This window comes from Oncorhynchus tshawytscha, linkage group LG28 (assembly GCF_018296145.1).
Source record: "Oncorhynchus tshawytscha isolate Ot180627B linkage group LG28, Otsh_v2.0, whole genome shotgun sequence".
Taxonomy (NCBI): domain Eukaryota; kingdom Metazoa; phylum Chordata; class Actinopteri; order Salmoniformes; family Salmonidae; genus Oncorhynchus; species Oncorhynchus tshawytscha.
In genome coordinates, this window is record NC_056456.1 from 3,380,043 (window position 1) to 3,452,131 (window position 72,089).

Sequence of the window (72,089 nt, forward strand, 5' to 3'; positions counted from 1 at the left end):
CATCAAATTTAGATTGTAGGATGGCCGGGGTGTTAAGCATGTCCCAATTTAGGTCACCTAGTAGCACGAGCTCAGAAGATAGATGGGGGATAATCAATTCACATATGGTATCGAGGGCACAGCTGGGGGCAGAGGGAGGTCTATAGCAAGAGGCAACAGTGAGAGACTTGTTTCTGGAAATGTGCATTTTTAGAAGTAGAAGCTCAAATTGTTTGGGTACAGACTTGGATAGTAATACAGAACTCTGCATGCTATCTTTGCAGTAGATTGCAACACCACTCCTTTGGGAGTTCTATCTTGACAGAAAATGTTATAGTTAGCGATGGAGATTTCAGGGTTTTTGGTGGTTTTCCTAAGCCAGGATTCAGACACGGTAAGACATCAGGATTGGCAGAGTGTGTTAAAGCAGTGAGTAAAACATATTTAGGGAGTAGGCTTCTAACGTTAACATGCATGAAACCAAGGTTTTTACGGTTACAGAAGTAAACAAATGAGAGCACCTGGGGAGTGGGAGTGGAGCTAGGCACTGCAAGACCTGGATTAACCTCTACATCACCAGAGGAACAGAGGAGAAGTAGGATAAGGATACGGCTAAATGCTATACGAACCCTATATGTATAGTAATCATAGGATTAAAATAGTAAATAATGGCTACATCTCAGAAAGTTTAAAACTGTCTAGAGGAGTAAAACAGGGTTGTCCACTATCGGCATATCTATTTATTATTGCCATCGAAATGTTAGCTGTTAAGATTAGATCAAACAATAATATTAAGGGATTAGAAATCCGTGGCTTAAAAACAGTACGCTGATGATTCATGTTTTCTTTTAAAACCACATTTAGTCTCTTCACGGCCTCATAGAGGATCTAGATACTTTTGCTATCCTCTCTGGATTAAAACCAAATGATGATAAGTGTACTATATTACGTATTGGATCACTAAAAATGCTAATTTTACATTACCATGTAGTTTACCAATTAAATGGTCTGACGGAGATGTGGACATACTCGGTATACATATCCCAAAAGAAAGAAATGATCTCACTCCAATACATTTTTATAGAAAGTTAGCAAAAATAGATAAAATCTTGCTACCATGGAAAGGAAAATACCTGTCTATTTGTGGAAAAATCACCCTGATTAACTCTTTAGTCACATCACAGTTGACCTATTTTCTTATGGTTTTGCCTACACCTAGTGACCTGCTTTTTAAATTATATGAACCAAAAATATTCAATTTTATTTGGAACGGCAAGCCAGATAAAATTAAAAGGGCCTATTTATATAACGAATATGAATTCGGAGGACAGACATGATTAAATATTAAAGCATTAGACCTCTCACTAAAGGCATCAGTCATACACAAGTCATACTTAAATCCAAACTGGTTCTCTAGTAAATTGGTACGAATGTCTCATCCTGTTTAAGAAGGGCCTTTTTCCCTTTATTCAGATTACACCTGCCCACTTTCGTTTGTTTGAAAAGGAAATAATCTCCAAAATATCTTTATTTTTTAAACAAGCCTTAGAAAGTTGGTTGCAATTTCAGTTTAATCCACCTGAAAAGACAGAACAAATAATTCAACAAATATTATGGTTAAATTCAACTAATTGATTTTAAAAAAACTATTTTCGAATACATTTTTTAAAAAGGTATAATTTTAGTGAATGATATCATAAATAGGACTGGTGGAGTTGTGTCACACATGCAGCTAACACAGACATATGGAAATGTCTGCTCTACCCATAATTACAACTAATTAATTGCAGCATTACCACAAAAATGGAAGAGGCAAGTAGAAGGGGAAAAAAGTAAGGAACTTGTATGTCGGCCCTGTATTAAAGAACATAAATGGTTAAAGAAAAGTGTCATAAATAAAAACATATACCAATTTTCATTTAAGGACCAAAAAACTGACAGCTGTCCCAGATTTGCGATGTACCCATACTATGGCACATGGTATATGAATTGATACGCAAAACAATGCCGGATTCAAAACTTCACATTTTTCTATTTAAATTACTATACAAAATTCTTGCAACTAATAGAATGTTATATATATATATGGGGGATACAATCTTCCCAGCTCTGCAGATTCTGCTGTGAGGAGGCATAGTCATTAGATCATTCATTTTGGTATTGTCCATATGTAGCTTGTTTTTGGTCACAGGTCCAGGAATGGCTGAAGAATTGCAACATTTGCCTAGAACTAACGCTGCTGTAACGGCGGTCATCGGAAGAAGAGGAACTGTCAGACCAAAATGCAGCAGGATACGTGTTCATCTTTATTATAAGGAACTGAACACTGAATACAATAATAACAAAAAGGAAAACCCGAAACAGTCCTGCAAGGTGAAACCAACACTAAAACAGGAATACAACTACCCACAACTAAAAGTGGAAAAACAGGCTACCTAAGAGACATCGATAGACAGCTGTCCGTGATTGAGAACCATACCCGGCCGAAACATAGAAATACAAAAACCTAGACATACAAACAGACTGCCCACCCAAATCACACCCTGACCAGACAAAAATAGAAACATACAAAGCAATCTACGGTCAGGGCGTGACAGCTGCAGATAGCAATACTGGGTGATTTGAAAGGCCATAGTCAATCAATAATAAAATAATTATTTTAGCAAAAATGTTTATTTTTAATTTCCAATCTGTAGAAGCTATGAGAATAGAAAGGTTCAATTATTTTGTGAAGCATCACAGCACAGTTGAAAAATATATGGCAAATAGAAAAACCCGAAATGGATGATGTTGAGAGATAGATGGGAGGGGTTCAATGGAGCTGAAGGAGGCCAGCGGGTGAACAACAATAACAAGATAAACAATGTAAAACATACCAGGGTCTGTAAAATGTGTATAGGTTCAGACCTTTTGTGAAATAGTGGCGAGAACAAGTATTTGTTTTTGCAGGTTTTCCTACTTACAAAGCATGTAGAGGTCTGTAATTCTTATCATAGGCATCATGAGGTAGGAAATGTATGTGGATATATTGAAGCAACATCTCAAGACATCAGTCAGGAAGTTAAAGCTTGGTCGCAAATGGGCCTTCCAAATAGACAATGACCCCAAGCATACTTCCAACGTTGTGGCAAAACGGCGTAAAGACAACAAAGTCAAGGTACTGGAGAGGCCATCACAAAGCCCTGACCTCAATCCTATAGAAAATTTGTGGGCAGAACTGAAAACGCGTGTACGAGCAACTCAGTGACTGATTCAGTTACACCAGCTCTGACAGGAGGAATGGGCCAAAATTCACCCAACTTATTGTGGGAAGCTTGTGGAAGGCTACCCAAAACGTTTGACCAAAGTTAATCAATTTAAATGCAATTCTACCAAATATTAATGGAGTGTATGTAAACTTCTGACCCATTGGGAATGTGATAAAAGAAATAAAAGCTGAAATATATAATTCTCTTCTATTATTCTGACATTTCACATTCTTAAAATAAAGTGCTGATCCTAACTGACCTAAGACAGGCAATGTTTACTAGGATTAAGTGTCAGGAGTTGTGAAAAACTGAGTTTAAATGTATTTAGCTAAGGTGTATGTTAACTTCCGACTTCAACTGTATGTGTGTAAGAGAAAGGGAATGAGAGTGAGAGGGGCAAAGAGATATTGTTTGGCCATCAGAGAATCATTCCAAAACAAGTATGGGCAGCTGCAGCCCAATATGGTGACTGGAGTATGGGCGAGTCAAAAGGACTGGAAAGCAAATCAGCTAATTGGGCAGATTTTTTGCCACTCAAGACAGTTTTGCGTGGCTTCTCGGCTGATTGAGCTGCACAACAAGTAGAGTCAAGTGAAGTCAATCAGTGTACCAGTGTTGTATCCTACTGGGTATCACCGTCATGTCGACGGTGGTAGCTAAATTGTCCATTTCTTTCCTCCTATGATTTTATTTCAAATAGGGATAGCAGCCCACACAATAAATAATAACCATCTAGATGTCACCTTGATATACATACAGTCTACTACTCAATGGGGAGGGCATGAATGGCTGTAGGACGTTTGTGGTCATACACACATCCTTAAAAAGTTAGGTGCTGGGCTAATGAAGAATACTGGTAAAGAACACAAGGCCCACAATTCACTGCTTTATTGACAACGTTTCCATCTGAAACATCTACATCAGACCAGAGGGCGACACCAACACCTGGACACAGTGCCCTTCGTTCCTGCTTGACAAGCACTACTGTCTGGCAACGGCATGGGAAGTATCCATCTAGTAACCAATATCAGGGTGACAGTCACAGCAAGCACACGCATACAATGCATGAGGCAACAGTACACCCATCATCATTTAATAAAACATTTACTATTGTCAGTTTTATAACTGAAAATGCAGAATTATTTGTGTAAAGCTAACAGTGAAATACGACTCATTGTTTGGCTTCAAAAAAGAAGTGCATACTCTCCGTACTGTAGGTCAAATCTACAGTGTTTGCCTGGTAAGAGAAGGAAGAACAACACACTGCTCAATCAAAACGTCTAACCTATAGCAGAGCACTCCTTTCCACACGCCCACAAATGTCCTTACGACACACACTTTCAACATCGGATGTTTGTCCCAGATGCTGCCCGCTCCCCGGTCCTGGAATGGGCTCATTCCTCCAGGCTTGCCCGCCACCCTGGTTCCTGTCGGACCCTGGACTTTGTGCGACAACGCTTTTGGTGGCCCACCATGGTTCCGGACGTCTCCGCATTCATCGCCACCTGCACTGTCTGTGCTCAGAACAAGACACCTCAGAAAGCTCCGGCTGGCCTCCTTCAACCTCTTCCTGTCCCTCACCGTCCCTGGTCTCCCTCCGTCTGATGGCAACACCACTCTCCAGGTTTTCCAAAGCCGCCCATTTTATTCCCCTCCCCAAGGAGACGGCCCAGCTCATGTTGCAGCACGTTTTCCCGGATCCACGAACTTCTGGTGGACATGGTCTCTGACCATGGTCCTCAGTTCTCATCTCGGTTCTGGAAGACGTTCTGCACATCGAGTCGTCGGCCAGCCGGTCCTCCGGGTTGCATCCCCAATCCAACGGCCAGTAGGAGCGAGCCAATCAGGACCTGGAGACGACTCTTTGTTGCCTCGTCTCCACCAACCACACCACCTGGAGCCAGCAACTCATGTGGGTGGAATAAGCCCGCGACACCCTTCCCTGCTCGGCCACTGGTCTCTCGCCTTTCGAGTGCCTGGTGGGTTATCAGCCCCTGCTCTTCCCGGAGCAAGAGGAATAGGTCAAAATACCCTCTGCCCAGATGTTTGTCCTCCGCTGTCACCCTATCTGGAATAGAGCTCGGTCAGGAGCTCAGGTATTGTCAACAGGCGGACCGCCACCAGACCCCAGCTACCCACTATCATCTTGGGAAGATGGTATGGCTGTCTACTCAGAATCTGCTTCTCCGGGTAGAGTCCCACAAACATTCCCCCAATTTATCGTCCCTTTCCCCATTTCCAAGATCCTTCGTCCCTCTGCTGTTTGTCTTCTGTTGCCCCGCACCCTCCATATACATCCCACGTTTCATCTATCAAGGATTAAACCTCTGTCTCACAGCCCTCTGTGACCCTGACCCTGTCTGCCATTCTGTACCTTTCAGACTCTGGCCTGGATTACTGACCTCTGCCTGCCCTGACCCTGTCTGCCATTCTGTACCTTTCAGACTCTGACCTGGATTACTGACCTCTGCCTGCCCTGACCCTGTCTGCCATTCTGTACCTTTCGGACTCTGCTCTGGATTACTGACCTCTGCCTGCTCTTGAACTGTCGTTTGCCTGCCCCCTGTTTTTGCACTACACCTTCGTTACTTCGAACTGTCTGCATCTGGGTCTTATTTTGAGGTCTGATAGACGTAGGCTATACTGGAAATATGTTAGTTCTATCAGGCTGCAACGTCTAAAATTAACCTCCTAAGGAAATCCCTAACATCAGGCTAAACAGGCACAATGCAATTAGCGTTTAAACCATGTCAATGGTGTTCCAATACCAAGGCTCTCAGAGGACCTCAGGACTTCTAACACCTGATCTATCACCAGTGAATGATTAATCCTCACAACAACACAATGCCCAGTCGTTAACTAGGTCTTTATGTCCTTAGTTAGTCCTAATAAACTCCCTGTGCCTTTTAGTGTCGTTAACTCGCATTCAACTAATTAGCATTCTGATCAGGGGATCAGGAGAGAGAAAGAGGGCGAGAGAGTGAGGAGGGGGAGGGACATACAGTAGAGTAGGCCCTCTGCCACAATGGAAGTATATCCCATGAGACGGTGACACTGTGACATTGTCATTAACTTGATGTTAATTACAAATTAATAGGGCTATTTCATTTACATGTATCTCTGGCTCTGTGACGGGGCCCTCTTATAGCAGGTTACTCTAGCGAGGCCCATTGAAGCCCAGAAGATGTGGGGAGGTTCCTCTTGTCCCATCTCCCCCCAGTGTTTCATGGGAGCTAATTAAACAGTGGGCCAGTCATCATGATTATGTCTGTGTGCTGCTTTAGCTCTGCAATTAAGGGACTTTTTGAAGCTACCCATCTAGACCGTGAAGTGACTGACTGACCCTCCGCCTACTCTTAAAATGGAGGCAGTGTTCCGCTCTAGAGGTCAGCCGATTATGATTTTTCAAGGCCAATACCGATTATTGGAGGGCCGAAAAAAAAGCAGATACCGATTAAATCGGGCAATTTTTAAAAATGTATTTGTAATAATGACAATTACAACAATACTGAATGAACACTTATTTTAACATAATACATCAATAAAAATCCATTTAGCCTCAAATAAATAATGAAACATGTTCAATTTGGTTTAAATAATGCAAAAACAAAGTGTTGGAGAAGTAAAAGTGCAATATGTGCTATGTAAGAACGCTAACGTTTCAGTTCCTTGCTCAGAACATGAGAACATATGAAAGCTGGTGGTTCCTTTTAACATGAGACTTCAATATTCCAAGGTAAGAGGTTTTAGGTTGTAGTTATTATAGTAATTATTATAGAACTATTTCCCTCTATACCATTTGTATTTCATATACCCTTGACTATTGGATGTTCTTATAGGCGGACTCCTGTGGCGGACTGCAATAGCATCGAATAGTCCCCGGGATATGCAACTGTTCAGGGAAGTCCGGAACCAATACACGCAGTCAGTCAGGAAAGCTAAGGCCAGCTTCTTCAGGCAGAAGTTTGCATCCTGTAGCTCCAACTCCAAAAAGTTCTGGGACACTGTGAAGTCCATGGAGAACAAGAGCACCTCCTCCCAGCTGCCCACTGCACTGAGGCTAGGTAACACGGTCACCACCGATAAATCCATGATTATCGAAAACTTCAATAAGCATTTCTCAACGGCTGGCCATGCCTTCCGCCTGGCTACTCCAACCTTGGCCAACAGCTCTGCCCCCCGGCAGCTCCTCGCCCAAGCCTCTCCAGGTTCTCCTTTACCCAAATCCAGATAGCAGATGTTCTGAAAGAGCTGCAAAACCTGGACCCGTACAAATCAGCTGGGCTTGACAATCTGGACCCCTATTTCTGAAACTTTCCGCCGCCATTGTCGCAACCCCTATTACCAGCCTGTTCAACCTCTCTTTCATATCGTCTGAGATCCCCAAGGATTGAAAGCTGCCGCAGTCATCCCCCTCTTCAAAGGGGGAGACACCCTGGACCCAAACTGTTACAGACCTATATCCATCCTGCCCTGCCTATCTAAGGTCTTCGAAAGCCAAGTCAACAAACAGGTCACTGACCATCTCGAATCCCACCGTACCTTCTCCGCTGTGCAATCTGGTTTCCGAGCCGGTCACGGGTGCACCTCAGCAACACTCAAGGTACTAAACGATATCATAACCGCCATCGAAAAAAGATAGTACTGTGCAGCCGTCTTGATTGACCTTGCCAAGGCTTTCGACTCTGTCAATCACCATATTCTTATCGGCAGACTCAGTAGCCTCGGTTTTTCGGATGACTGCCTTGCCTGGTTCACCAATTACTTTGCAGACAGAGTTCAGTGTGTCAAATCGGAGGGCATGCTGTCCGGTCCTCTGGCAGTCTCTATGGGGGTGCCACAGGGTTCAATTCTCGGGCCGACTCTTTTCTCTGTATATATCAATGACGTTGCTCTTGCTGCGGGCGATTCCCTGATCCACCTCTACGCAGACGACACCATTCTATATACTTTCGGCCCTTCATTGGACACTGTGCTATCTAACCTCCAAACAAGCTTCAATGCCATACAACACTCCTTCCGTGGCCTCCAACTGCTCTTAAACGCTAGTAAAACCAAATGCATGCTTTTCAACCGATCGCTGCCTGCACCCGCATGCCCGACTAGCATCACCACCCTGGATGGTTCCGACCTTGAATATGTGGACATCTATAAGTACCTAGGTGTCTGGCTAGACTGCAAACTCTCCTTCCAGACTCATATCAAACATCTCCAATCGAAAATCAAATCAAGAGTCGGCTTTCTATTCCGCAACAAAGCCTCCTTCACTCACGCCGCCAAGCTTACCCTAGTAAAACTGACTATCCTTCCGATCCTCGACTTCGGCGATGTCATCTACAAAATGGCTTCCAACACTCTACTCAGCAAACTGGATGCAGTCTATCACAGTGCCATCCGTTTTGTCACTAAAGCACCTTATACCACCCACCACTGCGACCTGTATGCTCTGGTCGGCTGGCCCTCGTTACATATTCGTCGCCAGACCCACTGGCTCCAGGTCATCTACAAGTCCATGCTAGGTAAAGCTCTGCCTTATCTCAGTTCACTGGTCACGATGGCAACACCCATCCGTAGCACGTGCTCCAGCAGGTGTATCTCACTGATCATCCCTAAAGCCAACACCTCATTTGGCCGCCTTTCGTTCCAGTACTCTGCTGCCCGTGACTGGAACGAATTGCAAAAATCGCTGAAGTTGGAGACTTTTATCTCCCTCACCAACTTCAAACATCAGCTATCTGAGCAGCTAACCGATCGCTGCTGCTGTACATAGTCTATTGGTAAATAGCCCACCCATTTTCACCTACCTCATCCCCATACTGTTTATATTTATTTACTTGCTCTTTTGCACACCAATATCTCTACCTGTACCTGACCATCTGATCATTTATCACTCCAGTGTTAATCTGCAAAATTGTAATTATTCGCCTACCTCCTCATGCCTTTTGCACACATTGTATATAGACTCCCCCCTTTGTTTTCTACTGTGTTATTGACTTGTTAATTGTTTATTCCATGTGTAACTCTGTGTTGTCTGCTCACACTGCTATGCTTTATCTTGGCCAGGTCGCAGTTGCAAATGAGAACTTGTTCTCAACTGGCCTACCTGGTTAAATAAAGGTGAAATAAAATTTAAAAAATAAATAAATAGGCACTATAGTATTGCCAGTGTAACAGTATAGCTTCCATCTCTCTCCTCGCCGCTACCTGGGCTCGAACCAGGAACACATCGACAACAGCCACCCTCGAAGCAGCGTTACCCATGCAGAGCAAGGGGAACAACCACTCCAAGTCTCAGAGCGAGTGATGTTTGAAACGCTATTAGCGCGCACCCCGCTAACTAACTAGCCATTTCACATCGGTTACACCAGAATTTTAGCTAAATATGCAGGTTTAAAAATACTGTATATCCTTCTGTGGATTGATTTTAAGAAAGGCATTGGTGTTTATGGTTAGGTAGTCATCCAACGATTGTGCATTTTTCGCAAATGCGCTTTTGTTAAATCATCCCCCAGCGTTGCATCGATTATATGCAACGCAGGACACGCTAGATAAACTAGTAATATCATCAACCATGTGTAGTTATAACTAGTGATTATGATTGATTGATTGTTTTTTATAAGATAAGTTTAATGCTAGCTAGCAACTTACCTTGGTTTACTGCATTTGAGTAACAGGCAGTCTCCTCGTGGAGTGCAATGAGAGGCAGGTGGTTAGAGTGTTGGACTACTTAACTGTAAGGTTGCAAGTTTGGATCCCTCGAGCTGACAAGGTGAAAATCTGTCGTTCTGCCCCTGAACGAGGCAGTTAACCCATCGTTCCTAGGCCGTCATTGAAAATAAGAATGTGTTCTTAACTGACTTGCCTAGTTAAATAAAATATATAATTAAAAAAAATATTTAATCGGCAAAATCGGCATCCAAAAATACCGACTTCCGATTGTTATGAAAACTTGAAATCGTCCCTAATTAACCAGCCATTCTGATTAATCGGTCGACCTCTATTCCGCTCTACCTCTCCCCTGTCCACGTAACTACAGCGACAGTAAAGTCTTATTAGATCAGAGGTCTTAGAGGAAAGGAGACAAGGAAAGGGAACAGTTTCAGACTATTTGGGACATGATGTAAAGTGTGATTCCTGTTTTTCTCATGGCACCTGGAGTATATTGTCTTCAGATTGTGTTGCAAGTGTGATGGAGATGGTCAGAAATCAAGTCATCATCAGTGTAAGACATTTATAACAATATTACCTAAAAACCTGCAACTCCCTGCTCCAGCCATCTTCAAATGATTAATTCTGTTAACCATTGAATTCCCCAGAACCATCCTTAGTCTCTGACCCCTCCACGTCTATCGCCACGTTGACGGCCACAAGCCACCGGTCTCCATGGTAACCTGAGCCTTTAGTCCCGTGAGAGTGGTGTCAGCTAGCCAACGTGGCACATAGCGTTCTGCCATATGGTGCCACCCCATACGTCCTGGCTGAGCTGGGCCTGAAGAGAGGGGAGTGTTAATGGGAGAGACCTGCCTGCACCAGTATACACGACACAGCTGAGGCAGAGAGATCGGAGAGCACATGATGCCCACTATAAGGTGCATGTTGCATGCTTGATGGTTTTACTATTGCTCAGCCGTTATCACAAGGGTGTGTGCAATGAGTACAACAAGTATGTTATGCAAGAAAGTACAATATCACTGAAACATCTTTGAAGGTAATTGCCATGATACAAACAAATCTGATTGGACGGAAAAAAATAAGTATATGACATCTTGTAGACATACATAAACACACAATTACATTTTTTGTATTTCTAAAGTAAGACAACATGTATTGTACTGCCCTTTCCCAATGAGCTACTTTGTGACTCTTGATTATAAGCCCTCTGCTGCCCCTGTGTGGTAGCAGGTGAAAGTACATCTTACAGTCTAACCAGTCACTTTCCATGGCAGGAAGGAATAGTCCAACTCACTACAGTTGATAAAATAGTTGTATTTATTTCAAGTTCAATAAAATAAGATTACAAATACAATGTATGTCTTAAGCAATAGAATACTATTTATTTTGCATAAACCTTTTTTGATATATAATATATATATATTACATTGTCTTATCAAAAATAGTCTGTATGCTTTTGAAGAAAGCTACACGTTTGTGAGGGGGGGGTATTCTGGAGAAATTGAAGTTCATCAAAATTCCAATTAAATCATTTTTAAAATCCTAATTGAGATGGCATTGATGTGACAGAAATCAAACAAGCAATGAAGGCATTTTCAAACAATCATCAGCTAAGGCAAGTGAAGTGAAAGAGCTTTTGAATAAGGGCATCTCTTAGTCAGCTTCTGTGATCGAACATGTTGGGTGTTCAGTTGACAAAGTAAAAACAGTAGACTACAAATTGGTCAGACATTGACAAACTAGGGCATAGCTTTTGTACAGTACCCAGTCACTAACAGTGTGCTACCTTTTGTTGGCCAAGGCATAGAGCAGGTCTATATGTACGTTTCATTTATATATGCAGGTAGAGTCAACACTGTTCATGTATTCAGTTACACGTTCAATCAAAAACGCCATTTAACTGATTCATAATGTCATCCTGTTTGACCTCATCATAACCTTACTGCAATCAGGGCCTTTGTTTCTGAGAAGCAAGCACCCTACTGTGTCCGTACCACTCTGTGGGGGGTAAGGCTTAACATGTTACAGATGACAAGCACCCTACTGTGTCCGTACCACTCTGTGGGGGGTAAGGCTTAACATGTTACAGATGACAAGCACCCTACTGTGTCCGTACCACTCTGTGGGTGGTAAGGCTTAACATGTTACAGATGACAAGCACCCTACTGTGTCCGTACCACTCTGTGGGTGGTAAGGCTTAACATGTTACAGATGACAAGCACATGTTACAGATGACAGATGCACCCTACTGTGTCCGTACTCCACTAACATGTTACAGATGGTGGTACCAAGGCTTAACATGTTACAGATGACAAGCACCCTACTGTGTCCGTACCACTCTGTGGGTGGTAAGGCTTAACATGTTACAGATGACAAGCACCCTACTGTGTCCGTACCACTCTGTGGGTGGTAAGGCTTAACATGTTACAGATGACAAGCACCCTACTGTGTCCATGTTACCACTCTGTGGGTGGTAAGGCTTAACATGTTACAGATGACAAGCACCCTACTGTGTCCGTACCACTCTGTGGGTGGTAAGGCTTAACATGTTACAGATGACAAGCACCCTACTGTGTCCGCTTAACATGTTACAGATGACAAGCACTCTGTGGGTGGTAAGGCTTAACATGTTACAGATGACAAGCACCCTACTGTGTCCGTACCACTCTGTGGGTGGTAAGGCTTAACATGTTACAGATGACAAGCACCCCTACTGTGTCCGTACCACTCTGTGGGTGGTAAGGCTTAACATGTTACAGATGACAAGCACCCTACTGTGTCCGTACCACTCTGTGGGTGGTAAGGCTTAACATGTTACAGATGACAAGCACCCTACTGTGTCCGTACCACTCTGTGGGTGGTAAGGCTTAACATGTTACAGATGACAAGCACTACTGTGTGTGGGTGGTAAGGCTTAACATGTTACAGATGACAAGCACCCTACTGTGTCAGATGACGTACCACTCTGTGGGTGGTAAGGCTTAACATGTTACAGATGACAAGCACCCTACTGTGTGTACCACTCTGTGGGTGGTCTTAACATGTTACAGATGACCACTCTGTGGTACCACTCTGTGGGTGGTAAGGCTTAACATGTTACAGATGACAAGCACCCTACTGTGTCCGTACCACTCTGTGGGTGGTAAGGCTTAACATGTTACAGATGACAAGCACCCTACTGTGTCCGTACCACTCTGTGGGTGGTAAGGCTTAACATGTTACAGATGACAAGCACCCTACTGTGTCCAGATACTGTGTCCGTACCACTCTGTGGGTGGTAAGGCTTAACATGTTACAGATGACAAGCACCCTACTGTGTCCGTACCACTCTGTGGGTGGTAAGGCTTAACATGTTACAGATGACAAGCACCCTACTGTGTCCGTACCACTCTGTGGGTGGTAAGGCTTAACATGTTACAGATGACAAGCACCCTACTGTGTCCGTACCACTCTGTGGGTGGTAAGGCTTAACATGTTACAGATGACAAGCACCCTACTGTGTCCGTACCACTCTGTGGGTGGTAAGGCTTAACATGTTACAGATGACAAGCACCCTACTGTGTCCGTACCACTCTGTGGGTGGTAAGGCTTAACATGTTACAGATGACAAGTCCGTACCACTCTGTGTGGTCTTAACATGTTACCACTCTGTGGGTGGTAAGGCTTAACATGTTACAGATGACAAGCACCCTACTGTGTCCGTACCACTCTGTGGGTGGTAAGGCTTAACATGTTACAGATGACAAGCACCCTACTGTGTCCGTACCACTCTGTGGGTGGTAAGGCTTAACATGTTACAGATGACAAGCACCCTACTGTGTCCGTACCACTCTGTGGGTGGTAAGGTGTCCGTACCACTCTGTGGGTGGTAAGGCTTAACATGTTACAGATGACAAGCACCCTACTGTGTCCGTACCACTCTGTGGGTGGTAAGGCTTAACATGTTACAGATGACAAGCACCCTACTGTGTCCGTACCACTCTGTGGGTGGTAAGGCTTAACATGTTACAGATGACAAGCACCCTACTGTGTCCGTACCACTCTGTGGGTGGTAAGGCTTAACATGTTACAGATGACAAGCACCCTACTGTGTCCGTACCACTCTGTGTGGTAAGGCTTAACATGTTACAGATGACAAGCACCCTACTGTGTCCGTACCACTCTGTGGGTGGTAAGGCTTAACATGTTACAGATGACAAGCACCCTACTGTGTCCGTACCACTCTGTGGGTGGTAAGGCTTAACATGTTACAGATGACAAGCACCCTACTGTGTCCGTACCACTCTGTGGGTGGTAAGGCTTAACATGTTACAGATGACAAGCACCCTACTGTGTCCGTACCACTCTGTGGGTGGTAAGGCTTAACATGTTACAGATGACAGATGACAACTCTGTGGGTGGTAAGGCTTAACATGTTACAGATGACAAGCACCCTACTGTGTCCGTACCACTCTGTGGGTGGTAAGGCTTAACATGTTACAGATGACAAGCACCCTACTGTGTCCGTACCACTCTGTGGGTGGTAAGGCTTAACATGTTACAGATGACAAGCACCCTACTGTGTCCGTACCACTCTGTGGGTGGTAAGGCTTAACATGTTACAGATGACAAGCACCCTACTGTGTCCGTACCACTCTGTGGGTGGTAAGGCTTAACATGTTACAGATGACAAGCACCCTACTGTGTCCGTACCACTCTGTGGGTGGTAAGGCTTAACATGTTACAGATGACAAGCACCCTACTGTGTCCGTACCACTCTGTGGGTGGTAAGGCTTAACATGTTACAGATGACAAGCACCCTACTGTGTCCGTACCACTCTCTTAACATGTTACAGATGACAAGCACCCTACTGTGGTACCACTCTGTGGGTGGTAAGGCTTAACATGTTACAGATGACAAGCACTGTGTCCGTACCACTCTGTGGGTGGTGCTTAACATGTTACAGATGACAAGCACCCTACTGTGTCCGTACCACTCTGTGGGTGGTAAGGCTTAACATGTTACAGATGACAAGCACCATGTTACAGATGACAAGCACCCTACTGTGTCCGTACCACTCTGTGGGTGGTAAGGCTTAACATGTTACAGATGACAAGCACCCTACTGTGTCCGTACCACTCTGTGGGTGGTAAGGCTTAACATGTTACAGATGACAAGCACCCTACTGTGTCCGTACCCACTCTGTGGGTGGTAAGGCTTAACATGTTACAGATGACAAGCACCCTACTGTGTCCGTACCACTCTGTGGGTGGTAAGGCTTAACATGTTACAGATGACAAGCACCTACTGTGTCCTACCACTGCTTAACATGTTACAGATGACAAGCACCCTACTGTGTCCACTCTGTGGGTGGTAAGGCTTAACATGTTACAGATGACAAGCACCCTACTGTGTCCGTACCACTCTGTGGGTGGTAAGGCTTAACATGTTACAGATGACAAGCACCCTACTGTGTCCGTACCACTCTGTGGGTGGTAAGGCTTAACATGTTACAGATGACAAGCACCCTACTGTGTCCATGTTACAGATGACCACTCTGTGTGTGGGTGGTAAGGCTTAACATGTTACAGATGACAAGCACCCTACTGTGTCCGTACCACTCTGTGGGTGGTAAGGCTTAACATGTTACAGATGACAAGCACCCTACTGTGTCCGTACCACTCTGTGGGTGGTAAGGCTTAACATGTTACAGATGACAAGCACCCTATGCTTTATTGACAACATCATTGATATCAATTTCCATATAAATGAAATACATAAAATTAAAATAAGAATCTGTGATTCAGGTCTTTGTATTTGAGCATGTCATGCAATTATCATCTTTACATTAAAAAAAGGAAACGTAATAACCCTTGGCCTTCTTAATTTAACATAAAACAAATCCTTCTAGCTAAATGTACAGTGGGGCAAAAAAGTATTTAGTCAGCCACCAATTGTGCAAGTTCTCCCACAAAGATGAGAGGCCTGTAATACCAGCAACAGTGTGTTAAAACCTTGTGAAGACTTACAGAAAACGTTTGAACTCTGTCATTGCCAACAAAGGGTATATAACAAAGTATTGAGATAAACTTTTGTTATTGACCAAATACTTACTTTTCCACCATAATTTGCAAATAAATTCATAAAAAAATCCTACAATGTGATTTTCTGGATTTTTTCCCCTCATTTTGTCTGTTATAGTTGAAGTGTACCTATGATGAAAATGACAGGCCTCTCATCTTTTTAAGTGGGAGAACTTGCACAATTGGTGGCTGACGAAATACTTTTTTGCCCCACTGTATGTTGAGGCTAGACTCTCTATGACAGCTCTGGAGATAAAACAAAACGCAGTGAAGCACACTGACGAGCATGTAACCATGGTGATAGACGATGGCAGGTAAATTGTACAGTACATCAGAGTGGGTGTATGGGTGATTAGTCACCTCCTAATTAGACGCCACTCACACAGTCAGGTCTTTTTCTTTTAGTATGCTTTCCCAATAGTCTCCAGAGAGTAGGGCTTCCTTCATCAGCCACAAACACACATCTTTCCCAATAGTCTCCACAGAGTAGGGCTTCCTTCATCAGCCACAAACACACATCTTTCCCAATAGTCTCCAGAGAGTAGGGCTTCCTTCATCAGCCACAAACACACATCTTTCCCAATAGTCTCCAGAGAGTAGGGCTTCCTTCATCAGCCACAAACACACATCTTTCCCAATAGTCTCCAGAGAGTAGGGCTTCCTTCATCAGCCACAAACACACATCTTTCCCAATAGTCTCCAGAGAGTAGGGCTTCCTTCATCAGCCACAAACAAACACACATCTTTCCCAATAGTCTCCAGAGAGTAGGGGGCTTCCTTCATCAGCCACAAACACACATCTTTCCCAATAGTCTCCAGAGAGTAGGGCTTCCTTCATCAGCCACAAACACACATCTTTCCCAATAGTCTCCAGAGAGTAGGGCTTCCTTCATCAGCCACAAACACACATCTTTCCCAATAGTCTCCACAGAGTAGGGCTTCCTTCATCAGCCACAAACACACATCTTGTTCGGTGGGTGCTCGGTTACCTATAGAGCACCCACCGTCAAACTGACTACTCACACACGTCATTCTCCTCATATTCCTCCAACATAAACCCAGACCTGTGTGTGGAACCAGGAGACACTGAGGTCATACTGAACCTTTGAACTGTTAAACACAGTCACCATTTCCACGACCGCTACTCCACAGTCCCAGCCCAACAGGCCCAACCATGGCTGAAATTCAAACAATCCAAAACATGACAGGAATGGTACTTTAAATCCAAATATGGAAGCACTGTCAGTGTTCCCCTAGGATTTTTTTCAGCAGTGGCGGCAAGGGTAGTGGTTGGGAAGGGTAGTGGGTGGGAGGGGTAGTGGGTGGGAAGGGAGGGAAGATTGGTGCATTGCAACTAGTGTTAGTGCAATGACATGCTAGCTGTTCCCATATAATTAGACACATATAATTAGACACACTACTTTGTGCATGACAAGTCGTTTTTCCAACAATTGTTTACAGACAGATTATTTCACTTAGAATTCACTGTATCACAATTCCAGTGGGTCAGAAGTTTACATACACTAAGTTGACGATGCCTTTAAACAGCTTGTGAAATTTCAGAAAATGATGTCATGGCTTTAGAAGCTTCTGATAGGCTAATTGACATCATTTGAGTTAATTGGAGGTGTACCCGTGGATGTATTTCAAGGCCTGCCTTCAAACTCAGTGCCTCTTTGCTTGGCCTGCTTCATGGGAAAATCTAAAGAAATCAGCCAAGACCTCAGAAAAAAAATTGTAGACCTCCACAAGTCTGGTTCATCCTTGGGAGCAATTTCCAAACGCCTGAAGGTACCGCGTTCACCTGTACAAACAATAGTACGCAAGTATAAACACCATGGGACCACGCAGCTGTCATACCGCTCAGGAAGGAGACGCATTCTGTCTCCTAGAGTTGAACGTACATCGGTGCGAAAAGTGCAAATCAATCCCAGAACAACAGCAAAGGACCTTGTGAAGATGCTGGAGGAAACAGGTACAAAAGTATCTATATCCACAGTAAAACGAGTCCTATATTGACATAACCTGAAAGGCCGCTCAGCAAGGAAGAAGCCACTGCTCCAAAACCGCCATTAAAAAACCAGACTACGTTTTGCAACTGCACATGGGGACAAAGATCTTACTTTTTGGAGAAATGTCCTCTGGTCTGATGAAACAAAAATAGAACTGTTTGGCCATAATGACCATTGTTATGTTGGAAGAAAAAGGGGAACGCTTGCAAGCCAAAGAACCCCATCCCAACCTGAAGCACGGGGGTGGCAGCATCATGTTGTGGGGGTGCTTTGCTGCAGGAGGGACTGGTGCACTTCACAAATTAGATGGCATCATGAGGGAGGAATTTTGTGTGGCTATATTGAAGCAACATCTCAAGATGCCAGTCAGGAAGTTAAAGCTTGGTCGCAAATGGGGCTTCCAATGGACAATGCATCCCAAACATACTTCCAAAAATGTAGCAAAATGGCCTAAGGACAACAAAGTCAAGATATTGGAGTGGCCATCACAAAGCCCTGACCTCAATCCTATAGAAAATTTGTGGGCAGAACTGAAAAAGCGTGTGCAAGCAAGGAGGCCTATAAACTTGACTCAGTTACACCAGCTCTGTCAAGAGGAATGGGACAAAATTCAGTGTATGTAAACTTCTGACCCACTGGGAATGTGCTGAAATAAATAATTCACTCTACTATTATTCTGACATTTCACATTCTTAAATTAAAGTGATGATCTAACTGACCTACAACAGGGAATTTCTACCAGGATTAAATGTCAGGAATTGTGAACAATTGAGTTTAAATGTAGTTGGCTAAGGTGTATGTAAACTTCCGACTTCAACTATATATATATATATATATAGTATGTGGACACATGCTCGTCGAACATCTCATTCTAAAATGATGGGCAATAATATGGAGTTGGTCCCCCCTTCGCTGCTATAACAGCTTACACTCTTATGGGAAGGCTTTCCACTAGATGTTGGAACATTGCTGCAGGGACTTGCTTCCATTCAGCCACAAGAGCATTAGTGAGGTCGGGCACTGATGTTGGGCGATTAGGCCTGGCTAGCAGTCAACGTTCCAATTCATCAAAGTTTTTCAATGGGGTTGAGGTCAGGGCTCTGTGCAGGCCAGTCAAGTTCTTCCACACCAATCTCGGCAAACCATTTCTGTATGGACCTCGCTTTGTGCACGGAGGCATTGTCATGCTAAAACAGGAAAGGACCTTCCCCAAACTGTTGCCACAAAGTTGAAAGGACAGAATCATGTAGAATGTCATTGTATGCTGTAGCATTGTGATTTCCCTTCACTGGAACTAAGGGGCATGAACCATGAAAAACAGCCACAGATCATTATTCCTCCTCCACAATCTTTCCATTTGGCACTATGCATTGGGGCAGGTAGCGTTCTCCTGGCATCCGCAAAACCCAGATTCGTCCATCAGACTGCCAGATGGTAAAATGTGATTCATCGCTCCAGAGAACGCATGTTCCAGAGTCCAATGGCAGGAAGCTTTACACCACTCCGCCCGACACATGGCATTGTGCATGTGACTGCTCGGCCATGGAAACCCATTTCATGAAGCTCCCGACAGTTCTGCTGACGTTGCTTCCAGAGGCAGTTTGGAACTCGGTAGTGAAAATTGTAACCGAGGACAGATGATTTCTACGTGCTTCAGTACTCGACAGTCCCGTTCTGTGAGCTTGTGTGGCACCATTTTGCGACCGTTGTGGAAACGTCTAAGAGCAACACCACGATAACAGCACTGACAGTTGACTGGGGCAGCTCTAAGAGTTGACCGGGGAAGCTCTAACAGTTGACCGGGGAAGCTCTAACAGTTGACCGGGGAAGCTCTAACAGTTGACCGGGGAAGCTCTAGCAGGGCAGACATTAGACAAACTGGTGACATCCTATGACGGTGCCAAGTTGAAAGTCACTGAGCTCTTCAGTAAGGCCATTCTACTGTGCTAATGTTTGTCTATAGAGATGACATGGCTGTGTGCTTGTCAGCAACAGGTGTAGCTGAAATTGCCACATCCACAAATGTCTATATAGAGAGAAACAATTGAGTTGTTAAATTAATATAGAAGAAACACTGACTATGATCTGATAAACATCTAGGATTGACTTTCACTACTGTTTCACTTCTTTCACTTCTAAAATTCTGATGTGGATGTTTTGATACATTCAACAGACCAAGGCTCTCGCTGTTCTCTTTCTATATTTAAGTGTCCAGTGTGCATTCTGTGGTACATGGGCATAGGTTATGGTCCTGTTTTGGGGACTCAGATGTGGATAGTGTGGGACCTGGTCCCGTTTTGGCCCCTCAGTTTAAAAGGTGGTTGTTGAGGGACCAGGGCTTGGGACTCAGATGTGGATGTCGTGGTAGTGGCCCTTGGAAGAGTCCATGTCGACCCGGCGGGCCTCAGCGAAGGCCAGGAAGGTGACCAGGCCCACCAGGTTCACCACAGTGATGAGGGTGAAGACAGACGCCCACGACCCCGTAGCCTCAATCAGATACCCCGAGAAATACACCATCAGCACACCTGGAGAAACACAATCAGATACGCAGAGGAATACGGCATTAGGAGACAGTACAAGCACGCACAAACTGAGCAGTTTCAGACTACGGCATATCATATCAACAAATGCCAGTTCAGCCTCCCATTCCCAGTTGTGTGAGGTATAAGTAAACGGTTTCAAAATGCCCCTTCCCCCTACGGTGCCCTAACTGTCATCTTCTACTCCCTCAATTATTTATCTGACACAAACTCTATTATCACTCCGGTATGAAATATGCATGGAGCATTGGAGCCAATGAGACTGACAAGAGACACAACCCAAAGTCCTGCCTTTAGAACCATCAGATGAATTATTCATCACCACCTCATGAAAGGACAACACAACTGATCCTGGAACTGTTGGTGAACCATTCATCACAGATGTTTCCGCTTTGGTTTGTCCCTCAATGAACATGCTTACCTGAGAATGCTCCACAGGTATTCATAACACCTGCAATGAAAAATAGATACATGATTCATTTGTAATATTTGACAGGACTGTAATATTCATCAATCAAATCTGCTGAGAGGTGGATAAATGAGCCACCGGTGTAACATACCAAACAGAGCCCCAGCACATGACGGAGCCAGGTCCTGAACATTCACAGACACACCGCTGAAGTACAGACACAAGACACGTTACTGTCTGCTGGTGTAACATACCAAACAGAGCCCCAGGTGTTAAAAAGACTCCCTATATTTACTGCCCCAGTAGACAAGGTGTTAAACAGACTCCCTATATTTACTGCCCCAGTAGGTGTTAAACAGACTCCCTATATTTACTGCCCCAGTAGACAAGGTGTTAAACAGACTCCCTATATTTACTGCCCCAGTAGACAAGGTGTTAAACAGACTCCCCATATGTACTGCCCCAGTAGACAAGGTGTTAAAAAGACTCCCTATATTTACTGCCCCAGTAGGTGTTAAACAGACTCCCTATATTTACTGCCCCAGTAGGTGTTAAACAGACTCCCTATATTTACTGCCCCAGTAGACAAGGTATTAAAAAGACTCCCTATATTTACTGCCCCAGTAGGTGTTAAACAGACTCCCTATATTTACTGCCCCAGTAGGTATTAAACAGACTCCCTATATTTACTGCCCCAGTAGGTGTTAAACAGACTCCCTATATTTACTGCCCCAGTAGGTGTTAAAACAGACTCCCTATATTTACTGCCCCAGTAGACAAGGTGTTAAACAGACTCCCTATATTTACTGCCCCAGTAGGTGTTAAACAGACTCCCTATATTTACTGCCCCAGTAGACAAGGTGTTAAAAAGACTCCCTATATTTACTGCCCCAGTAGGTGTTAAAACAGACTCCCTATATTTACTGCCCCAGTAGGTGTTAAACAGACTCCCTATATTTACTGCCCCAGTAAACAGACTCCCTATATTTAGCCCCAGTAGGTGTTAAACAGACTCCCTATATTTACTGCCCCAGTAGGTGTTAAACAGACTCCCTATATTTACTGCCCCAGTAGGTGTTAAACAGACTCCCTATATTTACTGCCCCAGTAGGTGTTAAACAGACTCCCTATATTTACTGCCCCAGTAGACAAGGTGTTAAACAGACTCCCTATATTTACTGCCCCAGTAGGTGTTAAACAGACTCCCTATATTTACTGCCCCAGTAGGTGTTAAACAGACTCCCTATATTTACTGCCCCAGTAGGTGTTAAACAGACTCCCTATATTTACTGCCCCAGTAGGTGTTAAACAGACTCCCTATATTTACTGCCCCAGTAGGTGTTAAACAGACTCCCTATATTTACTGCCCCAGTAGGTGTTAAACAGACTCCCTATATTTACTGCCCCAGTAGGTGTTAAACAGACTCCCTATATTTACTGCCCCAGTAGGTGTTAAACAGACTCCCTATATTTACTGCCCCAGTAGGTGTTAAACAGACTCCCTATATTTACTGCCCCAGTAGGTGTTAAACAGACTCCCTATATTTACTGCCCCAGTAGGTGTTAAACAGACTCCCTATATTTACTGCCCCAGTAGGTGTTAAACAGACTCCCTATATTTACTGCCCCAGTAGGTGTTAAACAGACTCCCTATATTTACTGCCCCAGTAGGTGTTAAACAGACTCCCTATATTTACTGCCCCAGTAGGTGTTAAACAGACTCCCTATATTTACTGCCCCAGTAGACAAGGTGTTAAACAGACTCCCTATATTTACTGCCCCAGTAGGTGTTAAACAGACTCCCTATATTTACTGCCCCAGTAGGTGTTAAACAGACTCCCTATATTTACTGCCCCAGTAGGTGTTAAACAGACTCCCTATATTTACTGCCCCAGTAGGTGTTAAACAGACTCCCTATATTTACTGCCCCAGTAGGCGTTAAACAGACTCCCTATATTTACTGCCCCAGTAGGCGTTAAACAGACTCCCTATATTTACTGCCCCAGTAGGCGTTAAACAGACTCCCTATATTTACTGCCCCAGACAAGGCGTTAAACAGACTCCCTATATTTACTGCCCCAGTAGGTGTTAAACAGACTCCCTATATTTACTGCCCCAGTAGACAAGGTGTTAACAGACTCCCTATATTTACTGCCCCAGTAGGTGTTAAACAGACTCCCTATATTTACTGCCCCAGTAGACAAGGTGTTAAACAGACTCCCTATATTTACTGCCCCAGTAGGTGTTAAACAGACTCCCTATATTTACTGCCCCAGTAGGTGTTAAACAGACTCCCTATATTTACTGCCCCAGTAGGCGTTAAACAGACTCCCTATATTTACTGCCCCAGTAGACAAGGTGTTAAACAGACTCCCTATATTTACTGCCCCAGTAGGTGTTAAACAGACTCCCTATATTTACTGCCCCAGTAGACAAGGTGTTAAACAGACTCCCTATATTTACTGCCCCAGTAGGTGTTAAACAGACTCCCTATATTTACTGCCCCAGTAGGTGTTAAACAGACTCCCTATATTTACTGCCCCAGTAGGTGTTAAACAGACTCCCTATATTTACTGCCCCAGTAGGTGTTAAACAGACTCCCTATATTTACTGCCCCAGTAGACAAGGTGTTAAACAGACTCCCTATATTTACTGCCCCAGTAGGTGTTAAACAGACTCCCTATATTTACTGCCCCAGTAGGTGTTAAACAGACTCCCTATATTTACTGCCCCAGTAGGTGTTAAACAGACTCCCTATATTTACTGCCCCAGTAGACAAGGTGTTAAACAGACTCCCTATATTTACTGCCCCAGTAGACAAGGTGTTAAAACAGACTCCCTATATTTACTGCCCCAGTAGACAAGGTGTTAAACAGACTCCCTATATTTACTGCCCCAGTAGGTGTTAAAACAGACTCCCTATATTTACTGCCCCAGTAGACAAGGTGTTAAACAGACTCCCTATATTTACTGCCCCAGTAGGTGTTAAACAGACTCCCTATATTTACTGCCCCAGTAGGTGTTAAACAGACTCCCTATATTTACTGCCCCAGTAGGTGTTAAACAGACTCCCTATATTTACTGCCCCAGTAGGTGTTAAACAGACTCCCCATATTTACTGCCCCAGTAGACAAGGCGTTAAAAAGACTCCCTATATTTACTGCCCCAGTAGACAAGGTGTTAAACAGACTCCCTATATTTACTGCCCCAGTAGGTGTTAAACAGACTCCCTATATTTACTGCCCCAGTAGGTGTTAAACAGACTCCCTATATTTTCTTCCTCAGTGGATAAGGTGTAATACAGACTCCCTATATTTTCTGCTCCAGTAGATATGGTGTAATACAGACTCCCTATCTTTGTCACCTGAACATATTAAACCCTATAAAACTGAGATATAAGTGGAACTACATAGTCGCTGTTAAAGCGCTTGTGAGGGGGTGATTATGTTTATATGACCCATTCCACTGTTGGTTATTATCTACATCCTGCATCATTCATTTACATCCTTGTACACTTCCAGGATCAAACAGCGTAGCCCTCAAGGGATAGTACCGGTGGCTGAATATGGTCCTAGATGATAGACACTAGGCCTAGGAGCGGATTTGGGGACGAGCATCAGTATCTGTGGCTGAATATGGTCCTAGATGATAGACACTAGGCCTAGGAGCGGATTTGGGGACGAGCATCGGTATCTGTGGCTGAATATGGTCCTAGATGATAGACACTAGGCCTAGGAGCGGATTTGGGGACGAGCATCGGTACCTGTGGCTGAAGGTGGTGAGGCCCATGGTGGCAGAGACAAAGGCCACAGCTGTGGGGAAGGTGGTGGTGCCACACAGCAGGAGGGTAAACACACTGGACACACCCATGGAGAAGAACTGACCAGGACACAAGGAGAGGAAAGGTGAGGAGAGGAAAGGCAAAGTGAACTAGTAATGCCAATGTGGGCATTGAATCGGAAACAAGCTACAATACCTGCATAAGCTTCCTCACAGCAGCAGTGTCAAACCCTAGAGACAGAGAGAGAAAGAGACAAAGAGAAAGAGACGTGGGACAGATCAATAGTTAAAAACCTTGACAATCGTATAAGGGTACCAACTTCGACTGATTACAATCAGTAAAACAAAAGTAAAACATTCACATCATTTGTTTCCTGATGACAAATAGTTGATATCTCTGGCATTACCTCGGCTGATAAGGTGGTCAGAGAGACAGCCACTGAAGAGAGAAGAGGGGATGGCCACAAACCATGGGATAACATTAAACACCCAACCCTGCGGGGAGAACACCATAACATTAAACACCCAACCCTGCGGGGAGAACACCATAACATTAAACACCCAACCCTGCGGGGAGAACACCATAACATTAAACACCCAACCCTGCGGGGAGAACACCATAACATTAAACACCCAACCCTGCGGGGAGAACACCATAACATTAAACACCCAACCCTGCGGGGAGAACACCATAACATTAAACACCCAACCCTGCGGGGAGAACACCATAATATTAAACACCCAACCCTGCGGGGAGAACACCATAATATTAAACACCCAACCCTGCGGGGAGAACACCATAACATTTCACACCAAGAACGCTGATATGAGCTCAGACATGTATGACATTAATACCCTATACGTTTGTTAAGAGATAGTGATCCAACTTGGCAAACATCTAAGTTGGGGGAATATCAGAGTTCCTTAGCTAGCAGAGTTTTATGTCTACACCGTGTCTACAGCGCCCTCTCTTGGTTTACTCAGTGGTATTACACAGGTCTGTCAGATGCAGGGGGGTCTGACTAGATTTGAGCCATTTTGTATGTACACTTTCAAGTGTGTCTGTTGTCTTTGCCATTCCAACCTTGAACTCCAATGTGGTATTTCAAGTTTTGTTTTGCCTCGTCTTCTGAAGGAATGGGTTGGGAGAAGAGGGATGGAGGGAGCAAGTTACCTTGGCATCAGGGAAGGTGTCCTTGAAGTAAGTCGGTAGCCATGACAACATTGTGAAGAAGGTGCTCGCAGTGCAAAGGTGCGTAATAATCACAGCACTGAAGGGAGGATAATGGAGACAGAGACAGAGAGAGAGACAGAGACAGAGAGAGACGGAGCAAACAAATATAATTAAGTTAGTGTACCACTTCTATGACTCATAGGCTACTCTTTTTAAAGCTCAAAATATTCCACAGCAGTTCCTACTTTTACTGGCTGAAATAACTTACGTATGGGTCACCACTACAGTTATATTAATGTGCAACATAAAAACAAGCAACATCAGTATATTTACTGTACATTTTTATGGGTCACCACTACAGTTATATTAATGTGCAACATAAAAACAAGCAACATCAGTATATTTACTGTACATTTATGGGTCACCACTACAGTTATATTAATGTGCTTGTGCAACATGACAAAAACAAGCAACATCAGTACGTTTACTGTACATTTATGGAGACACCACTACAGTTATATTAGAGAGAGACAGAGACAGAAAAACAAGCAACAGACAGTATATTTACAGAGACAGAGAGAGTCAGAGACAGAGAGTTACATTAATGTGCAGAGACAGAAAAACAAGACAGAACAGACAGAGACGAGAGACAGAGACAGAGGGTCACCAGACAGTTATATTAATGTGCAGAACAGAGAGAGAAAACAAGCAACAGAGTATAGAGACAGAGACAGAGACAGTCACCAGAGACAGTTATATTAAGAGTGCAGAGACAGACATAAAAACAGAGACAACATCACAGATAGAGACAGAGACATTTAGAGAGACACCAGAGAGACAATTATATTAAGTGACAGAGACAACAGAGAAAACAAGCAGACAGATCAGTATATTTACAGAGACATTTAGGGTCAGAGACAATTATATTACAGTGCTTGAGCAGACAGAAAAACAAGCAGACAGCAGTATATTTACTGTACATTTAGGGTCAGAGACAGACAAGACATATTAAGACAGAGACAGAGTGCAACATAAAAACAAGACAGACATCAGTATAGAGACAGAGACAGACAGAGAGAGACACCAGAGACAGAGACATATTAATGTGACTTGTGCAGACAGAGACAGAAAGACAGAGACAACAGAGACAGAGACTGTACATTTAGTCACCAGAGACAGTTATATTAACAGAGACAGAGAGAGCAGACATAAAAACAAGCAACATCAGAGACGAGAGACAGAGACATTTAGAGACAGAGACACCAGAGACAGAGATATTAATGAGACAGAGCAGACATAAAAACAGAGACAACATCAGAGACGAGAGACAGAGACAGAGAGAGACAGGTCACCACTACAGTTATATTAATGTGCAACATAAAAACAGAACATCAGAGACATTTACAGAGAGAGACAGAGACAGGGTCAGACAGAGACAGTTATATTAAGACAGAGAGAGCAGAGACAGAGAAAACAAGCAACATCAGATATTTACAGAGAGAGACATTTAGAGGGTCAGAGACAGAGACAGATATAGAAGAGCTTGTGCAACATAAAAACAAGCAACATCAGTATATTTAGTAGATTTATGGGTCAGACAGAGACAGTTATATTAATGAGCAGAGAGTGCAACAGAAAAACAGAGACAGACAGAGACAGTATATTTAGAGTACATTTATGGGTCACCACTACAGAGACATTAATGAGCAGAGACATAAAAACAAGCAACATCAGTATATTTACTGTACATTTATGAGAGTCACCAGAGACAGTTATATTAAGTGCAGAGACAGACAGAAAAACAAGACAAGACAGTATAGAGACAGAGACAGAGGGTCACCAGAGACAGAGATAGACAGAGACAGAGAGAGACAGAGACAGAGAAGACAGAGACAGAGAGACAGAGACAGTTTAGAGACAGAGGGAGAGACAGAGACAGAGACAGAGAGAGACAGAGACAGAGAGAGACGGAGCAAACAAATATAATTAAGTTAGTGTACCACTTCTATGACTCATAGGCTACTCTTTTTAAAGCTCAAAATATTCCACAGCAGTTCCTACTTTTACTGGCTGAAATTTATGGGTCACCACTACAGTTATATTAATGTGCAACATAAAAACAAGCAACATCAGTATATTTACTGTACATTTATGGGTCACCACTACAGTTATATTAATGTGCTTGTGCAACATAAAAACAAGCAACATCAGTATATTTACTGTACATTTATGGGTCACCACTACAGTTATATTAATGTGCAACATAAAAACAAGCAACATCAGTATATTTACTGTACATTTATGCAGAGTGTTTAAATAGCTCTCTCTCCACTGAGTTTCGCTCATTCAAGAACTGAACAGTGTCAGCCCGTGCTGCAAATCCATGCTCACACCAACCCCCACCTACACAGTCAGTGACATCTGCTTTTCTGTTCAGTGGTTCATTTTCCTATCAAGGTGTGGTTTAGCCATTACAGGAAATAACACCAACCAACCAACCATTTCTGTCATTGTAAACAGGGCAGATCAGTTGCACGGACTGCCATGGGGTTCTATAAATAACAGCCAATAGAGACAGGCACAGAGGATAGAATGAAGCCTTTATGTGAGACGGAAACATCTACAGGGAAGTGAGCTGATCATAGAGGATTGTGTTTGGGCCTTATCTCACCAGACAGCAGGTTGTTTGAAGAGACGTAGCCAGTGTCTCCTGGAGAGGTTGGACCGGGGCCCTCCACGACCCAGCGACTCCAATGTGATGACAGGTCCTGGAACACACACACACAAAGAAAGAGAAGTCTGAGCTCAATGTGGAGCTCAGAGGAAGTTCATGACAACAATAGGAGCAGATGGCTACAAAGCAACAATGAAGCAGCACTTACCCAAAATAGTCTAGCTGTGAAATGAAAGTGTTCAGTTTCAGTAAGATATGCATGTGGTCATTACACCTACACACTCCTTACCTTCCCCTCGGAGCAGGTATTTCCATATGCAGTACGCCCAGAGGACAGAGAGCAGACCAGACACATAGAACACACTCTCCCAACCATACAGGTCCAGCATGAGGGAACCAGCCCCCCCAATCACCAGTGTCCTGCAGGAGACAACAGCACTGGTCATACACTCAAACTGTAGTGTTGGATTGTTTTTTTACTGCAATGGCAAAACAAGACCATCTGTGGACAACTCCTGACTGGAGACGGAACATCTGTGGCTCCCTGATGAGTCGTTTATGGCCAGCCCGAAATGACATCCCCCGGCAACTCCAATGACAAACAGCTGACCCTGGCTTCCATAACAACAGCAGCACTTAAAACACCTCGGTAAAAACTGCTCGAAGGCACAGATCTAGGATCAGCGTACCCTCCCTCAATCATACTCTTTAAACACCAGTGGGGGAAACAAAAAACGGAGCTCAAGGCGGGGGAAGGCTTGCAAAGCTTCTGGTAATTTACCAAAGTTACAGGAATCTTCGGTAATATCAAAATGAATTGATATACAGTATTCATTTTTTCCCATATTATCCATGAGTTTCTTGTGGATAGAATATATGGTTCAAGAGAAAATAGACTAATTAATGAAAAAAGCATCTATTCAACAATGGCATTATAACTCTTCCAACGAAGGCATTTTTCCACAACTGACACCAGTTTGGTGCCAAAAAATCTACAACACAAAAGAAAGGAAGTTGGATGCTGAAACCCTCATATTAAACAAACTGTAGAAGTAAATGAAGTCGATGCTGGATAGTAAGCAACGCTCGAAAAGCCTTACTGCAAACAAACTTCCAGAAATAATTAAGGCACTCATGTAGTGAAAACATTAAGAAGCCTTTATTGTTTTACGGCCAAGAATAAGAAAATACTGATGCGTTGCGACTATAACAGCCTTCATCAGGAGAATAGTGGTGTATATCAGGAGAATAACGCGTGTATATCCTGGCTTTTTGGGCAGTGTTTACTGTATAGCATCAACTTCTTTTTGCTCTACAGTATTTCATCCCATGATCAAAGAGCACCTCGTGGATGAACTAAAAACCAAAGTGATCCTCTCCTGTGTCTCTACATTAAACATATTATATTTAGGATAACGTTTTACAGCTTTGTTGTTCCAATGTTATTTGATTAATAATATATTCAACATGTATAAAGGCCATACAGAGGGACAGAGATAATTACACACTGGGGTCAAGCTTCCTGCTATCCACGACCTACACACTAGGCAGTGTCAGAGGCAGAGTCAAAGACTCCAGTCACCCTAGTCATAGACTGTTCTCACTACTACTGCACAGCAAGCGGTACTGGAGCGCCAAATCTTGGTCCAAAAGGCTCCTTAACAGGTTCTACCCCCAAGCCTGCTGAAGAATTAATCAAATGGCCAACCGGACTTTTTGCATTGACCCCCCTTTATTTGTTTTTACACTGCCGCCACTTGCTGTTTATTATCAATGCAGTCACTTTACCCTGACTAACCTGTACCCCTGTATATAGTCTCATTACTAACTAGTCCCCCTGTATATAGCCTCATTACTAAACAGTACCCCTGTATATAGCCTCCTTACTAACCCGTCCCCCTGTATATAGCCTCCTTACTAACCCGTCCCCCTGTATATAGCCTCCTTACTAACCCCGTCCCCCTGTATATAGCCTCCTTACTAACCCGTCCCCCTGTATATAGCCTCATTACTAACCCGTCCCCCTGTATATAGCCTCATTACTAACCCGTCCCCCTGTATATAGTCCCCCTGTATATAGCCTCATTACTAACCCGTCCCCCTGTATATAGCCTCATTACTAACCCGTCCCCCTGTATATAGCCTCATTACTAACCCGTCCCCCTGTATATAGCCTCATTACTAACCCGTCCCCCTGTATATAGCCTCATTACTAACCCGTCCCCCTGTATATAGCCTCATTACTAAGCCCTGTAACCCCTGTATATAGCCTCATTACTAACCTGTAACCCCCCCTGTATATAGCCTCATTACTGACCTGTGCCCCTGTACATTGCCTCATTACTAACCAGTCCCCCTGTATATAGCCTCATTACTAACCTGTCCCCCTGTATATAGCCTCATTACTAACCCTGTACACCCTGTATATAGCCTCATTACTAACCCGTCCCCCTGTATATAGCCTCATTACTAACCTGTCCCCCTGTATATAGCCTCATTACTAACCCGTCCCCCTGTATATAGCCTCATTACTAACCTGTCCCCCTGTATATAGCCTCATTACTAACCTGTCCCCCTGTATATAGCCTCATTACTAACCCGTCCCCCTGTATATAGCCTCATTACTAACTGCCCCATGTATATAGCCTCATTACTAACCGGTACCCCTGTATATAGCCTCATTACTAACCAGTACCCCTGTATATAGCCTCACTGTCATTCTTTTATTTTTAATACTTTAGTTTATTTAGTAAATATTTTCTTAACTCTATTTTCTTAAAACTGCATTGTTGGATAAGGGCTTGTAAGTAAGCATTTTACAGTAAGGTACACCTGTTGTATTCGGCTCATGTGACAAATAAAATTGGATTTGATTTTACTGTGATCATTTGAAGTACCCAAAAGGGCCTCTAGATGTCTTTTGATAAATGACATAGAAATTCTTTAAAATTCTGGTAGTTTCCAGTAATATTTGCAACCCCAGATCAGCGTGGAAACAGGGAGTTTCGTAGGGCCAGACTCACCCCAGATAGGAGCCACTTCCCACAGTGCTCATGAGGAATCCTCTCTCACTCTCCACCACCTTCTGAGAACACAGGCTAACCAGAGACGGGTAGTGCACACCTGAAAGTACAGATACACAGCTCTGTTACACTATGTAGTGAGCGCAGAAAGTCTCACACATTGGTTCATTCATTTAATACGTATTTGGAAGGAATGTTCTGTATTCTGTCTTCTTTAGGCAAAATGACACAGAAAGTGGAAAACGGCAAAAGAAAAACACCATTGTCTCAAATACGAAAGCGTTGTCGCCTGCAGAGTCAAACTAATGATTCATATCCTGACAGACGCGCTTCAAATAAACATCTAAATTTAATTGTAAATACGGGTCCTTTTTCAACGATGCAGAGTTAAAGATAAAAAATGTTTAACATTTTGAATAGTGACACAATAAATAAATACTAATAATAATAATAATAATATGTAATAACATGACTATATACAGGGAGTACCAGTACTGAGTCAATATGCAGGGGTACGAGGTAATAACATGACTATATACAGGGAGTACCAGTACTGAGGTAATAACATGACTATATACAGGGAGTACCAGTACTGAGGTAATAACATGACTATATACAGGGAGTACCAGTACTGAGTCAATATGCAGGGTAACCAGAGGTAATAACATGGCTATATACAGGGAGTACCAGTACTGAGTCAATATGCAGGAGCGCGAGAAATAACATGACTATATACAGGGAGTACCAGTACTGAGGTAATAACATGGCTATATACAGGGAGTACCAGGTAGTAACATGGCTATATACAGGGAGTACCAGTACTGAGTAAATATGCAGGGGTAACGAGGTAATAACATGACTATATACAGGAGTACCAGTACTGAGTCAATATGCAGGGGTACGAGGTAATAACATGACTATATACAGGAGTACCAGTACTGAGGTAATAACATGGCTATATACAGGAGTACCAGTACTGAGTCAATATGCAGGGGTAAAGAGGTAATAACATGGCTATATACAGGAGTACCAGTACTGAGTCAATATGCAGGGGTACGAGGTAATAACATGACTATATACAGGGAGTACCAGTACTGAGTCAATATGCAGGGGTACGAGGTAATAACATGACTATATACAGGAGTACCAGTACTGAGGTAATAACATGGCTATATACAGGGAGTACCAGTACTGAGTCAATATGCAGGGGTACGAGGTAATAACATGACTATATACAGGGAGTACCAGTACTGAGTCAATATGCAGGGGTACGAGGTAATAACATGACTATATACAGGGAGTACCAGTACTGAGTCAATATGCAGGGGTACGAGGTAATAACATGGCTATATACAGGGAGTACCAGTACTGAGGTAATAACATGGCTATATACAGGGAGTACCAGTACAGAGTCAATATGCAGGGGTACGAGGTAATAACATGACTATATACAGGGAGTACCAGTACTGAGGTAATAACATGGCTATATACAGGGAGTACCAGTACAGAGTCAATATGCAGGGGTACGAGGTAATAACATGACTATATACAGGGAGTACCAGTACTGAGTCAATATGCAGGGGTACGAGGTAATAACATTACTATATACAGGGAGTACCAGTACTGAGGTAATAACATGGCTATATACAGGAGTACCAGTACTGAGTCAATATGCAGGGGTACGAGGTAATAACATGACTATATACAGGGAGTACCAGTACTGAGGTAATAACATGGCTATATACAGGGAGTACCAGTACTGAGTCAATATGCAGGGGTGAGGTAATAACATGACTATATACAGGGAGTACAGTACTGAGTCAATATGCAGGGGTACGAGGTAATAACATTACTATATACAGGAGTACCAGTACTGAGTCAATATGCAGGGGTACGAGGTAATAACATGGCTATATACAGGGAGTACCAGTACTGAGTCAATATGCAGGGGTACGAGGTAATAACATGACTATATACAGGGAGTACCAGTACTGAGGTAATAACATGGCTATATACAGGGAGTACCAGTACAGAGTCAATATGCAGGGGTACGAGGTAATAACATGACTATATACAGGGAGTACCAGTACTGAGTCAATATGCAGGGGTACGAGGTAATAACATGACTATATACAGGGAGTACCAGTACTGAGGTAATAACATGGCTATATACAGGGAGTACCAGTACTGAGTCAATATGCAGGGGTACGAGGTAATAACATGACTATATACAGGGAGTACCAGTACTGAGTCAATATGCAGGGGTACGAGGTAATAACATGACTATATACAGGGAGTACCAGTACTGAGTCAATATGCAGGGGTACGAGGTAATAACATGACTATATACAGGGAGTACCAGTACTGAGTCAATATGCAGGGGTACGAGGTAATAACATGGCTATATACAGGGAGTACCAGTACTGAGTCAATATGCAGGGGTACGAGGTAATAACATGACTATATACAGGGAGTACCAGTACTGAGTCAATATGCAGGGGTACGAGGTAATAACATGACTATATACAGGGAGTACCAGTACTGAGTCAATATGCAGGGGTACGAGGTAATAACATGACTATATACAGGGAGTACCAGTACTGAGTCAATATGCAGGGGTACGAGGTAATAACATGACTATATACAGGAGTACCAGTACTGAGTCAATATGCAGGGGTACGAGGTAATAACATGGCTATATACAGGGAGTACCAGTACTGAGTCAATATGCAGGGTACGAGGTAATAACATGACTATATACAGGAGTCCCAGTACTGAGTCAATATGCAGGGTTACGAGGTAATAACATGGCTATATACAGGGAGTACCAGTACTGAGTCAATATGCAGGGGTACGAGGTAATAACATGGCTATATACAGGGAGTACCAGTACTGAGTCAATATGCAGGGGTACGAGGTAATAACATGGCTATATACAGGGAGTACCAGTACTGAGTCAATATGCAGGGGTACGAGGTAATAACATGGCTATATACAGGGAGTACCAGTACTGAGTCAATATGCAGGGGTACGAGGTAATAACATGACTATATACAGGGAGTACCAGTACTGAGGTAATAACATGGCTATATACAGGAGTACCAGTACTGAGTCAATATGCAGGGGTACGAGGTAATAACATGACTATATACAGGGAGTACCAGTACTGAGGTAATAACATGGCTATATACAGGGAGTACCAGTACTGAGTCATTATGTAGGGGTACGAGGTAATAACATGACTATATACAGGGAGTACCAGTACTGAGTCAATATGCAGGGGTACGAGGTAATAACATGACTATATACAGGGAGTACCAGTACTGAGTCAATATGCAGGGGTACGAGGTAATAACATGACTATATACAGGGAGTACCAGTACTGAGTCAATATGCAGGGGTACGAGGTAATAACATGACTATATACAGGGAGTACCAGTACTGAGGTAATAACATGGCTATATACAGGGAGTACCAGTACTGAGTCAATATGCAGGGGTACGAGGTAATAACATGACTATATACAGGGAGTACCAGTACTGAGGTAATAACATGGCTATATACAGGGAGTACCAGTACTGAGTCAATATGTAGGGGTACGAGGTAATAACATGGCTATATACAGGGAGTACCAGTACTGAGTCAATATGCAGGGGTAGAGGTAATAACATGACTATATACAGGGAGTACCAGTACTGAGTCAATATGCAGGGGTACGAGGTAATAACATGACTATATACAGAGAGTACCAGTACTGAGGTAATAACATGGCTATATACAGGGAGTACCAGTACTGAGTCAATATGCAGGGGTACGAGGTAATAACATGGCTATATACAGGAGTACCAGTACTGAGTCAATATGCAGGGGTACAAGGTAATAACATGACTATATACAGGGAGTACCAGTACTGAGTCAATATGCAGGGGTACGAGGTAATAACATGACTATATACAGGAGTACCAGTACAGAGTCAATATGCAGGGGTACGAGGTAATAACATGACTATATACAGGAGTACCAGTACAGAGTCAATATGCAGGGGTACGAGGTAATAACATGACTATATACAGGGAGTACCAGTACAGAGTCAATATGCAGGGGTACGAGGTAATAACATGACTATATACAGGGAGTACCAGTACTGAGGTAATAACATGGCTATATACAGGAGTACCAGTACTGAGGTAATAACATGGCTATATACAGGGAGTACCAGTACTGAGGTAATAACATGGCTATATACAGGGAGTACCAGTACTGAGTCAATATGCAGGGGTACGAGGTAATAACATGACTATATACAGGGAGTACCAGTACTGAGGTAATAACATGACTATATACAGGAGTACCAGTACAGAGTCAATATGCAGGGGTACGAGGTAATAACATGACTATATACAGGGAGTACCAGTACTGAGTAATCATGACTATATACAGGGAGTACCAGTACTGAGGTAATAACATGACTATATACAGGGAGTACCAGTACAGAGTCAATATGCAGGGGTACGAGGTAATAACATGACTATATACAGGGAGTACCAGTACTGAGGTAATAACATGACTATATACAGGGAGTACCAGTACTGAGTCAATATGCAGGGGTACGAGGTAATAACATGACTATATACAGAGAGTACCAGTACTGAGGTAATAACATGGCTATATACAGGAGTACCAGTACTGAGTCAATATGCAGGGGTACGAGGTAATAACATGACTATATACAGGGAGTACCAGTACTGAGTCAATATGCAGGGGTACGAGGTAATAACATGACTATATACAGGGAGTACCAGTACTGAGTCAATATGCAGGGGCGAGGTAATAACATGACTATATACAGAGAGTACCAGTACTGAGGTAATAACATGGCTATATACAGGAGTACCAGTACTGAGTCATTATGTAGGGGTACGAGGTAATAACATGACTATATACAGGGAGTACCAGTACTGAGTCAATATGCAGGGGTACGAGGTAATAACATGACTATATACAGGAGTACCAGTACTGAGGTAATAACATGGCTATATACAGGGAGTACCAGTACTGAGTCAATATGCAGGGGTACGAGGTAATAACATGACTATATACAGGAGTACCAGTACTGAGTCAATATGCAGGGGTACGAGGTAATAACATGACTATATACAGGGAGTACCAGTACTGAGTCAATATGCAGGGGTACGAGGTAATAACATGACTATATACAGGAGTACCAGTACTGAGTCAATATGCAGGGGTACGAGGTAATAACATGACTATATACAGAGAGTACCAGTACTGAGGTAATAACATGGCTATATACAGGGAGTACCAGTACTGAGTCATTATGTAGGGGGTACGAGGTAATAACATGACTATATACAGGGAGTACCAGTACTGAGGTAATAACATGGCTATATACAGGGAGTACCAGTACTGAGTCAATATGCAGGGGTACGAGGTAATAACATGACTATATACAGTACTGAGTACCAGTACTGAGGTAATAACATGGCTATATACAGGGAGTACCAGTACTGAATCAATATGCAGGGGTACGAGGTAATAACATGGCTATATACAGGGAGTACCAGTACTGAGGCAATATGCAGGGGTACGAGGTAATAACATGGCTATATACAGGGAGTACCAGTACTGAGTCAATATGCAGGGGTACGAGGTAATAACATGACTATATACAGGGAGTACCAGTACTGAGTCAATATGCAGGGGTACGAGGTAATAACATGACTATATACAGGGAGTACCAGTACTGAGGTAATAACATGGCTAAATACAGGGAGTACCAGTACTGAGTCATTATGTAGGGGTACGAGGTAATAACATGGCTATATACAGGGAGTACCAGTACTGAGTCAATATGCAGGGGTACGAGGTAATAACATGACTATATACAGGGAGTACCAGTACTGAGTCAATATTCAGACCATGGTTTTAACATGGCTATATACAGGAGTACCAGTACAGAGTCAATTGTTCTCCCCCTAATAACATGGCTATATACAGGGAGTACCAGTACTGACAAAGCAAAAACAGGTCTTTAGAAAAATGTATGATATTATGATACAAGTATGATATTTCCATAAGTATTCAGACCCTTTACTCAGTACTTTGTTTGAAGCACCTTTGGCAGCGATTACAGCCTCGAGTCCTGTATCTGGGGAGTTTCTCCCATTCTCTGTAGCGCTCTCCTTACATGTTGTAGAAGCGTTACATGGACCCTGCACATTTCATTGCATAATGCAGCAAATAGAGAAGAGCTCAGGGGCCTTGCTTAAACAAAGTTAACCATTTTCACTGTCGTGTCAGTGGATGCTGCAGAGTACCCAAGTGGCGTCGGGAGCAAGTGCTTACAAACACACTACCACTCCACTATGGTCTCCCTGTCATGGCTTTTGCGCCATCAGTAGATACCAAGACATCTTGACCACCAAAGTCCATTTGATGTCACAAAGCTGTCCAGTACTTTAAACATATCCTCTCTTGTTGTACATTTGTCCCGGCCATATCTGCACCATATAAGAATCACATTTTTAGTTTGCGTACCCCGACGGCATTGTGCGTACCCCAGTTTAGGAATACCTGCTCTACATGATAAAGCTGCATATCTAGTCGAGTATCTGAAGGCCCATGCCAAATCTTTATAGCCTCCCGAGGGGGAAGAGGCGCTGTCTTGCCCTGACAACTGCCCCCCCCAGGATCCTAATATTTAGAGTGGATTTCCCTTTGTACTGAAATCATGAAATTATTATCCAGACTATGGCTTTACATCTTAGTACATATGCACATATGTACACCTCATCGCAATCTGTTTACCATGACTTCTAGGGAGAGGGAAAATAAAAAAACATCCCAACTTTACAGTATATAAAGAAGATTGGAGAGTAATACATAAGAGGATACTCATTTTCTAGGTTTAAACTACATGACCAAATGTATATGGACACCTGCTTGTCGAACATCTCATTCCAAATCACAGGCATTAATATGAAGTTGGTCCTCCTCTGCTGCTAGAACAGCCTCCACTCTCCTGGGAAGGCTTTCCACTAGATGCTGAAACATTGTCTGGGGGAGGGGGGGGGCTTGCTTCCATTCAGCCACAAGAGGATTAGTGAGGTCGGGCACTGATGTTGGGTGATTAGGCATGTGCGATGGGGTTGAGGTCATGGCTCTGTGCAGGCCAGTCAAGTTCTTCCACACCTCGACAAACCATATCTGTATGGACCTCATTGTCATGCTTGCCGCATTGTCATGCTGAAACAGGAAAGGGCCTTTCCCAAACTGTTGCCACAACGTTGGAAGCACAGAATCGTCTAGAATGTCATTGTATGCTGTAGCATTGTGATTTCCCTTCACTGAAACTAAGAGGCCCGCACCATGAAAAACAGCCACAGACCATTATTCCTCCTCCACCAAACTTTTTTCAGTTGGCACTATGCATTGGGGCAGGTTCTCCTGGCATCCACCAAACCCAGATTCGTCTGTTTGACTGCCAGATGCTGAAGTTTGATTCATCACTCCCGAGAACGCGTTTCCACTGCTCCAGTCCAATGGTGTCGAGCTTTACACCCCTCCAGCCGACGCTTAGCATTGTGCATGATGATCTTAGCCTTGTGTGGCTACTTGGCCATGGAAACCCATTTCATGAAGCTCCCGATGAACAGTTCTAGTGCTGACGCTGCTTCCAGAGGCAGTTTGGAAATCGGTAGTGAGCATTGCAAGCGTGCTACAGCACTCGGCGGTCCCGTTCTGTGATCTTCTGTGGCCTACCACTTTGTGGCTGAACCATTGTTGCTCCTAGATGTTTACACGTCACAATAACAGCACTTAGAGTTGACCGGGGCAGCTCTTGAGTACGAGCCATTCTACTGCCAATGTCAATGAAGACACTTGCTAGCTGGTCAGAGCATACTCCGAGTACGCTTCCTGGTATTCCATTTGGCCCTGCGGCCTTGTTTAGCCTCTCTGGGATATGTGGGACACTAGGTATTTTCACAACAGTAGCCGGGCTATAGAAAGTATTTTGTCCTGCTAATAGGAATCATTTGCATGATGGGCTACATTCTTTATTGTAACCACATTGTCATACATCATTTGTATCTACTTTTCCAATTACTTTTAGAGTTTGGGAATTACAAATGTGCGCGTTTCTTTTTAGTTACATTGTTTAAGTTTGAACGTGCAGACTTTTCTTCTTTTAAATGATTGTTTTATGTAGGAGGCTACATTTTGGATCAGTTGCAATTGTAAATAGGCCTAATAAACAAAATCCTACTTCTATTAGGCTGTTAAGCCTCAGCCAGTTAAGTTATATAGGTCTAGGCTCCAAAAAATAAACTCAAATTAAGCCCTCTTGTTGTTTGTAAAGTCAAATTAAAATTATTGTTGAAATCAATTGCTCAACTGGTGTAGGTTTTCGCCATTTGTTGGTGTGCAACACTTGCATGACAAGTCAGCTATATTTTCAGCTCCACTGTTAACCTCTACTGTTTGCGCTGCGGTTACTGCCAGTTGTTTTTTTAATTTGAACCTTTATTTAACTAGGCAAGTCAGGTAAGAACAAATTCTTATTTAGAATGACGGCCTCCCCCCGGCCAAACCCGGATGACGCTGGACCAATTGTGCGCCACCCTATGGCACTCCCAATCACGGTCAGATGTGATATAGCCTGAATTCGAACCAGGGATTGTAGTAAAGCCACTTGCACCGAAATGCAGTGCATTAGACCCCTGCGCCACTCAACATAAATAAACTCAGCAAAAAAAGAAACGTCCTCTCACTGTCAATGGAGTTCATTTTCAGCAAACTTAACATGTGTAAATATTTGTGTGAACATAAGATTCAACAACTGAAACAAACTGAACAAGTTCCACAGACAGAAATGGAATAATGTGTTCCTGAACAAAAGGGGGGTCAAAATCAAAAGTAACAGTCAGTATCTGGTGTGGCCACCAGCTGCATTAAGTACTGCAGTGCATCTCCTCCTCATGGACTGCACCAGATTTGCCAGTTCTTGCTGTGAGATGTTACCCCACTCTTCCACCAAGGCACCTGCAAGTTTCCGGACATTTCTGGGAGGAATGGCCCTAGCCCTCACCCTCTAATCCAACAGGTCCCAGACGTGCTCAATGGGATTGAGATCCGGGCTCGTTGCTGGCCATGGCAGAACACTGACATTACTGTCTTGCAGGAAATCACACACAGAACGAGCAGTATGGCTGATGGCATTGTCATGCTGGAGGGTCATGTCAGGATGAGCCTGCAGGAAGGGTACCACATGAGGGAGGAGGATGTCTTCCCTATAACGCACAGCATTGAGATTACCTGCAATGACAACAAGCTCAGTCCAATGATGCTGTGACACACCGCCCCAGAACATGACGGACCCTCCACCTCCAAATCGATCCCGCTCCAGAGTACAGGCCTCGGTGTAACGCTCATTCCTTTGATGATAAACGTGAATCCAACCATCATCCCATGTGAGACAAAACCACGACTCGTCAGTGAAGAGCACTTTTTGCCAGTTCTGTCTAGTCCAGCGACGGTGGGTTTGTGCCCATAGGCAACGTTGTTGCCGGTGATGTCTGGTGAAGAGCTGCCTTACAACAGGCCTACAAGCCCCCAGTCCAGCCTCTCTCAGCCTATTGTGGACAGTCTGTGCACTGATGGAGGGATTGTACGTTCCTGGTGTAACTCGGGCAGTTGTTGCCATCCTGTACCTGTCCCGCAGGTGTGATGCTACGATCCTGTGCAGGTGTTGGTCTGCTACGAGGACGATCAGCTGTCTGTCCTGTCTCCCTGTAGCGCTGTCTTAGGCGTCTCACAGTACGGACATTGCAATTTATTGCCCTGGTCACATCTGCAGTCCTCATGCCTCCTTGCAGCATGCCTAAGACACGTTCACGCAGATGAGCAGGAACCCTGGTCTTTCTTTTGGTGTTTTTCAGAGTCAGTAGAAAGGCCTCTTTAGTGTCCTAGGTTTTCATAACTGTGACCTTAATTGCCTACCGTCTGTAAGCTGTTAGTGTCTTAACGACCTTTCCACAGGTGCATGTTCATTAATTGTTTATGGTTCATTGAACAAGCATGGGAAGTTATTTGGATTTTTACGAATTATCTTCGAAAGACAGGATCCTGAAAATATCCTTTCAGTATATATATATATATATATATATTTTATTTTTTTTTTCTTCTTTTTTTCCCCTTCAGAACATTGACCGTGTGTAGGTAGATGCGGAAAGATGTATACAAAAAATGTGTTGCAAGTTGGTGGGTTCACACCTAACTCGGCTCTTTATTCAACCTTTACTAGTCTATTGTTCAGCTAATAGCCCATCCTGCTAGGCTTGTGAAAAACTAATAATAATACTTTTTCCCCTTTCCACATGTTAAAGATTCCAATAGAAAGTGTTTTTAGCCACAATCGGCCCCAACCCCAATTAATACATTTGGGCACAGTCGAAAGCGTGCTGGACTTCCCTGCTTGTTTCATTACATTATTATGCCAGTCTCAGAGCAAATAGCCTGGATTGTTATTCCCATCTCGTTCCTCACGTTATTATCCACCTGAGTGGCTCGCTTGTGGGCGTGCTGGTAGGATGTACTGTTTTTTTTCTGTATATATGAATTACAAATCAGCCTTTAACTAGTTAAATCATGTTTCTAGTCTATTGCATAGTTACAATGTGTAATCATTGATGTCCCAGGAGCAGCAGTGGTAAACACTGTTGAAGTGGATGATTGTAATACATCATTCAGAAGCGTTTGATACACCTGGTATTGGATAGGACGGGAAAAAACTCGCTAAAGAGCAAAGTTCCTATTTTAACTTTATGACGGAAAAATATGCACAATCGTAAAACAAGGGTTAAATAAAAAAAGAAATAAAAAAAGTAGGAAACGCGAACAGTTATACCTCAGGAGGAAGCAATAAAGTCAAACTTCAACCCCAGAGGCCACTCTTAAAGTTAAAGCCACAGGCTATGTAGTTCTGAAGGTGAGACCAGAAACCAGTTCTCTCGGTTTGGGCACACAGTTGCTTGTCCCTTCCCCATGTGGCTCTAGTTAGAATTACAGCACTATATAGGAAATAATAGGGTGTCATTTGAGACGGAGCATAGCTGTTCATTCGCTCCCAGTGCCCAGTGACCTCTGACCTTGCAGCAGCCCCATCAGGAAGCGGGCCAGCGTCATAGAGAAGATGGGCTGAGAGCAGAAGTGGGCCAGGACGGGCGTGAAGGCTGTCATCGCCCCCCAGGCTGCCGCAGACAGCAGGAGCACCTTCTCACCTCCAACCCTGAAGGGAACAGATATCATAATAATGTTACTGCAACAACATGCACACTCCAGACAACTTTATTATTACGACTATACATTCTCACCTTCAGCCATGAGGGGAAGAGATAGTCATATAACAGCATGGTTATTACTACAGTATTACACTACACCTCCAACCCTGAGGGGCAGAGATAGTCATATAACAGCATGGTTATTACTACAGTATTACACTACACCGTCAACCCTGAGGGGCAGAGTCATATAACAGCATGGCTATTACTACAGTATTACACTACACTGTCAACCCTGAGGGGCAGAGTCATATAACAGCATGGCTATTACTACAGGCTATTACATATAACAGCATGGTACACTACACCGTCAACCCTGAGGGGCAGAGTCATATAACAGCATGGCTATTACTACTACACCGTCAACCCTGAGGGGAAGAGATAGTCATATAACAGCCAGTATTACACTACACCGTCAACCCTGAGGGGCAGAGTCATATAACAGCATGGTTATTACTACAGTATTACACTACACCGTCAACCCTGAGGGGCAGAGTCATATAACAGCATGGCTATTACTACAGTATTACACTACACCGTCAACCCTGAGGGGCAGAGTCATATAACAGCATGGCTATTACTACAGTATTACACTACACCGTCAACCCTGAGGGGCAGAGATAGTCATATAACAGCATGGTTATTACTACAGTATTACACTACACCGTCAACCCTGAGGGGCAGAGATAGTCATATAACAGCATGGTTATTACTACAGTATTACACTACACCGTCAACCCTGAGGGGCAGAGATAGTCATATAACAGCATGGCTGTTACTACAGTATTACACTACACTGTCAACCCTGAGGGGCAGAGATAGTCATATAACAGCATGGTTATTACTACAGTATTACACTACACCGTCAACCCTGAGGGGCAGAGATAGTCATATAACAGCATGGCTATTACCACAGTATTACACTACACCGTCAACCCTGAGGGGAAGAGAGAGTCATATAACAGCATGGCTATTACTACAGTATTACACTACACCATCAACCCTGAGGGGAAGAGTCATATAACAGCATGGCTATTACTACAGTATTACACTACACCGTCAACCCTGAGGGGAAGAGATAGTCATATAACAGCATGGCTATTACTACAGTATTACACTACACCATCAACCCTGAGGGGCAGAGATAGTCATATAACAGCATGGCTATTACTACAGTATTACACTACACCATCCAACCCTGAGGGGAAGAGTCATATAACAGCATGGCTATTACTAAGAGACCCTGAGGGGAAGAGATAGTCATATAACAACTAACACTATCATACACCATACCCTACAGAGATAGTCATATAACAGCATGGCTATTACTACAGTATTACACTACACCATCAACCCTGAGGGGCAGAGATAGTCATAACAACACTATCATTACTACTGGACTACTACCCTCCTCCTCCAACCCTGAGGGGAAGAGATGGAGTAATATAACAACACTATCATTACTACTGGACTACTAACCTCCTCCTCCAACTCTTAGGGGAAGAGATGGAGTAATATAACAACACTATCATTACTACTGGACTACTAACCTCCTCCTCCAACTCTTAGGGGAAGAGATGGAGTAATATAACAACACTATCATTACAACTGGACTACTAACCTCCTCCTCCAACTCTTAGGGGAAGAGATGGAGTAATATAACAACACTATCATTACTACTGGACTACTAACCTCCTCCTCCAACTCTTAGGGGAAGAGAATGATGAAACAGTGATACAAGTAGATGACAGTTACAATGATGACATACTCTCAATCTACAACCTGAAGGAAAGACACAGTACTGTGACCAGATGATAACAATTACACATCTCTCAATAGTACAACATGTATTTTCTCATGTAACCTGCTTCATCTGCACTATTCATAACATGTATACATGAAACCAAGTGATCCAGTTGGTCTCCAACAATTATCTTTCACCTATTCTGTGGTCAGAACAATGCAAGTGAAGAAGAGACAAGGAGCATACTTCCCATTATCAGCTACCCATTTCCTGGGTGCTTCCTCTGATATCTGAAAGGATTGAAAATCAGATGATAAGAGCTTCAGGTTTCTGACAAAAGGAATGAAAATCAGAATCAGATGATAAGAGCTTCAGGTTTCTGACAAAAGGATTGAAAATCAGAATCAGATGATAAGAGCTTCAGGTGTTTGGCCAAATCTAAACGGTTTCAGTGGAGTTAAGACCGTTTCACTTCATTGATTTTGGGGGGGAGGAGTTGAGAGCAGAGGCTTCTGAACTTTGAACGCTCGATTACTTATTTCCTCCGTTGGCAAGATGTGAGATGACCCTAAACATCAACAGGCCATGTGAAGAAACAGAGAATCATTAAATACCTTTTAGACTGCCATTTTAGTCTGCAGTCACTTAAAATGTCTTGGTACTCATCTTTCCTACCAGGAGACACAACTGCCAGGCAATGTAATTGAAAAATGACTGACATTGGATGATTTGGTCTGCTTTGAGTGGACATCAGCATACAAAGCAAGCACAACTAACCAATGACATCAACGTCATTGCTGTCACCCTTTTCACCACCCAGACACCGGCACAAGGGCTGTGCACTCCTCAAACAACACACAATATAACAATAACGGTCACATAATGCCCTTCAAATTCCACTTATGACTCAAGGTTTATCTTGTATCCCTTTCATACACAGACCAAAATCCCACAAATGTACCATAACTTCAATTAAAAAACAGCTTTTTCGTATTTCTGAAAGGGGTTCTCCCCAAAAAAATGAATGTATTGATTTTTCCTGCATTTTCGCAGACCCTGTATCCAAAATACAGGAATTGGGTCTGTGTGAATGATTCTCTGCTTTTTTTGCAGGTAAATTCATTGATAACTTCTATTGTTGAACTGCAAACAGACCCAATGTTCAAACAACAACCCCCAACCCTCCCAAATTGCCAGTTACGACCTGATATATACAGTGCATTCGGGAAAGTATTCAGACCCCTTGACCTTTTCCACATTTTGTTACCTTACAGCCTTATTCTAAAATGGATAGATTTAAAAGTCCCCCCCCCTCAAATCTACACACAATTCCCCATAATGACAAAGAAAAACAGGTTGAGAATTTCTTGCAAATATTTTTAAAAATAAAAAAACAAAATATGACATTTTACATAAGTATTCAGACACTTTACTCATTATATTGTTGAAGCATCTTTGGCCGCGATTACAGCCTCAACGCTTCTTGGGTATGACGCTACAAGCTTGGCACACTTGTATTTTGGGAGTTTCTCCCATTCTTCTCTGCAGATTCTCTCAAGCTCTGTCAGGTTGGATGGGGAGAGTTGCTGCACAGCTATTTTCAGGTCTCTTTGGAGATGTTCGATCAGGTAAAAGTCCAGGCTCTGGCTGGACCACGCAAGGACATCCAGAGACTTGTCCCGAAGCCACTCCTGCGGTGTCTTGGCTGTGTGATTAGGGTCGTGGTTCTGTTGGAAGGTGCCCCAGTATGAAGTCCTGAGTGTTCTGGAGCAGGTTTTCATCAAGTATCTCCCTTTACTTTTCTCTGTTCATCTTTCCTTCGATCCTGACTAGTCTCCCAGTCCCTGCTGATGAAAAACATCCTCACAGCATGATGCTGCCACCAGCATGCTTCACCGAAGGGATAGTGCCAGGTTTCCTTCAGACTTGACACTTGGCATTCAGGCCAAAGAGCACAACATTGGTTTCATCAGACCAGATAATCTTGTTTATCATGGTCTGAGAGTCTTTAGGTGCCTTTTGGCAAACTCCAAGTGGGATGTTATGTGCCTTTTCGTGAGGAGTGGTTTACGTCTTACCATAAAGGCCTGATTGGTGGAGTGCTGCAGAGATCATTGTCCTTCTGGAAGGTTCTCCTATTTCCACAGAGGAACTCTGGAGCTCTGTCAGGTTTTCCTTTTGAATAGATTCAACCATCAGCCAACACAGCGATCTGTGTTGCCTGTGTCACTGACCTACTGAAAACCTGCTAACCAAACAACAGTGTTTCTCTTATCCTCTAACACTAGCACTTCCTCCAACCACGAGTGAGTAGTCAATAGTTTAAACGTGTTTTATTGTGTGTATCTACCGGAAAGATCCATCCATTGTTTTGTTATTTTTGTTTAACTCTGCCTGCAAACACACTGGATGACTCAAACCGTTGAGGAGCTTGAACGAGTCATTGACAAGAGATACTTACGAACTCAAAAGAAACGCGTCACTGGTTACTGAGGATTCGAGCACTGCTGAGGACAACAAACCCAATCAACAAAACAAACCAAGTGGGCCAAGCTGTATCAGCGATGGCACCAAACCATCCCCAAGCAAGAAGGCACATGTGGAGAGAGGTTTACGGATATGGATATGTCTTGTTAAAATTCATCAATGAAAGGCTTGCCAAACTTGATATATTGGATATATTACGAGAGGACATCAATGCATTATGTCTAGAATTCAGCCAACGTCAGATTGATGATCTAAGGAAAGAGAACACGGCGCTGAAAGGTACTGTAGACTCATAGCAAGGTGGAGGTGGTGCAAAGGGAGAACAAACAACTTAAAGAAACCTTGCTTGATGTACAGTGTCCATCAATGCGGAACAATCTAATTAATACTTTCAGGGATACCGGAGAATGACAACAGCAGAGGCTGTGAGGACACAGTCCAATCTAATATTCTCAGGGATACCGGAGAATGACAACAGCAGAGGCTGTGAGGACACAGTCCAATCTAATATTCTCAGGGATACCGGAGAATGACAACAGCAGAGGCTGTGAGGACACAGTCCAATCTAATATTCTCAGGGATCCCGGAGAATGACAACAGCAGAGGCTGTGAGGACACAGTCTGAGACTTTATGTCAACTCAACTAAAACTGCCCACTGATGTTGTGCGTAATGTCACTTTCTCCAGAGTCCATAGAATAGGTAAGGCCTCTAGAAATAGGCCACGGGCTGTTATTGCATGTTTTGACAAATTTAAGCAAAATGAAATGACGAAGAACATGGGCAGAGAACTCAGAAACACTGATTTTGGAATGAATGATCACTTCCCCACCGAGATCAATGAAAGGAGAAAAAAACTATATCCCATCATGAAGGAAAAGCGTTGCCTGAATCAACAAGTCTCCATGGTGATGGATAAACTTTATATCAACGGGCAATTGTACCAGGAATCTGGAGTAACTCCCTGGCTATTTTAATTCAATGTTCAAATGTGAGTTTGTGTGTTGTAGTGTATCATGACAACTTCTACTAGAATGAATACATGCTCTATTGATCTTCACTTGAAAAGGAAAGGGTTGCATATAGCTCAGGTTAATGTATGTAGTCTCCCTAACAAAATACATGAGGTTTTTAACTTGGTCAACCTAAATAATATATTTTGGCTTTGACCGAAACACATTTAGAATTGAAAATTAACATTCAAGGATATAGTCTACTGAGAAGAGACAGGAATAGGAATGGTGGGGGTGGAGCACTGTACATTCAGAATCATATACCTTTAAAGAGGGATGGCCTTGTCAAGGCACCCATATTGATTAAGGTTTTACTGCTAACCTACAAAGCATTACATAGGCTTGCTCATACCGATCTTTCCGATTTGGTCCTGCCGTACATACCTACATGTAAGCTGCGGTCACAAGACGCAGGCCTCCTAATTGTCCCTAGAATTTCTAAGGAAACAGCTGGAGGAAGGGCTTTCTCCTATAGAGCTCCATTTTTATGGAATGGTCTGACTACCCATGTGAGAGACGCAGACTCGGTCTCAACCTTTAAGTCTTTATTGAAGACTCATCTCTTCAGTAGGTCCTATGATTGAGTGTTGTCTGGCTCAGGAGTGTGAAGGTGAACGGAAAGGCACTGGAGCAACGAACCGCCCTTGCTGTCTCTGCCTGGCCGGTTCCCCTCACTCCACAGGGATTCTCTGCCTCTAACCCTGTTACAGGGGCTGAGTCACTAGTGCTCGTCCATGCCGTCCCTAGGAGGGGTGCGTCACTTGAGTGGGTTGAGTCACTGACGTGATCTTCCTGTCCGGGTTGGCACAGTCTCCCGACCCCTCCTGTCTCAGCCTCCAGTATTTATGCTGCAGTAGTTTATGTGTCGGGGGCTGGGGTCAGTCTGTTATATCTGGAGTATTTCTCCTGTCTTATCCGGTGTCCTGTGTGAATTTAAGTATGCTCTCTCTAACTCTCTTTCTTTCTCTCTAAGAGGACCTGAGCCCTAGGACCATGCTTCAGGACTACCTGGCCTGATGACTCCTTGCTGTCTCCAGTCACCTGGTCGTGCTGCTGCTCCAGTTTCAACTGTTCTACCTGTGGCTATGGAACACTGACCTGTTCACCGGACGTGCTACCTGTCCCAGACCTGCTGTTTTCAACTCTCTAGAGACATCAGGAGACGTAGAGATATTCTCAATGATCGGCTATGAAAAGCCAACTGACATTTACTCCTGAGGTGCTGACCTGTTGCACCCTCGACAACTACTGTGATTATTATTATTTGACACTGCTGGTCATCTATGAACATCTTGGCCTGTTATAATTTCCACCCGGCACAGCCAGAAGAGGACTGGCCAGCCCCTCAGCCTGGTTCCTCTCTAGGTTTCATCCTAGGTTCTGGCCTTTCTAGGGAGTTTTTCCTAGCCACCGTGCATCTACACCTGCATTGCTTGCTGTTTGGGGTTTTAGGCTGGGTTTCTGTACAGCACTTTGAGATATCAGCTATATAAATAAATTTGATTTGAAATAGAGGCACTATGGGTTCATGTACATCTGCCTCACCAGGCACCCATATTGGTAGGGTGTGTATAGACCTCCTAGCTCCAAGCTGTCCTATCTGAATGACTTACGCACTGCATTTGACCAGGCCACAGATAGTAACAGATGTATTCATCTTGGGTGATTTTGATATAAACTGGAAGTATCATAATAATTCAAATAGAACTAAATTGATGAGATTTGTTTCAAACCACAGTTCTCGGCATATGGCTAATGATACTACTAGAGCATCAACTGAAATTGGGTCACCGTTTGGACACATACATTGATCTGATCATCTGTAATATACCATTGATCTGACAGCTTCATTAAATAGTACCTGCAAAACACCAGTCTCAACGTCAACAGTGAAGAGGCGACTCCAGGATGCTGGCCTTCTAGGCAGAGTTGCAAAGAAAAAGCCAGACTGGCCAATAAAAAGAAAAGATTAAGATGGGAGAAAGAACCGACACTGGACAGAGGAACTCTGCCTAGAAGGCCAGCATCCCGGAGTCGCCTCTTCACTGTTGACGTTGAGACTGGTGTTTTGCAGGTACTATTTAATGAAGCTGTCAGATGAGGACTTGTGAGGAGTATGTCAAACGCGATGAAACCGTCACTCTTGTGGAGACATTTAGAAACAAAACATGCCAATTTGAAAAATAAGACACCTGAGTTTGAGCGAGATTTAAGATGACTTTTGAGTAGTAAGACAAGTGAAAAAAGCAACAGATACCATTAATAAGAATAGAAGCATCTTATATGGTGAGTTATCGAGTGGCTAGGACAGGCAAGCCCCATACTATTGTAGAGGACTTCATTCTTCCTGCTGCCGTGGATATGGCTGGGACAATACTGGGGGGAAAGACCCCCCAAAAATATACAGACAATGTCTTCATCAAACACTGTTTCACAACACATCAGTGACAAGGCAGGACATGTTTTGAAACAATTACTGCTTCGCATACAAGCCAGTGAATTATATGCGTGACAGCTGGATGCGTCAACAGACCTGGCGGGCCTGGCACAGTTCCTGCTATATGTCCGTTTACGTTTATGGGGGGGGGGGTCAATTAAGGAAGACATCCTCTTCTGCAAACCAGGACAAAAGGAGAGGCTATTTTTCAAATTAGGAGGCTGCAGATTGCACAGAATAAAGCAGCAAGCATTGTTTTAAGGTGGAGACATGGTTCTTCAGTTGTAGTCATGCTCAAAGCGCTTGGTTGGTCATCAATCAACAAGATCATTGAAAAAAAACATGAGCATTATATTCCATAGTATACAGCATTTAAAACTCTTCACAACAGGATTCAGTTGGTAAGAGACAGTCAGTAAATACTAGGAACAGATTGTCCCATCTATGTGTTATGCAGACAGAAAAGAGAAATAGGCAAAATAACAATTCGATTTAGAGCAATAAAGAAATGTAATAATTTATCTGAGCAAACCAGAAATCTTCCAATATACAAATTACAACAATACTTTAAAACCATTTAAATATAATACATAGGAAAGTTGTGCTGGACTATGGTAGATGAAGAATCAATCCATCTTTTTAGACTGTTAGAGTATTTATCTGGTCAATATATTATGTCTGTTTGTATTAGTGTGTTATATGTGAAAATGTGATTGTATTATAAATTGTATTTTAATGTTGAAGGACTCTTGGAAGATTAGAATCTCTTTTAGTCCTCATTTGGACTAATCAAATCAAAGACTAACCACGGGGTTCTTGGTCACCTCCCTGACCAAGTCCCTTCTCACCCAATTGCTCAGTTTTGCCGGGCGGACAGCTCTAGGAAGGTTCTCGGTGGTTCCAAACTTCTTCCATATAACAATAATGGAGGCCATCATGTTCTTGGGGACCTCCAATGCTGCAGAGATGTTTTGGTACCCTTCCCCAGAGCTGTGCCTCGACACAATCCTGTCTCGGAGCTCCATGGACAACTCCTTCGACTTCATGGCTTGGTTTCTGCTCTGACATGCACTTTCAACTGTGGGACCTTATATAGACAGGTGTGTGCCTTTCCAAAGCATGTCCAATCAATAGAATTTAACCACAGGTGGATTCCAATAAAGGATGATCAATGGAAACAGGATGCACCTGAACTCAATTTCAAGTCTCATAAGCAAAGCAAATACTTATGTAAATAATGTATTTCTGATTTTTATTTTTGATAAATTAGCAAAAATGTCTAAAAATCTGTTTTCGCTTTGTCATTATGGGTTATTGTGTGTAGATTTATGAGGAATTGTAAATGAGAACTTGTTCTCAACTGGCCTACCTGGTTAAATAAAAGGTGAAATAAAATAACATTTGTTTTATTCAATTTTAGAATAAGGCTGTAACATAAAAAAAAATGTTGAAAAAGTACAGGGGACTGAATACTTTCCCAATGCACTGTATTTATACGGTTTATAAATGCAAATAAGTGCTAAATAAGGGGCTGTTTGAAAGGGGGCCATATAAACACTGCCTTATAATTTAAGGTAAATTACTCCATCTTCTGTCTGAAATGGGTATTGGCTCCTAAAACTACACTCCCTTTATACTCTGTAGCATGTACAGTAGTATCTCTGCACCATGACATTCTATCACCATCCCCTCAGGAGTTCTTTTGCTTTTTGGGCTAATGGGTGTTTTGAAGTGAATAGGAGTTATATAAAATGTATTGTTTTATAGTCTATTGTACCAATGGAGCAGCTGTATGACGTAAAACAAATGTGTAAAACAGACAAAGTCTTGGGCTATTTCATTCTCAAATCGCAGGTCTCATATCATCCGATTGTCCATCTGTGTTTAAAGGTGAATAAATGTAATGCAATGTACACTGTTTATTCTAGCTATTGTATGTAGTGAGCGCAGCTGCAGGTTGTGCAAACAGGCAATTTATGTGCAAATTTATGAGCAAACAGACAATAACTCTATAATCATCTCCTCTCGTTGCCCACCTGTCGCTGACGTAGCCTCCAAGGACCTGTGTGAAGCAGTAGCCCCAGAAGAAGCTGCCCAGCACCATGCCCTGTTCCCTCTTGGTCCAGTTAAACTTCTCGGCCATGCTGACGGCACAGATGGGCATGGCCACGCGGGCACAGTACAGCAGACAGGTCCCCAGCAGTAGCACCACCGTCCACACCCGCGCCAGGGGTCTGCAGAGCGGGTGCAGGGAATGATTGTACAGCAAATACAATGGTGTGTGTGGTGTGTTTGATAGAGTAGGTATGAGAGTGGGTGTGATATTCTCAGTAAAACCAACATATGTACATTTATTTTGCTTTTCTACATTTTAAAAACAGCAAATGGGCCTCATGAGACATGTAGAACGTTAAACTTAACCAACTAGGCGTATTCACTTTACTTCAAATGTATAAATTGTATCTATGCTAAATTGTACTAACTAGTTAGGTTAAGCCTACATCTCATGATATTAGTATTGGCTGAATCCTTAGTTGACAAGACAAAGATAAGGCTATGATGGATGCTAAGAAAATTCTATAAAATGCCTGGCTATCAGACTTCCTAGTAACTTTGAAAGTCCCAAAAGGTGTGTGTGTGCAGCTTAGTAACATAACCTGGAGACCACCAGCTGACATGTATCTGATTAAAAGTCAAGTATTTGGGGGGGAATGCCCCTCACAGCAGTGTTAGCTACATTTCATATGGTTACAGTATGGCTTCATTGTAGGTGTACACTTTGTGTCAACTTTTAGAGAGGACTCAAAAGTATCAAACACAAAGCTACATTTGTATGAGTCGTACTTTTTGTTTGCTTACATCAAAGGAGAGAAAATGTTCTAAAAATGCAATTTGCCAATTACTTTCAAGTAACCCACCAAGAGCTCAAATAATTTCTAACTTGTAGGGCATTTGCAAAATAAGGAACTAGCTAAGACATCGCTCATATAGTGTTATGTTATTACAAACCTAAGAAAACGTCCGTAATTTCAATATGGTAGTTTTAGTCTTTCGGGGAAATGATGGATACTAAAATCTTGCTTCGTTAACTCACCTGGGCCAGTTCGTGTTATGTTCACTCCAATTCTTCTGATGACCTCCGGCGTCACCGATTGTGTCTGACGGGGTTTCTTTGAGGCAGACCAAATCTGGACCAGAGATCTTTCCATGTTTTTGCAGAATTGCCATTCAACAAGAGATGCTAATGTTTGAGATTAGCTTTTTCCTGCACGTCGCAGTTCAGTGGGCTATGGAATGAGTGAGGAAAGCCGACAAAAAGAAACGCTTTGATCGATGTTCGCGCCGACGTATCATTTCCTTTCGTTTAACGGGGATCCATTATTGTATTGCCGTGTGATGAGGTGAAGAGCACGGAGAATAAGGACAGATAGCCACAGAGAGGATGGTTTTTTTCCGTGGCTCTTGCCTGGAACTAGAGGAGCAATGATAATCCACGTGTCCGTTTTCTTTTCCAGACACGCAGTTCTTCCTGCTAACGGTTTGTTACACCAGGAAGTAAGTTAAAGAAGTTACTCAGTCCCTATGAAAACCAGTTTGAATGCACTCTCTTTTCCACCCGGGGTATCGCTGCCTAGTATATCCATCCAACATAGGCGTTCGCGCTCCATAATGACTGTGCAATATTCTTGAAACTTTATGCTACATAACCTGGATGATAATTATGGAAGCCCGTTCACGCCAACCCCCCCAAAAAAAAAAAAAAAAAATCTGACTACGAGATAGTAAATCATAATTATGACATTGCAAATCATAATGAGATTGAGGGCCAAATCGTGAGAGATAGTAAATCAGGATTATGAAATCATTCAAAATTATGAGATAGTAGACTTACTATGAGATAGTAAGCCATAATTATGATATAGGAAGTCATAATTAGGAGATATTATACAACAGGTGGGTCTAATCCTGAATCCTATTGGTTAAAACCGCATTCCAGCCAGTGTCTATTCCACAAATGACCACCGGTTAAAGCTGAGGTTAAAATGCCTATTTACTTTGTTCCATCAGCCCAGCCAGGCAATTTATAAACTTCATCTCCACTATAAAAAGCATCTAGACATTCTCACATTTCTTTTAGAATTACATTTGGTTTCAACAGCAGATATTTGTATAAACCTTGCTCTCTGTCTGACATTTGCAACATTGTTTCAATATTGAAATTCGATCTCCAGCTGTCCCATAGTAATGTTGAACGAGTCGGGATGAGACAGACAGGCAGCTTTTCTCAGCCAGTCGAAATCATGAATCAGCATCATTTTTATGGATATATATATATATATATATAACCATCAATAAAAAAGCAGCTGAAATTAAACGAAGTGCAGCTCATTTGCTTTATTTCCAGCTTCAGTTTTAAGTGATTGTGTTAGCTGTGTTTTTGGCTAGCTCCACATTGTCCTGACGAGAGAGCACATTTTCTATGCCCGGTGAAATCACATCATTAGCTCATTGTTATGGATGTATCCAAATTCATGTCACTCGAAAACAGCTTAAACAAACACAAATGCAGCCACTTTGCTGTTTGTCTTGTGTGACTAAGTTAGCTGTAGTTGGCTAGCTAGCAAGCAGGAACATTTAGAACAAACGACTGGATCGTGTCCATAAATGTAGAACAAAAAGATTGAACGACTGGGTCCTGTCTCTGGCAACCAAACCGATAATACAAACAACCAGCCGGCTTGGGTAGCAACCCTAGATGTGTCGAGACTATATCTTGTGGATGGATGAAATTGTATGTATAAATTAATAAAATGAAAGTTTAAAAAAAAATGAAAATCATTACGGTTTGCTGGCACTCGACTAACAACACCTGTGCCAATATATCCTCCAAACACCGGCTTCTCTGGCATTATCAATTAACTCATAATAATGAGATAGTAAGTCATTATCACGAGATAGTAAGTTTGGATCATGGACATTGAATAGATCTGCAGGTTGACCCCTTTTAAAGGGGCAATCTGGGATTCAAAGAATAAAGCACTGTCCCCACCACTTTATTTGGTAAACAGCTGAGGAATGGGGCAGGAGAAATGTAACCACTCTCAATTCCATAGACACAGTGTTTGTTTACAAACAATGGAGTAAAACAAGCTTATATTTTGGGTTGGTGGAGTAAAACCGTTGTTCATGAGGCATTTCTAAGATATTCAAGAATCAATGGCTATATATTAATAATTTAAAAGTAAAAAAAATAAATGAATGTACCATTCCCAGATTGCCCCTTTAATGAATTGAGTTAATGAATTACCATTAAAAAAGTCTCAAATAGCTACCTGTCTCTTAATAGCAGAGCAACAACACACATTAAAGAAAATAAACACTGGGTCTAAATGAATCATTTACAAGGTTAACAAATTACCATGAATTGTTTACAAGGTTTAATGTTTGATTTGTTACATTAAATAATTCAGTAATGATTAAAAAATGGCAATCATCCGTTTTATTGCCAGTAAGAGAACATGCTAGCCATTGGCTGCTAACAGCTGAGAAATCCTAGCAAGTACAAAAACAGTCAACAATTTCGGGAGGACAGACCCTAGACACTGGCCAATCGCCCTCTAGTCGTAGAACTCCCACTCTTATGTTTACATAGAGGCATACTAAGACAAGAGAAACGTGACAGTGTGTAAATAATAACACAGTGCAGGCAATGTAGAAATTGATTAAAATGCTGGAAGTGAATGCTGGAATTAAACAATTAACTATGCAAATGAGCAAAAGCTGTGTTCAGTGATTTAAGGAAATAAATGCCTGAGCTATTAACTGAAAGTGTTACAGAAATTAATTAAATCTGATAAAACAGATGTCATCATACAGGCACCAACTCACATCAACAAAACTCTCCAATCCATTAATATGGGACAATACCACCACAAACTCTCTCTCGCATACACACACAATGTGTGATTGGCTATAGGATATACATAAGGTTATCCTTGAAAGTTGAGGCAGGCCTGATGCAAAGTGCACATTGGATTCATGTGATACAGATCACCTAAACGTATTTGGCTCCCAAGTGGCACAGTGGTCTAAGGCACTGCATCTCAGTGCAAGAGGTGTCACTACAGTCCCTGGTTTGAATCCAGGCTATATCACAAACCAGCTGTGATTGGGTGTCCCATGGCTGGGGTAGGCTGTCATTGCAAATAAGAATTTGTCCTTAACTGTCTTGCATAGTTAAATAGGTAAATAAAAAAGATAATAATGACTTATAATTATGAGAAGTCATCATGAGATTGTGACTAACTATTTCATAACAAAGTCATATTTTTTTTTTTGAGGGGGGGTTGGCGGGAACAAGCTTCCATAAATAAATACCTGATTGGATTGCACAGCAAAACTCAGCAGGGTCCATATGAGAAAAACCACATCCCAGCCCACACATAGCCAGCTACTACAGAATGTTAGTCTATAATAGCCATATCATGCTAAATTTTGTAGGTCTACCACTTACGGGATGGATGCACTACCCTGCCCTTGGCAAAAGCATGTCTGATGATCCTCGGTTGCGATGTAGTTGGTGTTGTCATCCTTCATAGGACAGCCAGGGACGCTGCAGAACATCTTCAATGAGTTGGCTCCTCTGCCTAAGGTACCAAGCATAGGTACCATTATATAACCTGTAATCAGATGGGGAAAAAGTGAGATTCCTGCACATTGGTGTCTAAAAACAACATTTCTTTCTTGTTCCATCCTGTGAGAAAGTAAGATATCGGTAACTAGCAGACGTATGACAATAACACACACAATATCATCATTACATATTTTTTGTTGCAAATATAATGAACAACAACCTAGGCATATCAAGTGTTCCAAAAGAGTATTTTATTCCATACATGTAAATAATCCGGTTGCAAAACAGCCACCGTGAACTGAGTGGATGTCTCTGTATGTATTCACATTATTGTCTTGTTTGTTCAAGATAACACAGGATGAAAACTAAAGTTGCAATAAAACTCTGACAAAGATACAGGGCATTGGCAGCTTTGAAGAATTCACCATCAGTACCCAAAAGCTTTGGCCCCTATCCTATAGCATTAAACTCAAATGTGCATGTTTTTGTTCAGAAAAATAAAACAATGTTGACAGTGGACCACAGCAATGGGAACCAATCGTTCTACCCAAACACCACACCTTCATTCCTCTTCTAGGTTGACACATTATAGTCCCGAGAGCCTAATTTAGGCTTTAAACACACCCTCCATATGCAAAGATTGCTAACTTTCCCTGCCAGTAGACAGAAAAAAAATAGTGAAACTGTGAAATATGTAACCATCTATCGGAGACATGAAACAAAAGTCTAATTTTACTTCATTAAAATACAAGGGTTTATATTTCAGATGTTGAAGTTTCAGTCAGAAAGTCACTTTAAAAATACAAACCATCCAGTTTGCACAGTCCATGTTATCAAAGTCTCCCAAAAAGCAACCCACACAAAAAAAGAAAAAAGTAGTATGAGTCAGTCTGTGTCGGAGCATAAATAGATAGGAGGGGAGTAGGTGAGTCCATTTAGTTTCCCACGGCACACATAGCCTGGTGTGCGGTCACTTTGGGTCCTCGATCGTGCCCTTGCTGAGGTCTGTCATTTTGGGGTACTTGACTTTCTTTTGGTCAAGTTCGTTCTGAGCCCACAGGAGCAGTTTGAGGAGCTTGGCCAGTTTGGGCGTTGACTCTCTGTTCTCGTAGTCCAGCACAGACTGGTTCACTTCACTCCATACCTTCAGGAAGCACACAGTGGACAGGAAGAACATGAAATCAGCAATAATGTAGTCAAAAGTTAAATTACTGAAGAAATAAAATAAAAAATTAAATAGTAGAAACGTACAATTACAAAGCAATAAGTGATCTATTTCTAGATTATGATGCGACATTAAAGCCTCACCTTCTGCCTCTGCATCGTGTTGAGGAGGTCTCCGAAGGGCGACTCCTCAGGGTTGTCGAAGGCCAGCAGGGCCAGGGTTCTCTCCATCTCTGTCAGACACTCTCTGCTCTCCTCCCCCTGCTCGGCCAGCTGGGACTGAGCAAACTCTAGTGCTGCCTCAGTCTCCCTCAAACGTATCAGCTCAATCAGGTGCTGCTGCTGCAGAGGGGCAGATCAGTATGAGGGGAAGGTCAGAGGGGGGGATGGACAAAAGAAAAGAATAGTGAGATTAACAGATTGCATGGAATAAAGGGAACACTGCACATAAGAATAAAGGGAGAGGCCATCTGCTTTTTACCTGTAGGTGAAAGTACAGGTAGCGGTTTGTGTCGAGCAGTTCTGGGTGCAGGCTGTTGATGAGTGCAATGGCCTCCTGTATCTGTCCCTTCAGGATCATCTCCCGGATCTTTATCCTCTCATCCAGAGAATCCAGGTCCACACTGGGCTCAATTCCAGACTCCATACGGAACTTCTCAGCTGCCTCCTTAAACCCCTCTGTTGATATCAAAGACATACAATTGTCTGTTTAGAGAACCTTTTTGCGCACCTGGTATTTCTTGGTATGCCTATGTTTGTGTGTGTGCATGGTTTACTGTACCGGTCACCAGGTAGTTCATGATGTGTGTGTTTTACTGTACCTGTCACCAAGTAGTTCATGATGAGCCTGTTCATGTCGGCTCTCTGAATGTGGACATTGTTGAGCTTTTCCATCCACTCCTCTCTCGTTATCTCCTCCGGCTTTTCAGCATAACTCATCATGAATTGTTCTGCAAAAACATGTTTTTTCTGATGATCATTGCCATTTCACTAATAAAACTAAGGCTCAATGTTTAACGTTGCAGTTAGTGGGTGTGTCAGCTGTATTGTAACGTTAGTGAGTTATTTAGGTTACTTTATTTATTTAACTAGGCAAGTCAGTTAAGAACAAATTATTATTTACAATGACGGCCGGTTAAATGTATCATAGCACATAGAAGCCAGGTTAAAATAGAATAACTGCAATGTGGTAAAATTGTTGTATGAGATTGCCATGGACGTCATTTTAACGTCAGTAACGTATTCGTAAATAAAGTTGGGGAACTGAGTGACTGTCCTTTTGGTATAAGCCGGAAACGTAATACTGCGGCCTTCGACGAAAACCACAACATTGAAGCCTGGCCGCTATCAAGCAGAACAACGCCATCTATTTGGCCTCAATGCATTTCTATCAGACATAAATAAGCACAGGGTCAGTTTAGGAACGCGAATATCTATTTGTAGGAGTCAACCGTGTTTTGGTAAAGAAAATATATTGTTTTAAATACTGTACCTGATATTTTCCTCCTACTCTTCAGCGATAGCAAATAAGATCACACGGGAAAACTCGCGAGACTTCGTCATAAAGCCCATGAACGTGGGATTTCATTGATTCCCCCAAATTATTGGTACGGACTGCGTAGGTCACGTGATAAGAATCCTGCGTGTAGGTTTTTTTCGTGTGTGTCAACGGAATTAGGCGCAATGGGTGAGTTAAAAATCACATTAGAATAAACATTTATTTCATTGATCAAACATGCAAAAACTGTCTGACAATATAATATGATGTCATCACACGATGCAGAGGTAATGATCTTGTATTTTCATGTTACGAAGCCATAGTCGGCAGCACCTGCCACATGTAGCCAGCTGCCAATGCTTGGAAATAAATGTATTATATGAGAATGCTAGTGGGTTAGCGATGTCAGCTTACCAAAGCTCTCTTTCAGTGTCCATGTAGGATACATGATTTTGTTGTATAAGGTGTTCGTTTGGCTGCTGTCCTCTCTTCTTGACAGCTTATTTCCCTCCACACCTGTGTGATGCTGTGAGCACGCCAGATAATAATCATGCAGCCCTCACATTCCCAGACCAATAGTTGTTCCATGTAACTACAGATTGTACACCAGATGTTTCCGTTACAGGTTAGTTTATACAAAATGCTCACGAATTTATTTTCCAATCGTTTCGATCTGAACAGAACCACTTATTTTTCTGTTCCCGACAAGCAAAATGAAGTTCTGAACCGGTTCAACCCCACCAAAAACGCAGTTTATCATTCCTTTCTATTCCTTTTTTAACCTGTGAAATCAACATTGTGTTTACATTTAGCTCATTAAATTACTCCACCAATAGCAAGCTGGCACAGATGCTTGTGTTTCTAGCTCCAACAGTGAATTAATATCTGACAAGTAATATCTAACAATGTCACAACAATAAACACAATACTCAAATCTAAGGAATGGAATTAAAAATATATAAATATGGATGCACAATGTCAGAGCAGCATAGACTAAGATACAGTATATACTGTAGCGACCCGCACAGACAGCTGTGTGTTATGTGTTAGGCTAGTAGGTGGTTGTGTTGTACTTACCAGTACCCAGTGTTCGTGGGGTCCGACATGCCAACCAACCTGCTATCTGCCAATCACAGGAATGTTCTGATGCCGGGCATCCTGGCGGAGTGGCGTGGAGGGGAGGGGGGGGTTGGGCAGGGGGATGGAGCATTGGAAGTTAAGACCAGGTTTAGCCTTTGTTTTCTCTCTTACCTCTGGGCTTCACAAGAGAAGGTCACGATTGGCTTATCTTTCATTTATTTGGTGTGGGCTATGGCCAAACAGTAGCCTGTGTAAAGTTGGTTTAATAAACCGTCAAATTGTAAACTCAATCCTCTGTCTGGACAATTGTTCCTTTATGATCTAGTCAGGTCATTACAATACATATGAGATGAGTTATGTAAACATTATTAGTGACTAGTGTTCCATTTATTAAAGTGGCCAGGGATTTCAAGTCTGTGTTGGCAGCAGCCTCTCTGTGTTAGATGGCTGTTTAACAGTCTGATGGCCTTGAGATAGAAGCTGTTTTTCAGTCTCTCGATCCCAGCTTTGATGCACCTGAACTGACCTCGCCTTCTGGATGATAGCGGGGTGAACAGGCAGTGGCGCCGGTGGTTGTTGTCCTTGATGATCTTTTTGGCCTCCCTGTGACATCGGATGCTTTAGGTGTCCTGGAGGGCAGGTAGTTTGCCCCCGATGATATGTTGGACAAACCGAACCACACTCTGGAGAGCCCAGCGGTTGTGGGCGGTGCAGTTACCGTACCATGTCTGTGGAACTTGTTTAGTTTGTCTCAGTTGTTGAATCTTGTTATGTTCATACACATTTTTACACATGTTAAGTTTGCTGAACATAAACGCAGTTGACAGTGAGGACATGTTTTTGCTGAGTTTAGTTGATTTGATTAAAACACATAGGGTGTGTCAATATGGAAAAATTATGTTTGCCCGAAAGAACAAATGATTCTTGGACGACAAAGATTTTTATTTTTTTGTCAGACAGCCCTAGTTGTGCTACTGCCAAATAAAAAATGGACTAAATACAATTGTATAACCCATCTACATACCCCATAATGACAAAATGAAACAGTCTTTATATATTTTAGCAAACTTCTTGAAAATTAAATAAATACTCTCATTTACATATTCACACCGATGAGTCAATACATGTTATAATCACAATTGGCAGTGATTTACAAGCTGTGAGTCGTTCAAGGTAAGTCTGTTAGTGCTTTACACACCTAGATTGTACAACATTTGCACATTTATTATTTTAAAATTCTCTGAGCTCTGTCAAGTTGGTTGTTGATCATTGCTAGACAGTAATTTTCAAGTCTTCCCATAGATTTTCAGCCTGTTGTCAAAACGGTAACTCTGCTACTCAGGAACATTCACTCTTCTTGGTAAGCAACTGCCGTGTATAGTGGACCTTGTCGGATTTTGACTATGCTTAGCTCTATTTCATTTATTTTTATCCTAAAAAAACTTCCTTGTTCTTGCCGATGACAGGCATACCCATAACATGATTCAGCCACCACCAATGCCTGAAAATATGAAGAGTTACTTACGGTAGTGCTGTGTTGGATTTGCCCCAAACTTAACACTTTGTACTCCGGACAAAAAGTAAATTTCTTTGCCACATTTTTTGCAGTTTTACTTTAGTGCCTTATTGCAAACAGGAAGCATTTTTTGTAATATTTGTATTCTGTACAAGCGTCCTTCTTTTCACTGTCATTTTGGTTAGTATTGTGGAATAACTGCAATGTTGTTGATCCATCCTCAGTTTTCTCCTATCACAGCCATTAAACTGTAACTGTTCTAAAGTCACCATTGGCCTCATGGTGAAATCCCTGAGTGGTTTCCTTCCCCTCCAGCAATTAAGTTAGGAAGGAAGCCTGTATCTTTGTAGTGAGTGGGTGTATTGATACACCATCCAAAGTGTAATTAATAACTTGACCATCCTCAAAGGGATATTCAATGTCTGCTTTTTGTTTTTTTACCCATCTACCAATAGGTGTCCTTTGTGAGGCATTGGGAAACCTCCTGGTCTTTGGTTGAATCAGTGTTTGAAATTCACTGCATGACTGAGGGACCTTACAGATAATTGTATGTGTGGGGGTACAGAGATTATTTCTCATCCATCAGCAGACAGAGCTCTGACTGAAGTGAAGCTACTTTTCTCTTGTACTTTCTCAGGTGTATCTGGTAAAATGCAATATTGACTTCAGGCAAAACATTAGGAAATGTGGCTGGGTGCATTCTTTCTATGATAAACATTAGAAGTATGATGGCCATGGATTGTTTTTGCAAAAAAATACCTAGATTATTTTACTTTAAGGTCATTTACTTGTGTGGCTGCGAGCCAAACAGCATTTGGCTGTTGTCATTGGATGAAAAATAAGCTATTTTCTGCCAAATGTGTTGCACTAATGTATTTTCTGTGAAGGAAAGCTATAGTTGCACACCCCTGGTCCATTCTATTGAAGAAAAAAAAGAAAAAAAACTTTTAATATACTGTAAAATGCAGGTGAATCCTGGAGTCCTCCAGAACTCCAGATTTTCTCTTGACTTGCTTTTATAGATATCTCAGACCCTGAAGCGTCTGTCCCTGAGGTAGTGGACGTACTGCTTAGGTTTGGTGTGTTTTCGGGTTATAAATTAAACCTCAGTTTTCCTATTAATGCATTAGCATTACAAATGCCACGGGATACTATTCAATTTCCTATGTCCAAGTCTGGCTTTAAATATTTAGGAATCAATATCCCTCGTACCTCGTCTTCCCTCCATGATGAGAACTTTACTCCCCTGATCAACAAACGGTAAAGAAAGATTTTGTTCGGGCGCCAGGCAGATATTAACCATGCTGAAAGGAAAAGAGTAGAATAGAGAGAGTACCACTTCCAGACCCACACACATCAGCAGAAGAGACTGCCTAGAGTGTAGCCTGTTTACCAGATAGCCAGTGGAGAGAAGAGAATACACACCATATAAAACTCAGCACAGCACAGGGGTAACCCCAACAAGAATACCTCATACAATAATACTAATGATGGCAGAGCAAGAACGAACCCAGTCAGAGGATTTGCAATAATCTGTATTATTTTCCAGTGGATGAGTGCAGAGGGTATGAATGTGGGGGGTGTTCTTAGACACAACAAAGGCCTTAAAAATGTCCACAATCTTCTCGGCCACATGTCATCAGTACCCCTCACCTCAACAGTTCACATAACAATACACAACTTGCAAGCAACCTCCCTTTTACCTAAAATGTCCACCCAAATACTTCTGGCAGGGCAATAATAGTCCAGCTCCAATGAACTTCAATGGGAAGTGCATTTGAAAAAGAGTCTGTTGCAGGGTAAAGCATTGGAACGACAGAGGAAAGAGAACTAGAGAGATCTTAGCTGTGGTCTTCAGGCATGCCGGTGTACTGTCTCTGTCCGATGGTTTGTATGTTAAAGCTTCGCAACAATGTTGCTACTAATCCATGCCATCCATAACGGGCGCGGTCCCAAACGAAAACAACCACGACCTAGAGCGATCACACCGATGATTGAGTTAAGTACTTTATAAACTACACACGCTGAAAACAAACAACTTCTACACGACACAATCAAACTGTCGCCCCTCCCCAAAGAGCTGAACGAGCTCTCTTTATTTCCTCCTTCCTTACTGCTCATGCGCTCTTAAAGTGGCAGCGCACGGTGAAGGCTCCGTGCAGATTTCGCCACAAATTGTATCAAGATTAATTTATTGCCCAGATTTCTGTACTTGTTCCAATGTCTCCTTCTGTTTTTACCAACGTATTTTTTTCACTTCAGTGGATAAGCTTATATATTTTTTTCTATGAGGCGGTGGGAATCCAAGAATATGTAAAGCATTCCTACAGAGAGAGAGAGCACATGGAGGACTAGCCCTTCCTAACTTTGTATTATTACTGGGCAGCGAAATATACAAAATATTATTTACTGGCTTTGCACCCTAGAAACTGACTGGTGTCAAACAGAAGCCAAATCCTGTTTCTCTTCCTCTTTGTCAGCCTTAGTCTCCTCCAGTCTCCCTCTGTCAGCTTCGCCTTACACATCCAATCCAATTGTTGTCAATACTCTAAAATGTGTACTCAATTCCATCTACATTTTAAATTCTGTGATTTGTCTAGTCAAGGTCCTATATGTAATAATCACCTCTTCCTTCCAGGCAAACTTGATTCAGCTTTCAGGCAGTGGCAGACGAATGGCCTCGCTAAGTTTCATGACCTTTATATTGATGGCACCTTTGCCAAATTTGAAGACCTCGCTATCAAATTGAATCTACATCATTCAAGATTATTTAGGTATTTCCAAATCCGACAGTTTATTTCCACTCAAAGCCCAACATTTTCAATTATATCACCCGGATCGGGTCTGGATGCTCTTTTGAAAACACATGTTCAAATAAAGGGATTCATATCCCATATTTTTTTAGATAATCATGTCCCTTGATAACCCGGAACTCAATCAAATCTGATCTGAGTGGGAAAGGGAACTTGGTGGAGGGATCTCTGATTAAGTCTGGAATGGTGCCTTACTCTGGGTAAATGGAAGCTCCTCTTGTGCCCGGCTCAGCCTTATACAGTTTAAGGTACTGTATCCATTTCAGCAAGGCCAGATTATCCAAATTCTACCCAAATCCAAATATTGATGGTACAGGTGTAAAGGCCCCTTGACAGACCTGACCAAATCAAATCAAATTTATTTATATAGCCCTTCGTACATCAGCTGATATCTCAAAGTGCTGTACAGAAACCCAGCCTAAAACCCCAAACAGCAAGCAATGCAGGTGTAGAAGCACGGTGGCTAGGAAAAACTCCCTAGAAAGGCCAAAACCTAGGAAGAAACCTAGAGAGGAACCAGGCTATGACCACACGTTCTGATCCTGTCCCTGTCTGGCAGATTATTGGTCCACTATATTTAAAACCCTTTCTGAAGCATTTGATATGAAGTTGCAGCCTAGTGCAGAAATGTGTGGAGTATCAAACAACAACTTTTCTCTTACCAATAGACAGCTGGATGCCATTGCCTTTGCCTGCCTGTTAGCCCGCCAAAGGATTATTGAATTGGAAATCTATCAATCCTCCCTTAGCCTCTCTTTGGCTCAAAGATCTGATGCCATTAGAAAAAAATAAATGTACCATTTGAGGGTCAACCAACTCATTTTATTCCACAGGGGACCAGATGATATCCTGTTTGGAACAGCTCCAAACACTTCCTCCAGATTAGTGCTCCTGGCCCCACCCCTTCAGATTACTGCTGTAGGCCTATAGGATCACCTAATCACCAGAAATTGTTAGGCTATTACATTTTTGCTTGTATTGAAGTAACCTTGTTGTAGACTTTTGTTTTCTGATATGTAACCCAATGACTTTGCCTTTCTTTGTAAATGTGTTTGGAGGCATTCTGGGGGAGGTCAAAGGGGACAAAAAGAGGAAAATGTACAATGTCTTTACATTTTATCTTTCATTCATTGTGAATAAAAATATTATAAAAAATATAGAAATGCATTTGTCTACAATTTTTTGCTACAATTTGCCATACTTAATTATTATTTGAGCAAAAAATTTAGAAATATTTTAAAACATTTTCCTTAAAATATAATTTAGAAAGTATTAACTTAATTATTTTTACTGTCCCCACTACAAAAAAAAAACTTAAATACATGTAATTTTGTCCTTAACATTAAATTGAAATACTGTAAAATTCCATTCATTCCTATGGAGGACTGCTTCAGGGGAGTGCCAATATGACCGATCAGGTGGCTTCAAAGCCTCTCATTGGCCATTACATAGCAACAGCAATCCATATTATATTATATATTGTACATCATTGAGCTAGATTCATTTACCAATCCAAAAATTGTTAGCTGACATGGCTAATTGAGTGACTCAGTGACTGACATAACAAAATAAACTGTTGATGCAAATCCACACATAATATGAAATTGCACCTTGTGTATTCTATTTTAATTCTCTACGCCCCCCATTATTGGACATTGATCCATGGCCCTACAAAGAGCCGCTGCCCATCCCTCAAGAACATCCATATACTTTTGATTTGTGTTTTGGTTTATTATGAGTTTGCCATCTATGTTTCCTGGATTTTCCTCCTTTGAACTTCCTACACAATTTCCAGGCTTTTCATCATAACCACTGTTTTGAAATCCTCTTCCTCCTCTCTCAACAGGAAGACGATGAAGTCTTGGTAGCAGAATTTGGTTGAAAGGGACATTCCGACGGTGATATTCCTGGTGTCTGCTTCAACGTGGTCAAAGTAGCCAATGTCTCACTACTGGCCCTTTACAAGGGCAAGAAAGAAAGACCTCGATCATAGAAAATGTGTACACTCAAACAATAAAAAAAAATGGAAGACATTTCTATTATGAGGATATGAATTCTGAAATGTGTAAAATGTCATAGGCATGTAAATGTTTTATTTCTATAGGGTTAATAGAATAAAACATGTGGTAGACAACTATAAAGGAGCTGTGTAGCCTCTCTCTTTTTTTGTGTTGTTGCAATGCAAAGTATTCTAATTGTTTGTACCTTTTAAATGTCCCTGCATAAATTGCAATGCATGATATTGCTAGTCTGGTACCCAGTCTTCTTTAGCTAATATTCCACTCCATGTCATTGCCAAAGAGACTACCTAAAGGCCAATCTCAACTTTCTATATGCAGCTGGATTTGAGACTGATTGGTTGGTGGCAATAACATTATTTTCCATGATATGTGGAGCCTCAAATAGAATTATAGGCAAATTTGTTGTATTTTGTGGTTGGAATTGCAGTATGTACACTGTATATATTTGTTTCAGTACCAATCAAATGTTTGGACACACCTACTCGTTCCATGTTTTTTTTCTTTATTTTTGCTATTTTCTACATTGTGAAGACATCAAAACGATGAAATGACACACATGGAATCATGTAATAACCAAAAAAGTGTTAAACAAATCTATATGTTTGATTTGAGATTCTTCAAAGTAGCCACCCTTTGCCTTGATGGCTTTGCACACTCTTGGCATTCTCTTTTCTCCTTTTGGTCTCTAATGTTGGTGAATAGAATCTCTTTGTTACAGAAGGTTTTGCCGCCCAAAAACTAACATCCATCAGTGAACACTGGGACAATATATTTCAACTTCCAAATGTGGGGAATGATGAGAGATGGAATATGGGAAATGAATGTCTATTTTGTGATGCCATTAAAAATAGTAGAAAAGTGATATAATGAAAATATTGTAACTTGAAGAGTTTTCCAACGGTATAAATCAGGTTTACATCCTTTACGCTGTGTAGGAAATATCAAGGATGAAGATAATATTTTTGTTTAGACAGGAATGTGATTTTGGTTTTCTAACAAGATCACAGTTTTTGATGAAGTTTTGCCCCGTAACTAGCCACGCACGAGGGAGCTCAGAGAGCGTGTCAGTATGACGGAAATCCAAGTGTATAAAAGATTGAGTTAAGAATTAACATACCAGACTAGAAGGACCACAAGCTCCAGCTAGGTCTCCATTTGTCACGACCCTGAAAATCAACACGATTTGAAGACGACAAAGTAGCCTCTAACAATCAATGTTACGGTTGAGTAGCTGTTCTAAGTACTGTGTCTAAGAAAGTGAATTTAAGTAGGACCATCCGGTTATTCTCTTCAATTCATCGTCGCCTACACTGCTCTCATCACCACTCTGGGGATCATCGGCTGATTAGCTGTCCACAGAAGACCACTCTTCCAGAACGAGGGAAAATTAACACAGATAACTAAGGAGAAGGACATTATGATCTCTTGTGGACAATCAGAGCCTTACACTTATGAACTAAGGAGAAGGCCCAATCAAACCCTTTTCACAAAGCGGAACTCTTTTCACGAAGGCCTGGGTCCAACAGAGATACACAACGAAGACCTTCAACACATAAATACATGCATTACTTCTTACCCAAACCGGCAGCAGTTCGTGGCAAGGTATTAGGATCACTGTGAGCGTAGTTCCCAAATCTATCCAAGTGTTGTCTCTCTTTCTTTCTCTCTCTCTCTCTCTCTCCCCATCTTGTGTAACAAGTGTCATATTGTGTTAATACGATGAAAACAGGTCCCTAGCGGACTAAGTTTCTAATCAATAACCTGTACCATGTGTGTGTGTACCCTGTGTTATTATTTCGTTTGTTAGTACATAATCAAATCAATGGTGTGGTACGGAATGCTCTGTAAGACTGGGGTTTGTGCAGATTCAAGTGGTCTGCGATGTTCAGAATGAGACTGATATGAGGTAATGATTAATAAGTGACTTATAACATATACATATATATATATATATATATATATATTCTTGAGTTTAATTCGGGAGATGGTAACTCGTTGAACAACTTCTTCCGTGTTGCCCCAAATTCCTAATGAGTTAGTTGTTACATGATTAATATAATCTGGTAACAATTAAACATAGTAGGTAATGATTCGATAAATAACAGCTCATGTCACAACATATTGGAGCCCCGTGCGAGGAATCTAAGATAAAACTAGGCCTTACTGTTGAATTCAGTCTTGTGTAGCAAAGTAAGTTATACACCATTAGTGCTATAGGCAGGATTATTGTTGAGTGGCGTGTGTGGTTCCTTTTCATCCAGATGCTGGTAGGGAGAGATTGACTCTGGTGTTGTATATCTGACGAAAAGTCAGTGTGTAGGGTGACTCCTACTATTTCTGTATCTCACGTTTCAGAAGTGAGTAGACTCTGTCATTATTCATTTCTAGAGCGAGGACATATGGGCCGGCCGGTTATAGAAATTTGAGTAGATCTAGTCGTTTGAACGAAACTAACTTATCCCTCCATCTTTCACATTTCAGTAGCGTGAGTAGACCACGGCGGGTATTTATTTTATGTTTCATGTGTTCTGGTAAAACATTGCTAGCAAAAGAAACGCAGAAAGGGTGAACGTGAGATGTCATTAGTAAATCCGTTCCCGTGTTAAAGGGGATCCTGTTGTACTTGGAAGTGAGATGCGTGGTGAAGGATCGCCAGTAATTAAAAAATATATATATGTTTCATGTGGCACACACCTCCTCACATCTGTTACACTGTATGATATCCAACCAATCTCAACTGATTGGATATTATTGTGTCATTCGATTTAACAAGGAAGTTAAATTGCCAAACAGACCTTGTTCCAGGTTGATAATTTGGATAACCCCTAAATGAATTTGTTCCAACCACATTTTAAACTTTCCCACATGAACCTAGATACATCGATGCTTTCAGGTTAAATTCAAGTTTAATTCCCAAATAGCCTTTACAGGTATGATTAATCAATAACATTGATTAGTCAATTAAAATTGCTTTTGCAAGTTCATTAATAGCCCAACTCCCATATTACTGATCCAGTATTGAAGATTCATTGACGTCTATAAAGAAATAAATAAAACATTTGCAGCTTCCAACGACTCAAAACCCAAACTTTACATAAATTGAAATAACTGATAATAATAATAATGAGCACGCTATCAGATGGGTTCCCCCACTAATAAGTGAACCCTCACCCACGGAGAGATTGATCGCTGACCTCAGCAGCGATGCAAATCCTAACTATGCTGAGGGGCTGAAAATGTTAGATTTCAATGCCATAAGTGAAAAAACTGCAGAAATTGCGACCGACGCCCTCCCCACTAGGCCAGCCGGCACAGGCCTTGTAAATGTTCTCTCCAGTTTAGCCCTGAACTATGCCCACCAGCAGAGATGGACAATGGTCCAGTACCTCAATGACCAGCAGAAGCACGAGCAGGCAACTGTTGAGATGAAGGGACAGGTGGAGAGAACAGGAAGTTAATGATAAAAGCCGACAAAGACAAGATACGGCCAGCCGAGGACCTGCGTTTGAGGACAGAACAATTTAACAAGTCCGTCTTCTATAGGAACAACTCGATTTAGCCAAAAATAAATATGACGAAGTTCACGCAAAATGAGATGAATCTGACGAGCTAGCTAAAAACAAGGGCGAGCAACTTGAAGCCCTGAAAGCAGTTTTGAGTGACCACTCAAAGCAATAATGTTCTATTCCAAAAGCTGCAGACCAAAGACGATCAGTTATTAATGAACACAATGACCAAGTTGGATGACAAAACAGCAGCTCATTGAAGTCGTTGATCAAATGAACAATGAGAGAACCCAGGTGAGAAAGTTGGAAAAAGTGACCTCTAAGCAAGCGAAGGACATCTCATCACTGAATCTTTTGCTCCGCACTCGAGACCTCTGCCTGCAAGCCATGAGAGATAAGTATGAGGCTGAAGGGAGCAAGTGTGACACTCACATGTCTATTATAAATACCCTAAGCTCCCAAGTGGACTCTGCGATACTGCAGAATACCACCCCATTTGGAGGAACTCCAGAACAGTCACGCACTATTGTGGGACTACCCATCCAAGCAACCTAGCTTGCAACCGGAGCTCAAGGAACAAAGGAATGTAGACGACAGGAGGTTTTAGACTTCACCTCTCTTAGGGGTCCCTCAGTCTTTCCCTTTTTGCCATTCGGCCCATAGAAACATGGCGCGTCCTCGCCAACAAAACCAAAGCTTGGCTTTTCCTCTTGGCCTTTCGGCCCAAAATTCCCCACAGGAGGGAGCAGACGCTCCCCGTACACCTGGCGCGGAAAAGCCTTGACAAAATCGTTTAAAACTTCCCCACCTTTGACCCCGTTCTAGGTAAGACAAACGACACTGAGACATTCTTAGCAGACATAGAGGATGCCTTGGATGGATACCCCAACACTATGAATACTGACAGGCTTTACCTGTTGAATCGAACGTCCTACAGACACGTAACAAGGTTCATCCATCTACAAAAGCAAGACCTACTACACTAAAATTGCCAATAGAATTCAGTGGTTCTGTGACTCGCAAACACGACAGCTCGCTGGCCAACAATGTCAAATAATTTGGGAATGAACACCCACAAGCCTTCGAAAGTGAGCCAGGCTAAGACCCTGGACATCTTGGTTTTCAAGCTTAGGAGGGAGCAATCACTCCAGTTGGAGTGTGCGGCATCAGGGACAGGAGCAGCAAAAGATAACGCACACGTAACCACCACACCGATAACCACCACAGTCACGGTAGCTATAAA

General features: G+C 42.4%; 2 protein-coding genes and 1 long non-coding RNA gene across 3 annotated transcripts; all 3 read right to left on the reverse strand.

The window, feature by feature from the left end:
- Positions 1-14,947: 14,947 nt before the first annotated feature.
- On the reverse strand, positions 14,948-15,413 carry LOC112226435. Its single transcript, XR_006080194.1, has 2 exons — positions 15,285-15,413; positions 14,948-15,183 (listed from the first exon to the last, which is right to left on the reverse strand). It is a non-coding gene; the product is annotated as an uncharacterized LOC112226435 (long non-coding RNA).
- Positions 15,414-19,879: 4,466 nt separating this feature from the next.
- On the reverse strand, positions 19,880-54,300 carry LOC112226517 (solute carrier family 17 member 9). The gene is made up of 13 exons (XM_042308000.1): positions 53,709-54,300; positions 52,651-52,848; positions 42,743-42,882; positions 31,575-31,674; positions 28,841-28,971; positions 28,549-28,645; positions 25,878-25,974; positions 25,111-25,198; positions 24,900-24,934; positions 24,687-24,802; positions 21,075-21,130; positions 20,936-20,965; positions 19,880-20,499 (listed from the first exon to the last, which is right to left on the reverse strand). The coding sequence occupies exons 1-13, from the start codon at positions 53,840-53,842 to the stop codon at positions 20,321-20,323; spliced, it is 1,401 nt and encodes a 466-aa protein (XP_042163934.1). The 5' UTR covers positions 53,843-54,300; the 3' UTR covers positions 19,880-20,320.
- Positions 54,301-57,479: 3,179 nt separating this feature from the next.
- On the reverse strand, positions 57,480-59,992 carry LOC112226518 (glucose-induced degradation protein 8-B homolog). The gene is made up of 5 exons (XM_024390876.1): positions 59,905-59,992; positions 59,234-59,362; positions 58,894-59,090; positions 58,557-58,754; positions 57,480-58,392 (listed from the first exon to the last, which is right to left on the reverse strand). Exons 2-5 carry the CDS (start codon positions 59,352-59,354, stop codon positions 58,219-58,221), a joined length of 690 nt encoding a protein of 229 aa, XP_024246644.1. The 5' UTR covers positions 59,355-59,362; positions 59,905-59,992; the 3' UTR covers positions 57,480-58,218.
- Positions 59,993-72,089: the final 12,097 nt, after the last annotated feature.

Coding starts and splice junctions, on each gene's coding strand:
- LOC112226517 (XM_042308000.1), bottom strand. CDS start 53,842: ATGGCAATTCTGCAAAAACATGGAAAGATCTCTGGTCCAGATTTGGTC. Junction 24,935..25,110: donor TGACCACCTTATCAGCCGAG/GTAATGCCAGAG, acceptor CTCTGTCTCTAG/GGTTTGACACTGCTGCTGTG. Junction 20,500..20,935: donor TACCTGTGGAGCATTCTCAG/GTAAGCATGTTC, acceptor GTGTTTCTCCAG/GTGTGCTGATGGTGTATTTC.
- LOC112226518 (XM_024390876.1), bottom strand. CDS start 59,354: ATGATGAGTTATGCTGAAAAGCCGGAGGAGATAACGAGAGAGGAGTGG. Junction 59,091..59,233: donor CATGAACTACTTGGTGACAG/GTACAGTAAAAC, acceptor TGATATCAACAG/AGGGGTTTAAGGAGGCAGCT. Junction 58,755..58,893: donor ACCTGTACTTTCACCTACAG/GTAAAAAGCAGA, acceptor GCCCCTCTGCAG/CAGCAGCACCTGATTGAGCT.